Here is a 63,619-nt window from a genome sequence, read left to right on the forward strand (position 1 = left end):
TGCGATTTTTTAAAGATGAGTCATCTCTTCCATAGTTAGTTATGGGTGATTTTAATGAGAATTTAAACATGTTTGAAAAACAAGGTGGAGTTTCTAGGTCTCAAAAACAAATGGAAGAATTCCATGATGTATTAGTGGACTGTTAGTTGAGTGATATGGGTTTATTTGGGCTCTAGATATACATTGTATAATTATCATTATGGCTCTTAATTCAACAGAGAATGATTGTATCGAGTTGTAGCCAACCAATCCTAATTTTCTTAGTATTATGTGCACAAAGTTTCAGTTCTACCTGCCATCTCCTCAAATCACACTTCTTTATTATGTTTTGTCTCTCTCCAAGGCCAGGCTTTTATTAAAAAAAATCAAGGCTCTTTCATTATAAAGCTAGTTGAAATTTGGAAGAGGATTGTCAGGAAATTATTAGGGGTTTTGGTCAATGGGAGGTAGTCATGATGAACCAATGTCACATGTGTTGGAAAAGCTTGGTTGAATTAGAGATAAACTATTGGAGTGGAACAAGGTTAAGGGGAGGGGTTTGAGGGCGACCATTAAGATTAAAACTAAGGATTTGGAAAGACTACGGTGTCATATAGATGTTGATTCTCTTTATCAAGCAAAAACTCTCCAAAATGAGAATAATGCTTTGCTCGAAAAAGAGTATCTAACTTGGAAGTAGATGGCAAAACAAAATTGGCTAAAGTAAGGGGATATAAATACCCATTTTTACCAAATCTGTGTAAACTAGAGAAAAACAAAAAAATATGATAGCTAGTGTGGAATATGAAGATGGGAGACTTTTACAAGATGATAAGGTTATTGCCTGCGCTTTCACCAGTTATTTTCATAAGCTTTTTAAAACTTATGGTTCTGATGATATATAAGCTTGTCTTGAGGTGGTTGAAAGCTATGTGACTGATGCAATGAATAAAGAGCTAACACAAAAGTTTCGAGAGGATGGAGATCCAAACTACTTTATTACAAATGGTTCCATTAAATTCCCCTAGACCCAATAATTTTTTTACGAGTTTTTATCAATCCCATCGGCATGCTATTGGAGAAGATGTTACAAGAGCTTTATTGCAATATTTAAACTCGGGTATGTCTTTAAATTCAAATAATTTCACTTATAAAGCCCTTATACCTAATGTACAAAGTGCTTCTAAGTTGACAGATTTCCAACCAATTAGTTTGTATAATGTGCTTTACAAAATCATTTCTAAAGTCTTAGCCAATCACCTCAAAAAGGTGTTATCTCTGATTATTCATCTATACAAAATGCTTTTATCCCAAGTCATCTTATCACAAACATATATGGCTATGAAGTTAGATATGAGTAAGACATACGACAGTATCGAATGGGGTTTCCTTAAAGCAACAATGGTGAAGATGGGATTCAACATGCATTAGGTTAACCTCATTATGGGTTGTGTTATATCGGTTTCATACTCAATTTTTCTCAATGGTGAACCCCAATAGTATTTTCTTCCTACAGGGGGACTTAGGCAAGGAGATCATTTATCTCCTTACCTTTTCATCATTTGTACAGAAATTCAAAGTTGTTTAAGGAATGCTTGAAGAAGGTGAGCCATTACAGGAGTTCCAGTAACTGAAGGATTAATGCGAGTATTTCATCTATCTTTTACAGATGATTATCTTCTATTTTGTATAGCAAACTATTTGGAATTGAGCAATTTACAAAATATTTTGGCAGTATATGAGAAAGTTTCTAGACAATAGGTGAATTGGGATAAGACATCCTTGTTGTTCAATAGGAATATGGAAAAGGAAGTAAAAGACATTCTTTTATCTTTGATTGAGGCCAGGTCTAAAAAAAAAGAGTTTTGACTAGAATTTAGGCCTCCCTACTTTAGTTGAAAATCTAAAGTTAGAACCTTCCACAATATTATTTCTCAGATCTAGCACAAATTTAACAAAATTTCTGTCTGATCAAGTTGGCAAAGAACTTCTATTGAAAGTAGTTTTGAGTGATTCAGTCAATTCCTACATATTGCATGAGTATCTTTAGCCTACATATTAATCATCTTATGCAAGGTTTTTCTAGGGTCATAAGAAAAACACAACAAGAGTGCATTGGATCATGAGTTGGAAGCATTTGAGGCAGTCTAAATCCTTAGGAGGTTTGGGATTTCGTGATATAAAAGCTTTTAATAAAGCTCTTCTTGCTAAACAATGGTGCAGGCTTTTACAATAGCTTGATTCGATGTCATCTCTTATTCTTAAAGCCAAATATTTTTTAGATGGTAATGTTATGGACTCCAAATTATACAGTAAACCCTCTTTTGCTTGGATGAGTATATGGCATGCTAAAGTTCTCTTTAATGAAGGTCTCATATGGAGAGTATGGAATGGACATAAAATAAGGGTTTGGCAAGATATATGGATTTCTGGACCACTTTCTTTTCCTATTTCAAGTCAGCATGCAGATTTTTCAAACGACACAAATGTTGCAGTTTTGATAGATCCACTAACAAATTGGTGGCATTTTAGTTTGATTAGGGTTTTATTTTCAAAGGCAGAAGCAAATTTCTTTCTCTATAGAAAGGCAGAACTTAGAATATCCAATGGACTCAAAGGCAATAGTTTATCTTCACCACCCAATGGACTCACTTGTTTTATTAAGGAGTTGGGATTATATGATGTAGAATTTGAAGGTGATGCAAAGCAAATAGTAGATGCTCTTATGATTGTATCAGGAAGTCTAAATCACTGGGGCCAGCTTGTGGAAGACACAAGATATGTTTTGTCAACTATATTTGCTTAGATTGTGAGTTTTGTAAAGAGAGAAGGCAATCAGATTGCTCATTGTCTAGTTAAGGGAGATCTAGGTCTCAATGTTGACACTATTCTTATTGAGGAAGTCCCTGCTTTTATTCAACTACTTGTAGCTGCTGATTGTAACTCTATTTGATCAATGCAAGTATATGTTTCTATTTAAAAAAAAAAAATTTTGAGGAGAGCATAAGGGCTCTCTCTCTCTCATTCAAAAATAATTGAAAGGAATTGTGGTTGCTTCGTTAATTTAAGTGGATTATGGTCGCTTCGTTAAGTTGATTCTCACTAAGGATATCTCTAAGAAATATAAAAAGAAAAAGAAGAGGATTTAGAAAAAAGAAATAATGTTTTAGCTATAAATAGACTTCATAAAGGTAAACTCATAAATTGTCATGTCTTGATTTAGTACATCGATCAGATTGTAAATATACTTTTATCGTAAAGTAGATATAACGTATGACATAAAGTTTTGTCAATTTGTAATTTTACTTTTGTAAAACTTCTTTATGATAGTAGTATTTATAAAATCTATATTTTCTCTTATATATTTGTAATACGTCATTGTGAGCTTTTTGTTTTATGTACGTTCAAATTCATGTGGTTATGCATTACACGTACGCTCACCTTTTAAGTTCATGTTATTTGTTTAGTTTAGGTGTTTCCATAATTAATAAAGACATTAGAAATAAGTCATTTTAAGATTAATAAAGGGAGGGTTTTATTAAAATCTCAAACAACAAAGCTTCTTGGGTTTGATTCAAGGAAGAAAAGAAGTGAAGAAGTGTAAACTAGCTCAACCCCAGCCCCATGTGAGTGCTTCGAGCCCTCATCTTCTCTTGTAACCAATTAAACAATATACATCTTTAAAAATAAAAAAAAATATGGACAAAGTTAATTACTTGGGCATAATATTTAAGAAATAGCATTAAAGTTGTTTTTCATATAAATTTTGTCATTTATAATAATACTTCATGTTGATTTTAAATGATTTTATATATTTACTAATTAAATGGACAATCATTTAAAGTATGTTGCGTTAATAAATGTAATTAAAAATAATAAAATATTTATAGGTTGAAGAACAATATTTTTCATAAGGAATAACTTAATCAAATTTCTAACTACTTTAAAATGTGTTATTCTCTACTTTGACATGTATATCTGTATTCCTTTTTGTCAAACTTTTCACTATATGCGAAGCAACAAGTAATTACTTATGCTTAGAGATTTTTATTTGAGAAATACTTCAGCCACAAATAAATTATACAAAATTAAATTCATCAATTGACGTGGTTTGATATGGTATGTTAGATTGTAAAATTTTTTTTGTTGTAAAGTAGGTCTAACTAATCACATGAAATCAAATCAGTTGTTCAGTTTATTTTTGGTAATGACATGCTATGTATCAAAACCTTCCATTTAACATTATTGTCAACTGGCCTAAGCCCCTTCTTCATGCCTTCCTCACCGTCTTCCTTTATTTCTCATGGATGTACTTTTCCATATTTTCTCATTCAAGTGCTTTCCTTGTTTTCACTCCACTCACTAATGAGAATTATTTCAAATTCTCGTTTCCAATGATCAACAGGCTCTTTTATCATGACAAGGCTTGAGATATTTGGCTGGACCTTGATGCATGTTTCTCTCACAGCAATAACCCTTGTATTTTCAAACTCAAGAGGAAAATTTCCACGTTACAGCAAGAATCCATGTCTATCACCAACTACTGCTCCACAATCAAGTCCTATTGGGGTCAACTGAATGCATTGCAATCACTTCCATCATGCACCTGTGGCGCCTCATTTACTCTTCACAATGCCCACAAAATAGAATAGGTTTTCCAATTTTTGATGGGGCTTCACGATTCTTATGCCTCCATTCGCAGCTAGATTTTGGCCATGGGTCCCCTTCCTTCTATAAACAAACTTTATTCCATTATTCTCCAAGAGGAGAAACGACTTCTCCACTTACTTGCATCAGTTTCTGAAGTTGTTGCCATGTTCGCTTTTCAATCTTCATTGCAACCATGCAACACTGACTCCAAAGGCAATGGACATGGTCATCCTAAATGTGATCATTGTGGGGGCTATGGGACATTAGAAGAGCACTTGTTATAAAAATGCATGACTTTCATAGCAATTGAACTTCCCAACAGTAGCACTCTTCCTCTGCATTCGATGATAAATTGTTGCCACTGTCAATCAATAGTATTAGTAATATTTTGGGTTCTTCTTCTGAAAGTGCTATACTTGGTCTCTCTGACGAGCAATACTGACAGCTCATGGATCTCCTCTCACCTACATCATCCTCCTCGTCCAACTTTGCCAGTATCCTTCCTTCTTGTCATCTTGCCTCTTCTTCTACAAATTGTGATTGGGTCATTGACACAAGAGTACTTAACCTCCAATTATTCTGCCTTGGTTGACACTCGTTCACTTGAGAACCCATGTCCCATTCGGTTGCCTACTGGTGACACAATTCCTATCACCCACCTTGGCACAGTTCATATGTCTCCTAATTTTTCCTTACATAATGTTTAACATGTTCCCTCATTTCAATTTAATTTATTTCTATCAGTAAAATCACCACTGCTCTCAATTGTGTTGCCTTATTTTTTTCCCACCTTTTGTGTTTTCCAGGACTTGTTCATGAGGAAGCTGATTGGATTGGGTGAAGTGCGCGATGACCTCTACTACTACAAACCATTATCTTCCACGACTTAATTACACTCTCACAATCTCCCCACCTCCACTTTTTGGCACCAGTGACTTGGTCACCCATCTTCTTCTTGTATTCTCCAAACCTTATCTATTTCGCTTTTTTATTCCACATGTGGTGTTTATGTTAGAGTGAAATATACTTACCTCTCTTTTCCAATAAATCATAATAAAAGTTCATTTATTTTTTATCGTATTTATTGTGATATATGAGGTGGTTATCCTATTGCTTCCAGTTCTGGTGCTCACTATTTTTTAACCATCGTTGATGACTATTCCCGCACCACATGAGTTTATTTGATGCGTACCAAAGCTGATACGTACATCTGCTTCACTGGATTTTATGCTTAAATCAAATCTCATTTTTACCATCAAATTCTCAAAATTCATACTAACGATGACCAATAATTTTTATCCCACAAAATGAAACAATTTTTTCATGACAATGGTATTTTTCATGAGTGCACTTGTGTCAAAACACCTCAATAAGACGATGTTGTTGAATGCAACATCATCACCTTCTCAATATGGCACGATGTTTACATTTTCATGCACATATTCCTCTTTCTTTTTGGGGTGACTGCATTTTAACCACTTATATTTCATCAATCACATCCCTTTCCCCTCATCTTAACCATAAGTCGTCGTATGAGCTTCTGTTCGATAAACCTCCTTCCTATACTCATCTACGCATTTTTGGTTGTTTATCTCCTAGTGCTCATCATGACAAATTTTCTCCTCGCACTCTTCGTTGTGTCTTTCTTGGCTACCCTATTCATCACAAAGAATATAGAGTCTATGATCTAGAGAATCACCATTTTCTCATTTCTAGTTATATCACATTCGTTGAACACATTTTTCCATTTCAACATATTCCCTCTCTCCCTTCCACTCCTGTCATTTTTCTCCTACTCTTGAACCTCCTTCCTCCTCCCCCATCTAATTCCCTACCTCATCATTTGACAACCTCCACGCCCTCACCATCACAGCCTTCCCCTCTCATTTGCACTCGTCCATACTGCACTATTACTCGCCCTGCCCATCTTCAAGATTACCTTTGCCCATCTTTAACTTCATCGACTGCCATGGCTTCACCTGCTCAATGACTTTCCTCAGGTACATTTCATCCCCTATCATCTTTTCTTTCTTGCCAACATTTTTCTAACTTTCATTGTGCTTTTCTTGTACCTCTCCTTCATAGTAAAATACATATTGGTTGCAAATGGGTCTTAAAAATCAAACTTAAGGCCAATGGATCCATTAAGCATCATACAACTCGTCTTGTAACCAAGGGAGACACTCAAATTGAAGGACTCGACTACCATGACACCTTTGCCCCCATTGCCAAGTTAGTCATTGTCCGATTCATTCTTGCTATGGCTGTTGCTTGTAATTGGTCTCTCCATCAGTTGGATGTCAATAATACTTTTCTTCATGATGATTTTGATGAATATATATATATATATGACTCATCCACTAGGTCATTGTAAACAGGGGAAGACCCGTGTCTGTCATCTTCAGAAGTCACTTTATGGCCTCAAGCAAACTTCTCTCAATTGGTTTCCCAAGCTCTCATATGTTCTCACCACTGTTGGCTTTCGCCATTCACAAGCGGATCATTCTCTATTCACACTTTCCCAAGGTTCATCTTTTACTGTTATTTTAGTTTATATTGAGGACCTTCTTGTAGCAGGTAATGATCATTTTTCCATCTCCAAGATCAAATGTTTCCTCTCTCAAACATTCAAAACCAAAGATCTCGACACCTTGAAGTATTTTCTCGGTCTAGAAGTGGCCCGTTCTCCTATTTGAATTTTCCTCAATCAACACAAATATGCCTTGGACATCCCCAGTAACACTGGTCATCTCGGGGCCTGCTCTGCTCACTTTCCGATGGAACAAAACCTCAAACTCACTGACACGGATGGTACTCCTATCTCCAATCCAAGCTCCTACCACCGTCTGGTTATCCAACTTATTTATCTTACTATTACTTGGCCTGACATCATCATCCTTGTCGACATCCTAAGTCAATTCATGCATGCACCACATTAACCCCATTTTGATGCTGCATATTAGGTCTTACGCTACATCAAATCCTCTCCTAGTCAAGGCCTTTTGTTTCTTGCTGAAGATTCTCTCTAGATATCTTCTTACTTTAACTTTGATTGGGCAAGTTGTCCTCTTACCTGACGCTCTACCACTGGATTCTTCATTCAACTTTGCAGTAGTCCTATCTCCTGGCGTGCCAAGAAACAATCCGCTGTCTCTCGTTCTTCTGATGCAGCTGAGTATCATGCTCTACCACTTGTGAACTTACTTGGCTGAAGACCCTTCTTCATGATCTTATTGTCTCGAATCCCCAGTCTATGCTCCATTATTGCAACAATCAAGCTGCTCTCTACATTGTAAAAATTTTATTTTTCATGAACACACCAACACACATTGAGATACATTGCCACATTGTTCGTGAAAAATCACATGCTGACCTCATCTCCACTACTCATGTCTCGACTTCAAATCAACTTGCCGGCATCTTCACTAAAGCCTTGGGTCGTGCAACGTTTTCAGACATTATCGTGCAAGTTGGACATTACGGATCTTCATTCTCCAACTTGAGGGGGAGTATTACAGATCCTATTTTTCCTTGTATAATATGTTGTGTTTCAAAACTTTCCATTTAACATTATTGTCAACTCTAGTCACTGATTTATTGCAACATATACGGGATTTGATTTCCCCTTTATAATATAAAATACGATGTACCAAAACTCTCTCTTTCAATGGCTATTCCCTATGTTTCTTAACAAAATATGCGTTCAGGTAGGCCTAGTGTTCAAGGACAGAAGGTAAAAGAATATATAACCCTCCTGAAAGTTCATTGTTGAAAGCCTTGGGCTGTTTTTTGTTTTTTTGGTTTTTCCTTGGGTTTATTTGGGTCTCAAATGGTAAGAACAGAGATGTTTTCATCAAAAGAATCCTAGAAAATGGTCCAGCCTCATATATGGTAAGTACTCAAAAGAAATGGTCTCAAAACCTCCATTCACATCTTGTACTGGAAGGAACTGGGTCATCCCAGCTAGTGCAAATGCAGTGGAGCTCCAAAACCATGCCCTGCCTGGAAGAAAAATTCTCCTACTGTTTTTTTTTTTTTTCTTTTTCTCCTTCTTTCCTCCTATTTTGATTTTTGTGTGTGTGTGTGTGTTTTTGTGGCTGGTTGTGGTCCTCAACACGGCTCTCAAAACTTTGAGATTAAAAAATATAGTCACAGAAGAACAGTCCAAAATTGAAATGGGAGAATATAGGCGCCACATCTCTTCTCCATTCCAACCCTCCACACCTCATCTTCAACCAGCCAACACATAGTTGCCACATGGCATTTTAAATATCCAAAATGCAATTAATCACCACCAAGCTTCTCCATGCCTATTTTTATCACAAATATCATCAAGCCATCAGCAACTCCATCCTTTTTTCTTTTTCAATAAATAAACATATATATTCAGAAGAACTTTTCTTAAAGACTAAAGTGACTATTTCACCCACTTCCTATTGGGATAGGCCATCCATGTCCCCTCTCATATCACCTTAAAATCACCTCCAAATTTGTCCAAAACCAGGGGTAGTCTCATAAACAATAAGACACATCAACCTTTCATCACCAAGCCAACATTTTCCTTCACTTCCAAACTGCCTACTGCTCTCACCAACGTCTAACCTTTTATCTTGTGTTCCAAAATTTTCATATAAAAGCAGAAGGAATACAAGAAGCCTAACGCATTCCATGTCTGCACGCAAAACCAACTAAGAATTTTGCCAAAACCCAATCCAAACATCTCTTCCACTCTCAGAGATCTGTGAATTCTTGAGCAGAGAGAGCAAGAGAATGGCAATTTGTGCAGTGTACACAACCCAGTCCCTCAATCCCACATGTTCAATCTCCACACCATCAAAAACCCACCTGGGATTTCACCAAAAACAGGTGGTTTTCTACACCACAGGCAAGAAAACCAGCAGGAGAGGCAGCAGCAGCAGCCCATACGTGATAACATGCGCAACTGGTGACTCACAGACAATTGTGATTGGTCTGGCAGCAGACTCCGGGTGCGGGAAGAGCACCTTCATGAGGAGACTAACCAACGTGTTTGGAGGTGCTGCAGAGCCACCCAAGGGCGGCAACCCTGATTCCAACACTCTCATCAGTGACACCACCACTGTGATATGCTTGGATGACTATCACTCACTGGATAGGACTGGAAGGAAAGAGAAGGGAGTCACTGCGCTTGACCCGAGAGCCAACGACTTTGATCTCATGTATGAGCAGGTTAAGGCTCTCAAGGATGGGACTGCTGTTGACAAGCCTATTTACAATCATGTTACTGGTCTCTTGGACCCTCCCGAGCTCATCAAGCCTCCCAAGATCCTGGTCATTGAAGGTTTGCACCCCATGTAAGTAAACCTCAAGCATTAATCTCTCAGTCTCTCTCTCTCTCTCTCTCTCTAGCAAAATTCTTTCTATTTGTTGTATATCTCATTCGGATAAATTATTTACTGTACCATATATTAATTGTCCAGTGCATATCTAATGGTTCTCTAAAAACTAAATTATCAATATACGGCGATGGGCTCTTGACGGTACCGAGGTTAGAGATAAGAAAAAATGTCTTCTGTATTTATTGTATGGCTGTGGAGTTGTAACAATCAGCATCATCTTTTTCTTGGTGGGCCTTCACTCAATCCTCTTATCCTTAACTTTCAAACGAAATAGTCACATGCGCAAATTGTAGTATCAAACCCGGCCGGGCAACAAATATACATATACATAATACACATATATACGCATAGATGTATGCATGAAAAACATCTCTGTTCTTATTGTTTATGTCGAAGCCTAGCTTTGATGTTTTTATTCCGTTTATGTCATACATTAAAAAAAAAAAAATTAACAAATAAACAAGCAAACATACGAACGGGTAGCATTTTTCTGATGATTAATCATGTTTTTGGAACGGATCATATTGAAATGTTATCTTGTCCACTTGTAGGTACGATGCGCGAGTTAGGGACCTGTTGGACTTCAGTATCTATTTGGACATCAGCAATGAGGTCAAGTTTGCATGGAAAATTCAGGTAATTAACCACTCTCTCTCTCTCTCTCTCTCTATATATATATATATATATATATATATATATATATACGCGAAACTATGTTTCAGAGTTTCTTTCTGCATGTAGTAGTCATCTTAACTCAACTTATTATTAACTGATATTTTCGATCTGATTATGTTATGAAAATTTCAGAGGGACATGGCAGAGCGAGGACACAGTCTTGAAAGCATCAAAGCTAGTATCGAAGCCAGAAAGCCTGACTTTGATGCATATATTGGTAGTTTTTCTTAGCCATTATTAGCTTTTTTTAATGGCTTCATATGGTTTTTTTAGACTCTGTTTCGATTTGAAAAATATTTTATCTCATCTCATTATTATAATTTTTTAAAGTTTTTACACAAAATATAATAAATAATTCAATTTTTCAAATCTTAAAATAATAATAATATTAAAAAATAATATTCTAGTAATATTTTTTTCAACTTTCATCTAAAACCATCTCATCTCATTTCTAAATCCAAACCAGTCCATCTTTTTAATGCTTAAGGCTATGTTTGGGTACCAAACATTCCTCAATACTTTTCAAGTATTCTCGTACTTTTGAAAATACTTCACATGCCAAACAACTTAAAATACTCTCAATAGGACCCACAAACCCACTTCAATTTCTACTCATAATTATTCACAAACATTCTATAATACTTATCACTATTACATATAAATAAAAAATAAAATCATTATAATATATAAATAAAAAATATTTATCACTATTATATATAAATAAAAAATAAAATCGCTATAATATTTATCACTATTAAATATAAATAAAAAATAAAATCACTATAATATATAAATAAAAAATAAAATCACTATAATATTGATCACTATTAAATATAAATAAAAAATAAAATCATTATAATATATAAATAAAAAATAAAATCACTAAAATAAAATAACTATAATATATAAATAAAAAATATTTATCACTATTATATATAAATAAAAAATATTTATCACTATTATATATAAATAAAAAATAAAATCGCTATAATATATAAATAAAAAATAAAATCACTATAATATATAAATAAAAAATAAAATCACTATAATATATAATAAATAAAAAATAAAATTACTATAATATTTATCACTATTAAATATAAATAAAAAATAAAATCATTATAATATATAAATAAAAAATAAAATCACTATAATATATAAATAAAAAATAAAATTATTATAATATTTATCTCTATTATATATAAATAAAAAATAAAAACACTAAAATATATAAATAAAAATAAAATCACTATTATATATAAATAAAAAATAAAATACTATAATATTTATCACTATTATATATAAATTAAAAATAAAATCACTATAATATATAAATAAAAAATAACATTACTATAATATTTATCACTATTATATATATATAAATAAAATCATTATAATATTTATCACTATTATATATAAATTAAAAATAAAATCATTATAATATTTATCATTATTATATATAAATTAAAAATAAAATCATTATAATTTTTATCATTATTATATGTAAAAGTAAAATAAAATCACTACAATATTTATTAATATTAAAAAATCACTATAATAAAATCATTATAATATTTATTATTAAAAATTAAATCACTATAATATTTATGGGACTCACACATTTTTCAACTACCTACTCAAAAGTCAACAACTCAACATACTTCACACATCCAAACAACTTAAAATACTCTCAATGAGACCCACAAACTCACTCCAATCTCTACTCATAACTTATTCACAAATATTCTCAACACTTCTCAACATTTTTCAACACCCAAACGTACCCTAAACTGCTCCATGCCTACAATTTCTCGAAAAGGCAAACCCAAAAAAAATATTGTTTATTTTGGTGTGCTTGTTGCAGATCCACAAAAGCAATATGCAGATGCAGTGATTGAAGTGTTGCCAACCCAACTCATTCCCGACGACAACGAGGGGAAGATTCTGAGAGTGAAGTTGATAATGAAAGAAGGGGTAAAGTTTTTCAGCCCAGTTTATCTGTTTGATGAAGGCTCTACCATTTCATGGATTCCATGCGGAAGAAAGCTCACCTGCTCATACCCTGGCATCAAGTTTTCCTATGGCCCTGACTCCTATTTCGGCCACGAGGTAGCCATCTATTTATTTCTTCTAGAATGCTTCAATTCTGTCATTGTCAACACCATTATTGCCTTATCTCACTCTCAAACACTTTCTTCAAACTACTCACTTTCTTTTGTCTCATTAAAATTCACTTAAAAAAATGACATGAATTGTGTGACTGATATGACAAAATTTATGATCTCTTAAAGTCTCGTTTATTTTTACAGATGAGATGAATTGAGATTAAAGTTAAAAGTTGAATAAAATATTATTAAAATATATATATATATTTTAATATTATTTTTGTTTTGAGATTTTAAAAAATTAAATTATTTATTTTATTTTATATAAAAATTTAAAAGATTTTAATGATTAGATAAGATGAACTGACGTTGCGAAAACAAATGAGACCTGTTCCAAACTCAAAAAGCATAATAGCATATCAATCATTAGAAACTATTACAACTGGCGATGCATGCATGCCTGTTTTGCCGAGTTTTTCAGTAACCTCCTTTGTTTGTTTATCTTAGGTGTCTGTGCTGGAGATGGATGGGCAATTTGACAGATTAGATGAGCTCATTTACGTGGAAAGCCATCTAAGCAATCTCTCGACCAAGTTCTATGGAGAAGTGACCCAACAAATGTTGAAGCTTTCAGATTTCCCTGGCAGTAACAATGGAACAGGTCTTTTCCAGACTATTGTCGGGTTGAAGATCAGAGACATCTTCGAGCAGATAATCGCTAGCAAGGCCAAATCTCCGGTAGCAGCAACAAAGGCCTAAAAAAGAACCAACATAAAAAAAAATAAAAATAAAAAACAGCCTTGTTTATTGAGACAAGGCAGCACCAAAGCCCCTCTGAAATCAACTTCCACTTTCAGTTTTTCATATTTTTTCAACTTCTTCTTTAGCCATGTTTCGGTTGAGTATTTAGCCTATTATTTATGGGAGAGACAACACTCCGTACGTACTAATCATAATGCCTGTGGAGCCGTGTAATATATAGAGAAATGAAAGCAGAGATGAAATTCTGTCAAGGAAAAAAGTTCATAGAAGATTGATTCCCTTTTGGTATGATTTTTCTTTCTGAATTTCCCATACTGCTTTGCGTCATCACTATAACTTCTCACCATTTTCTAATTTCTGCTGGAATGACCTCATAAAGGTTGTCTTTATATTCTTTTTCATGCCTAAAAATCACATGAGATACCAGAGAATATTGTCAACATTAAGGGCTGGTTTAGATTCAGATATAAGATGAAATAATTTTAGATGAAAGATGAAGTTAAATAAAATATTATTTTTTAATATTATTATTATTTTAAAATTTGAAAAAATTGAATTGTTTATTATATTTTGTGTGGAAATTTAAAAAAATTATAATGATGAAATAAAATGAGATGAAATGCATTCTGAATCCAAACGGGACCTAAGTTTCTTAGACGATTTAGGAGGTTTGAAATGGCAGAAGGAAATAAGACTATGAGAAAGCTTCAGCAGAGTAGAAAACCATAAATGCCACAAAAGTCATTTATTAGTAATCATTAGTGTTCCTAAACTTCCAATTTTCACAGATTCACTTGCACGAGTTGCAGGTTGAAGGTAACTGCATATTCTTGCACAAACTAGGGAGTAGTATTAAAGGCAATACCTCTATCACATAAATTTTTTGGATTGAAATGAACATGTTGATGAAGGGCAGGGAAACCAAACAACACTCTTGCAACTTTTGGAACTCAATTTTATAGGTAAAAGCTCTATCATTACCATGCTCAAGACAGTTGTGTAACACACCTGATAGTTGGTGTTTGAATGACTAGAAAATATAAGGAAATTGGTTAGATTTGAGGTTGACCTAGCCTCCAAGAGAAAAGAGATAGAGATCAGAATTAGGAAAATATTGTATTAAGGTTCTGGATGCTTCTTCAGAGCCAAATTGCTCAGTATATATAACCCACGTATTGGGCCTGGGCTAAAAGTAACAAGAAGATAATAAGACTAAAATCTGCAACTAGTTAATGCTACGGGCCTAAGCTCACTACCTTTTACAATCCAAAGGCCCATAAAATAATGTAAAGCCAAAACACGAGTAAAAAGAAGTAGAGTAAAAGGTAAGGGTGGCCCATGGGCTTGAGTTGAGTCCAAGTTAATTAGGCTTGTTACATTGTCGTCCCCTTCAAAGAACCATGTCCTAAAGGTTGAGAGCACCTCAGCAACATTGTTTACATATCCATCCATTTCATAGCTACTAACGCCGACCTTATATGCAAAATCAGCACACGCAGCCCAGAGAGTATTGTGGATAACTACATTTAACCACATCCCTTTCTACTTCATCTCCTTATTTGTTAACCATGTTAGAAAAACTACAAGCAATGAGCACAACATCAAACCAGCAATAGACTTCTAGCAAGTCGTTGGGTCAAACTTAGAGTGAAGGGAACTAAACAATGGGGCCCCAGCTAACTCGCAGAAAATGCTAATTTGACTTAAGATAATATTAACTACAAATAGGGCAATTGGACTATTTATTCCAGCTGCCACAATGTGCATAGGAGCTGCATGCCTTACCAGTCCATCAACATCTATCATAACAGAATGAGTAACATCATCGGAGTCAAACCCAAAAGTAGGCATCCTTGGAATCGCCTTTGCTCCATTAGCCATCAATAAATTTTTTAGACCCCTCTTAATTCTCACATCAAACCCAATCTCCACTCCACACTCCAATTTCTTTTCCAACACCCGCTTCTCCACCACATCACCCAAATAATCTCTCTTGCACTACATTATTTGCCACAAAAAATTCACGGGGCTCTTCCAGTAGCCCAATAATGTCCTAGCCATTACAATTCATTCCCAAAGGATTCCGTTCTTTTCCTCTATCAAAAGGTTTGAAAACAACTTTAAGTGGGAAAACATCAAGCAGTTGTTGGGCAATTTTCATATATCCTAAAACTTGCATACCCATGAATATTTTTCCTCCACCGTTGCTTACAATACCCCTCAGCGTCAATACATCAAGCAAAAAAGAAGCTAAAAACTTCTTGCCTCTCAAATTTTCAACATTGAAGTGGACAATAGTGTTGGGGTCTTCTTCACTAATAACTTAATCTTCATTGAACTAGAATTTGTGCTCTAATGCCGAAACCCTAATGGGAAAATATGATGCTTCCTTGCAAAGTTCAAGAAGATCTGAACCTATGTAACCTTCACACAAGCTAGATAGGATGTCATAGTTGAGGTCTTCTTCAACCCTCACGTCCCTCAGAATCACTCTCAGACCTCAGTATCTCAGCCCTCTCCCTACGATTAGGGATCCCACTTTCAAATGCTTGAGGAAGACGTCGGAGTATAGCCTCATCAAGTTCAGATGGATGATTAGTAGCAGCAAGAACCATAACTCGAGCATTCTGATTCTGTGTGAATCTATCCCATAAAGCCATGAACTCAGTCTTCATGTTTGTTAATGCTTCATGATCTATATTACGATGTTGACCCAAGAAACTATCCACCTCATCTATAAATATGATAGCTGGTTGAAGTTTATGGGCCAAACTAAATACAGCAGCCACAAGTTTGTGCGCATCACCGAACCATTTGCTCATCAGAATGAATATCCTCACATTAATGAAAGCAGCTCCGGACTCTTTTGCAATAGTTTTGGCAAGCATGGTCTTCCAAGTGAGGTAGTGGAGTACAAGGATAAGGCTCTCCTCACTAATAGGGTTCATAGCAGTGGTGGTGGGGAAATGTAGATATGGAACAAAGCTACGTCGGCAAGGCGCGCTGGCCAGTTCACCCTTTCTGGCTGAGAGAATAGGGGACATGGAAGGGTCTGGGTGATCCATAGGCTCAGATCAAGAGAGGAAATATGGAAACCCTTGTGGAAGATAACCTCAGGGCCATTACTTTTTCCTTTCCCCTATCAAAGGGCCAAAAAGGTGGCACCACATCGAGCGCTTCCCCTACTGCCTTTTCTCTAAGTTGTTCTGAGAACCTCAAGGCCATTACCATCGCCTGCACCCCTCCAAACTCCTAGTTGTTATCTCCCTCTTCATTCACAAGCCAACTGAGTTCAAACTTGACCAGATCTAGCCCGTGAAGCATGTTACGAAAGTCATAAACTTTGAGGTTGGGCCTCACCGACACTCTCTACGACGAGCTCTCCCCTTCCTTAAACAATCCCGACACCATTTGTGGCCCCGGTAACTCGTGATTGTAGGTCGGCTCACTATTGTCATTACTAGCAAACGATGTCATCTCCACCATCTCAGGAGCCAACACTCCTACTTCGGACACCTTTACCATACTAATCGATTTGACCAACTTTACATTTCTGGCATTTCAACCATAGAGATTTCAACCGTAGGGATTTCAACCATAAGTGCATCTTTTTTTTTTCTTGTAATGTGCATTTTTGGTGCTCCAGATAGTTCGATTCTTCATTCAAACTGCTCCTAAATTCTCGTATTTTATACAGGATTTGATCTTGAGTTTGTAGGGATTTCTACCGTCTCTCTGATTTTAAGCAAAGATGCAATACTTTCCTTCGATGCCATGGATTGATGAAGCAACTGCCAAGGAAAGTCTGGATACCACTTGTAACACACCTGATAGTTGGTGTTTGGATGACTAAAAAATATAAGAAAAAATACAAGGAATTGATCAGATTTGAGATTGACCTAGTGTCCAAGAGAAAAGAGATAAAGATCAAAAATAGGAAAATATTGTATTAAGATTCTGGATGCTTCTTCATAGCTAAGTTGCTTAATACATATAACCCACGTATTGGACCTGGGCTAAAAGTAACAAGAAAATAATAAGACTAAAATCTACAACTAGTTAATGCTATAGACCCAAGCCCATTACTTGTTACAATTCAAAGGCCCATAAAATAATGTAAAGCCAAAACACGAGTAAAAAGAAGTAGAGTAAAAGGTAAGGGTGGCCCATGGGCTTGAGTTGAGTCTAAGTTAATTAGGCTTATTACAAGTTGACCTTGCAAGATTCTCTAAGGTCTCGTTGTTTTCATAATTACTTTCAATTCATCTCATTTAATCATTACAATTTTTTCAAATTTTCATACAAAATAAAATAAACAATTCAACTTTTTCAAATTTCAAAACAAAAATAATATTAAAAAAATATATTCGAATAATATTTTATTCAACTCATCTCATCTGCAAAAACAAACGAGACCTAAATGTCTACGTGGAGCTGTGGGAAGAAGCAGAAAACAAGTGGTTCTATGAAATGTAGAATAAACAAAGAACAAGAGTGATAAAGAACTAAAGAAGAAAGGGTTTTAACTTCTTATAGCATTTTTTTTTTTTCGTCAAAAAAACCTTGGCACCATATACTAGGAGAAAAAATGATTGCTTATTTCGAATTCTACATATCCTAGAAGGGGAGAGTGTGCTAGAGAAGAAGGAAGAGAACATCAGTCACAGAAACCTGAGCAGCATAACTAAAAAGAAAAAAAGAATAGCTTTTCATTCATGTATATCCTATGCCGATATACATGAATGAAAAGCATGAAACAATACATAAATGGTATTTAAATGCCCTCAGGGTTCATCCATATGACATTAATGCATATACTCAGAATGATATCCCCTCGGAACTCGGAAGTCTGTCACCATCTCATTACATAAACAAAAAATTGAAATTTTTGAGCTCATTGTATCTTAAGCTTATAATGATTATTAAGGTAGATACGATTTTTTTTTTTTAGAAGTAATATGATACGATATGATTAAATATAAGAAGTTAATTCAGATAAATGACTTGCCTAAATTGCTAACAAGCTGACAATGCAAGTAATCACCGAAAGTACATGTTGATTACCATATTTCCTTAATGAAATAAATTAATGTCGTGTGAAAAATAAAAACCAACGAGAAAAACCAACGAGATAAAGCAACCAAAGCCATGGCAAAGCAAGAAAGTGAAGTTATAAGAAGAATTCTCACTATTTGAAGCAGCATTTTGTTCCAAATAAGTTCTAGATTCTAGAAAACTTCAGAGAAACTAATATACAGATACTTAATTTGATTAACTATGATTCATCAATAAACTAGATCTACAAGAAAACATGGGAATAATGATAGCAACTAACAAATATTTAACTACCCTTTTCTCCACAGCTCTACTTGATTATAACAAACTTGTTGGTACCGTGTCTTGCCCAATGGTCCTTCAAGTCAACTGGATGAGTAAGATCACAACCCTCAGCTGCAAGTCTCAGTAGAAGTTTCCCATATGCTCCGTTGCTCATCTTCCTCCCAGCCACACGAGCCCCAGGTCTTGTAGAACTCATGGGCAGAGGATACTCTGATAGGTTAATGGTGCAACATGAAGATTGCCATCCACCAGCTCCCCATTTGTAGCACAATCTGGCAACACCTGTACAAGAACAGTATGGAGGAGGCACCCTGGAGAAATCAAAGTCTGCTTTCTCCATATGAATATTATTCAGAATCTTCTTTTCTCGTTTTCCTTCAGGCATACTTTTTCCCTTTGTCGTTTTAGGAGTCTTTTTGGTTTGCTTTGGTCTGAAAACCTTAGATGCAACCTGGTTAGAACCCTTCACAGAATTCTTAAGTTTTCTACCTTTGGCAGGTTTAGTTGCTGAGTCGATATCGTTCACCGGTTCAGGTGTGACAGCAATGGTTCGAATGGGGCCAACAGGAAGACTAGGTTGCGCGTTTAATTGGACTCCTTGAAAAGGATTTGAGCTGGTTTTTGATGCAGAGAGAAAACTCCCGGGATAAAACCAGGTAAAATGTGGAACAGACGCCCCTGCTGTAGCTTCAGGTATCATAGGATTTCTATTGGAGTAGGTCCCCATCTTCGCAGCTACGTGATGTCTCAGCACTGCATCTGCACCCAAAGTTTGCTCTAAGAAAATCACAGTACCCTATCTACCTTCAGCATCTACACAATTGAACAAAACAATGAACTTCCCAGCCCCAAGTAATATTTGTTGTTGAGAGAAACAGACTGAAACCACATAAAAAACAACAACCTGGGCAAATATCAAAGAGTTGGAGAAAACTTACTACTAACTATATGGGAAATCAAACATTATAAATACCCAATAATATATTTATAAAAAATTAAAAATAAAATTAAAAAGCAAAATAATTGGAAACTTGAGAAAATTCCCCAAGTTCTGCATAGTTTTATCATTAACTGCTGGAAGTAATCATAAGTTTTCAATCCCACAGTTACAAAACTATTCTTATCGGATTTGGATTTGTAAGTTACCATCTTGGAGAGTCCCTTCGTGAGTGCTTGATATGATATGATGGGCCACTCGTATTTGATGGTCGTCATGCAACAGACTGGATTAACTAAAAAGCTCAAGCCAATGAGTTTATGACCATATGATAGATCAACCGCTTTCTCTTATCACTACTACTTGACAGAGGATTTAATCACATAATCAATCAAAACCAGACCACTCACACATGAATATTAAAACAATCCTGACAAGGGTTAGGAATAAAAAATATAAAGACGTCTGAACAGTTTTGTAATTGAGTAGGCATGGAGATTCTGCTCAATAGGACACTTAGAAATCAGTATCTTACCAATCCATGCAACATTAACTTAAAGGGTTGAAAAAGAATCTAATTGACCTAAAAGTCCCAACATCTTTAACCCCTGAATAAACAATGGGAGTTAGACTACATTCAAGATTCTTTACCACGATCCACCACTAACCATATATAAAAGCAACCCAGCTCCCTATAGAAAGTAGTTTCATAAACTCCTCCGACAATAGTAAAAAGGAGGTCCGCACTAACCGACAAGTTATTGGGAGATTCTTGCCTAGCACCACCCCAATCTCCCCATCCCTTGGCAGAAAATTGCCACCTTGCCACCCCATAGTTTTCCTTGTGGCTTCATACTCATGAAATGTAATACCCTTTACTAAGTTATGAGTGTAGGTGGTGTATGGAATCCCACATTTCTTGGGAGGGGTAAGCGATTGCTCTTTAGAATGATTCTAATGGGGCTCCAATTGTACCATCGACTAGTCATTTTAGAATATGACCCATATGTGGCTTGAGCCTCCCTTGGGGCGTCACAGATGGTATCAGAGCTTATCCCAACTAGGGGTCTAAAAAAAACCGAACAAGACCGAAACCGGTTTTCATATTTTGAAAATCGGTTTGAACTGAACCGAACCGAACCGGTATATATATTTTTAATTTTTTATATTATATATAAAATATTTTTTAAATATTTTTTAAATATTTTTTATACCCAGTATTGATTAATGAGCGTAGGTAGTGTATAGGATCTCACATTGCTTGAGAGGGAGGGAGAAGCTATTTGTTTTTATAATGATTCCAATGAGGCTCCAATTGTACCATTGACTAGTTTTTTTGGAGAATGGCTCAGATGTGGCTTGGTTCTCCCTTGGGGCGTCACAAATTTCCTATCTATACTCTCTTGCTTGCACATCATAATGTTAACCATGGTATATGTACCCTTTGCCTCTTGCAAACTATAGCCCACTTTGGGTATGTAGTCGACCGAGAGAGAGAATGAATTCGTATTTTCATTTACATTCAACATCCTATACATACTACATACAAATGACCATTGTATACTCATGAACTATACTAATTACAACCATGTCCTCTAACACTCCCCCTCAAGCTGGGGCATATATATCATATAAACCTAGCTTGGAACAAATAAACTTTAACCGACTACAACACAATGGTTTGGTAAACATATCTGCAAGTTGATCAGCAGACTTCACAAAGGGTGTAGAAATGTCACCACTTAGTATCTTATTCCGAATGAAGTGACAATCAATCTCAATGTGTTTAGTCCTCTCATGGAATACAGGATTAGATGCAATATGCACTGCAGCTTGGTTATCACAAAATAACTGAAGAGGGACAGGAGCTGGAAACCCAATCTCTTGAAGAAAGTGTTGCAACCATGTTAGCTCACTAGTAGTGTGAGCCATTGCTCTGTATTCGGCTTCTGCACTAGACCGAGCTACTACTGTTTGCTTCTTACTCTTCCATGTAACCAAGTTACCTCCTACAAAGGTACAATATCCAGTAGTCGATCTTCTATCTGAAGGAGATCCAGCCCAATCAGCATCTGAAAAAGCTTCAATTCTAAGATGTCCATTTGGTCTATACAATAGTCCAAGGCCAGGAGCTCGCTTAAGATAACGAAGAATATGGATTACAGCATCCCAATGTGAGACTCTGGGCGCTTGTAGAAATTGACTCACTACACTCACTGCATAAGAGATATCAGGTCTAGTGATAGTAAGATAATTCAATTTTCCAACAAGTCTTTGATACCGACCCAGATCTCCAAACAACTCACCTTCATCTTTCAAGAGTTTACAATTTAGGTCCATAGGAGTGTCAATAGGTCGTGCACTTAACATGTCAGTTTCTTCCAGAAGATCAAGTACATATTTTCTTTGAGATAGGTTAATACCTTTTTTAGATCTACCGACTTCAATTCCAAGAAAGTACCTAAGTTTGCCCAAGTCTTTTGTCTGAAACTGATCATGTAAAAATTGTTTCAGCCTAGCAATTCCAGCTGAGTCACTCCCAGTAATTACAATGTCATCAACATATACAACCAACAAAATATGACCTGCATCACTGTGTAGGTGAAAGACCGAGTGGTCTGTTTGGCATCTATGAAGACCAAATGCTAATACAGCATCAGAGAACCTCCCAAACCATGCTCGAGGAGATTGTTTCAAACCATATAATGCCTTTTTTAATTTGCACACAGTACCTCGATCCTCCCCCTGAGCAACAAACCCAGGTGGTTGCTCCATATACACTTCCTCATTTAAGTCGCCATGGAGGAATGCATTTTTAACATCCAACTGAAATAAGGGCCAATCCAAATTAGCAGCAAGAGAGATCAATACCCGAATAGAAGAAATTTTGGCAACTGGGGAAAAAGTCTCATCATAATCAATGCCATAAGTTTGAGTGTAACCCTTAGCAACCAAGCGGGCTTTCAGACGTTCAACAGACCCATCAGAATGAAATTTGATTGTATATACCCATCTACAACCAACAAGGTGTTTACCAGGTGGTAGAGGAACAAGATGGAGAATGGGGAGGAACCATCGAGGACTGACGAAGGCATACGGTTAATAAGGTGACACGCAGTAAGAACACCATCACTCCAAAAACGTTTAGGAACATGCATGTGCAATAAAAGTGCTCTGATTACATCTAACAAATGCCGATTTTTGAGTTCAGCCACCACATTCTGTTGGGGTGTATAAGCGCATGAAGTTTGATGAACAATTCCTTTATTACTTAAGTAAGTATCAAAGGCACTAGATTTGTATTCTTTAGCATTGTCAGAACGCAAAACTTGAACTTTTTGTCTAAATTGAGTTTTAATTTCTTTCCGAAAGACTTTGAATATGGAAAGAAGTTCAGATCGTGCCTTCATTAGAAACAACCATGTCATACGAGACTAGTCATCAACAAATGTAACAAAATACTGAAACTTGTTTGATACAATGTTGATTGGTCCCCATATATCAGAGTGAACCAATTCAAAAGAACTAGATGCTCGATTATCAACTCGAGGTACAAAAGACACACGATGGTGTTTGCTAAGCTGACATGCTTCACAAGGAAAGGAAGATGCATTTTCAAGATTCCTAACTTGACGTTTCAAAAGAGTAAGAGATGGGTGTCCAAGGCGACAATGCCATTCAAAAGCAGATGATGAGGATGTGAGGGCTCGAGTGGGTGACTGTTTGACATCAAGGTAATACAGACCACCAGCTTCATGCCCCGTACCAATCTTCTTCCCCGTCTTGAGATCCTGAAAGATACATACAGAGGGATAAAATGTCACAGAACATTGAAGAGTTTGAGTAATTTGACTAATGGACAACAAACTAAAGGGAAAACTAGGAGCATATAGAACAGATGACAAGGATATAGAATCGGTGAGCTTAGTGGATCCAATGCCTGTAACTTTAGCAAGAGAACCATTAGCAAGAGTAACACTCTTTGGAGATGTCAAAGTATCTAACTTAGATAAGGAATAAGACAAACCGGTCAAATGTTCATTAGCTCCTGAATCGATGATCCATGGATCTTGAGTAGATGAGACAAGAGAGGAAGTCGCTCGTGTGCGAGCCAAAAACTGATCATACTCATCCTTCGATATGCTAATCATCTCTGGAGTCGGGTCGGAACTCGTTGACGGTGATGTAGCATTTTGGCAAATAGCTTGATTAACGGATCCAGATAGTCTACCATGGAGATCCCAACAATAGTCCACCGAGTGGTTAGTGCGACCACAATGAGTGCACTTACGAGATTCACGACCTCGAGTGCGATTACCTCTGGTATCACGCCCCCCACGTGCACCTCTACCACTTCGGCCTCCACGCCCACCGGGAGCAACATAGGAGGCAGCTAAAGCGTATCTCTCATTACTCTGATCTGAAGAAAACTGAGATCCTTGTCCAGATAATGTGGCTCGTTGAAGTCGGGAGAACACATCAGGAAATGGAGGAAGTTGTGGACTTGCCAGAATTTGAGAACGCACTGACTCATACTCAGGTTTTAATCCAACAAGGAACCGAACAACATTAAAATCTTCCCGTTGTTTTAGCATACTTGAAACATCAGAAGTGATAGGTTGATACATTCTGAGTTCTTCACATATGCTTATCACTTGAGAATAATATTCTTCTAGGCTCAAAGCACCCTGTTCCAACCCAAAGAATTGCTGACACAACTCATAAATACGGGTTATGTTCCCAGCACCCGAATACATCTGTTTGAGATGCTTCCACACCTCTTGAGCAGTGTCAAAATGTATTAAGCTGGTGCAAATATTAGGCTCAATATTGGTCAACATTAGGGATAGTATTTGAGCATCTTCTTGCTCCCATTGAGCAAATGTAGAACTAGCTGAGTTAGGCATTGGATCAATCAAGTGAGTACGACAAAGACCCTTGCCTTTCAAAAACACTTCAACAGATTTTGACCACAACATATAGTTTTTTCCATTTAACTTCACTGAAGTCATAGGCATACTAATGTTTGGTGCAAGAGACATTGACTCAAATTTAGTTGTCATGGAGAAAAGTATCACAACAATTCAACTTGGAGTCAAGAATACACACAACATATGAAATATGGATGAAAAATTGGGATTAAAAACCCAAATTTCAGATCTGTATTGGTCAAAACAAGCCTGTACCGGCTGAAACAAGCAAGTATCGGTTCAAAATCGGCCTGTTTCGGGTCTGAACCGGCCTGTATCGGGTCTGAACCGCTCTGTTTCGGGTATATACCGGGTTGTTTCGGCCTGTATCGGGTGCGTTTCGGGTATCTCCGGAACCGGCTTCAAAAACTAACCCTAAACTGGAATAGCTTATCCCGAATGAGGATAACTTATCCTAAACAGGAATAAGTTTACCGTATACATGTTACCAAACATACGTTATACTGGATAGAAATAAGACCTTACTCCGGATTAGGGGCAAACGTAGTCGAGGACAGGATAGTAGAGACCTGCCACCAACCACTCGGAGACGTCGACGTCGCCGGCGATAAACAGGGATTCCGGCAGCCAATGACGACGGGAGACACACCGGTGTGCACAGAAAACGCCGGCGATCTTGATTCTGGTGTCCAGTACCGGAGACGGCACCTGAGGTCACCGGAAAAACTTGAAACAGATACCAGCCACCAACGACAACGACGTCGCCGGCGATAACCACCACAGACAACGACGGTGATACCACTGCGCCGTCGCACAACCACCACTAACTCCGTCGCACAACCACAAGCACCACTAGCTCCGTCGCACAACCACCACTAACTGACTACACTTTGCTCTGATACCATGTAGTCGACCGAGAGAGAGAATGAATTCGTATTTTCATTTACATTCAACATCCTATACATACTACATACAAATGACCATTGTATACTCATGAACTATACTAATTACAACCATGTCCTCTAACAGGGTACAACACCCCACTCCACTTGTCCATCCATTCTCTCTGTCCTTGTTCCCACTACCAAACTCGAATGGAGAAACTGCATCCTTTCCTTCTCCTTTTTAAAAGACACTTCTATCTTCATCAAGCACTTGAGTGCACAAAGGTGAAGCAACTGGGTAAAAGCAGGAGTCTCTTAGATTCGTGTATATTAAAAACACTAAAAACATTATCCACATTCAACATACCCTCCAAGAATCGTGCTACAAGCCCTAGCTATCTCTCTGAAGTTATGCTCTTTTTGCTGAATTTAGCTCCACATATAAGTTGCCTCAATAGTTAATATAGAGACTAATTTTTTTTTTTATAAGTAATAAGTTATTTCATTAATAAAAGTAGGTATAGCCCAGGTACACTAGAAGTATACATGTGATTATACCTATTTAAGCAATAGGAATAGTTACAAGGAAATCATGGAAGCTGCGACCATTTCAATCAAGAGCAATGGCCCACAAAAACAAAGTCTTCCAGAAAAAACTCTTAAACTCTTCCAAGGAACGTTTATGGTCCTCAAAGAGTCTCTCGTTTCTTTCATTCCAAATACACCAGAAAATACATATGGGAACCATCTTCCACACGGCTGCAATCTGTAGTGTCCCTGTGATCCTTCTCCAGCTTGCTAACAAATCAACCACCCTACCCGGCATCACCCATGCTATACCCATTCTACTAAGAAAATAAGTCAAAATATCTTGGGCAAACTCACAGTGTAGTAGTAAATGGTCCACCGATTCACCACTATTTCTGCACAAACAGCACCAGTCCGTAATAATAAGGCCACGTCTTCTAAGGTTCTCAATGGTCATGATCTTCCCTAGAGCTGCCGTCCAGACAAAAAATGCAGCCTTTGTAGGTGCTTTAATAAAAGTTCAAGAGATGCTTGGTTGTGATATAAACCACTTCAAATAATTCTTCATATAATAATAAAAACTGAACATAGAGGTATGCGTATCTCAAATAATTCAACTATTTCAATCTTGACTAGGTTTGATATAAAATACCGAAAAGAGCAATTTTAACACACCACGTGCTCACAAATACACGCATATACATATGGACACAATCACACTTGGCGTGCATGCACGGCACAAATAAAACATAAATAGGACAAAATTGAAACAACTAACTTATGCATTGTATCAAATATCCGGCCCTCAAGAAAGAAAAAAAGAACAGAAGAAAAAACAATGCTAGCAAGTTACTCACTTAAAATTCGATGGGGAATTCATGCAGAAGCAGTAGATTGAAAGCTCTACTGGTATAGTAGCAAGAGACATACACTTTTTAAGGAAAACCAAGCCCAAAGGGGCCAAACACCACATCTAAATTTTACAAAGAAAAGCACGGGTATTTCAGAACAAAAAGGTGCTCCTCGTCAAATTCTAAAGAATACATTCACAAAGAGAAACAGATGCCAAAATGCAACAGATCGCAAGCTCTAACTAACAGAAAGGAACCCAAAAATACATCAAAATCACACTACGAAAAGCAAAGAACTTTAGAGCAAGAAAGGAAGGGGAAAAACGCCCATGTCAGAAACCCACTCTAAAACTGAAAAACTAATGGCAAAATATCAAAGTAAAATATCACCTCGCACATGCACCACCCAAGCTTATCTTTAAAGAAAGCCGGACTGAGAAAAGGAAACCCATCAAGACTAAACATCAATGCAAGCTTCAAACAGTAGAGATTAAACATTATACGCCTTTTTTTTCAAAAAAAAAAAAAAATGAAGACCAAGAAGATCTACCAGAGCTGAGGTATTTTCTCTCCTTTTGTCGTCTTGTTTTTTGACAGATTTTCATTGCCGTTTGTTAAGTGGAAAAAAAGAATTATTTTACCTGGGAAAGCAGTTTCCAGTGCTTTGCTTCACTGCCAGCTCCTAAACAAAATGAAATGAAATGCTGGCCAACTCTCTCTGTAAATGAAATGCATATTGGTTTCAGCACAGGTTGCTCATATCTCGCGCGGTGGAGTTTGTTATCCCACGCCCTCTATAGGTACGTGTAGAACACGTTCCAACGGCATAAGATCTTGTTCTAAAGCTAACATTATTAACATTTCGAGATATAAATCTGTTTGTAAAAACCTACTTTGCCACACTAAGTATACCGTTATATATGACCGCTCAGTGAAAAAATAAAATTTTTATTTAATAATTAAAAAAATGATTTTTAATGTATTAATGTATTTTTAAAAAATATTTAAAAATGATAAAAAAATACGAATAAAAAAATTAGATAAAAAAAATACTAACTTTACATTAGCGGTCACTTGCAGCGGTAAGCTGCAAGAGGCACACTAGCTTTACTCAATCTGTTTATAGAATAAAGGGAGATGAGAATTTTATAAATAGTAGAAAGATAGATCGTAAATAGTAATGAAATAGTTTGAATTAAGTATTTTTTAGATTTTGAAAGATGAGATAAAAAAATTTGAATAAAAAATATTATAAAATTAAAATATTATTATAATATAGTTTTATAATATTATTTTTATTTAGATATTTGAAAAAATTGAGTTATTTTTTATTTTTTTGTTTGAAAGTTTAGAAAAATATTAATGATTAATTTAAAAATATTTATATATAAATTATATTTTAAAAAAATAAGATGAGATGATACGATAATTTTATAATATCATATATTTCCAAACAAATCCTTCAAGCCTAACAATCATCTCATAACATATTGATCACAATGTTAAACAAAAACAAAAACACCTTTTTAAAGTTGGTTGGAACTGAGAATTGTTGAGGACCTTTTCAACAACTACCATGACAAAAGTGAACTATAGAGGTCAAAGGAGATCTTTATTTCCACACACCCCTCAAAAAGGAACATGCAATCTTGGTGTAAGAAAGGCAACTCATGGACAAAGTAATTTTTGCCCATTCATTTTTTAGGTTGTGTTTGATTATTTAATTAAATTTAACTCGTATTAATTAATTTTAAATTAATATTAATAAAATTTACTTTTTTTTTAATTTTTTATCAAAAAATTAAATTTATCTTAATATATTTCATATATTTTAATTTAAAAAGTTAAACTCATCTTAATTTAAAAAAATTAAACTCATATCAATTTTAAAAAGTTAAACTCATTTCAATGAAAATTAAAAAATATTATTATTCACAATTCAAGTAAACTCATTTCGAACGTAATTGACATAATATTTTCATCATCTCGTAATATGTTACGTAATTAAAATTGTTTATACAAATATTAATTTTAATTAATACGAGACAAGAATATTATGTATCTGTATTTTGATAGTAATTAATAATTGAGTAATGTTAAATACAGTTATGAATTGTAAAAATACCGTACACTCATTTAAAAATAAAATTGAATTTTTTATTAAAAAAATTTAATTTTTTTATATGAATTCTATCTTTATTCACTTTTTTTAAAAGAGTATACAGCACATACACATTTTATAATTGTAAATATCAATTATTTTAATGAATAATCGACTTCACGAGCACACCAAGAAGAAAGAGACTACATTTGGTGGGAATGTCGTAGAGGCTTTAGGGTGGTCGTACGTGGTGGCTGTATGTCGATGGGCAACAACCAATGTTTTGAATACCGTACCGGACTCTGTACCGGTCAAGGCACTGGAACGAAATATTTCGGTACCGGTACCCGTTTCGGGATAACATTTCGGAATGGTCGATATATAAATAAATTATATTTCAAAATTATATTTCAAAATAATAGTCTATATATAAATAAATTATATATAAATACATATATATAAATTATAAATAGTCTAATCTGAATTGAGGGTTAAAAAATAAACTTATAGTTTGAAAAAATGAAAAAAAAAAAACACTGGCCAAAATATCGGCCGGTACCGGTCGAAATTGAGGCTGGTACAAGCCAAAATTTAGGCCGGTACGTCTAGTATTTTGGCCGGTACGAAATGTATATAGTCCCTGTACCGGCCGAACGGCCGATACGAAAAATTTCAACCGTACCAACCGATACGAAACGAAATTCAAAACCTTGGCAACAACAACTCCGAACTTCAAGTTCTGTCACCAAAATACTTCCCATTAGTAATAATTAATAATTATTATTACTTTTACTTTTTATTACCATTTCATTACCCACTTTCCATTAGTTACTGCTTTCTTCATTATCATTACCAATTTGGCTTCTCTTGTCTATGACATTTTGTTTTCTTTCATTTATGTATACTTTATTAAAATTAACAATAGAAGAAAACCATATTTAAACAACTTCACATAATCAAATTATAAACAAAACTAAAAATAGAATAGAAATAAAAAGAAAATTAATACAAATGTCTGCGTGGATGAGCGACTAATGTGTAATTAATATACACAATAACTGAAAATGTAAATTTTAAGAGTTTGACTAGCATTAAGTGACTAAGATGATAGACATCATCTCGAGTTTAAATATTGTGAGTTGTTGAATGTAAAATATTTTGAGTTTGTTTGGAATTTGTAATTAAGTGTTTTAAATAAGTCAAAAGATGTAATTCCGAGTATTGAGGTTCTTATATTATCCGTTGAAGAGTTTGAATTTGAAATGGCCACAAGTATGTGGAGATAGTTTCTTGCGGTTAGCAAACTATTAGCAAAACTATCGCAATAGATTCAGTCCGTCAGCAAAATTTTATTGGGAGTTGGAAACTACTTCCAGAAATATATTTAAACTATCCTACTAATTAGGAGCTGTAGAAATTCAATTCTGAAGATTTTTAGAGCACTTTATGTGCTTATTTTGATGAGAAAATTTCTTTGAGAATTTATCGTATTATTTCTCTCAAAGAGTGTGATCGTGATCCGAGGTTCAAATAGTGTGATAGTTTCATCCATTGGAGTTCTAGTAAAGAAGTCAATATTTGAATATCGTCAGAGGTTCTGGCTGCTACTGTAGTATAGACAAATGGATCGTTTGTCTAGTTAAGTAAAAGTATCAATTGACAAATATTTTATAATTAAAATTTGCTTGCAAAAGATTTTCAAATAGTGGATTAACGTTTCTATTCATGCTGCCTCGTAAGGTTTTATCTTTAGGTGCGGTTTGGATAATGAAATGAGATGAAATAATTTTAGATGAAAGTTGAAAATTGAATAAATATTGTTAAAATATTATTTTTAAATATTATTATTATTTTGAGATTTGTAAAAATTGAATTATTTATTATATTTTGTGTGAAAATTTAAAAAAATTGTAATGATGAGATGAGATGGAACGCTTTCACTATCCAAACGAGCCCAAAAAATTATTTAAAGGATTTTCATTCGTTACCAATTTTTGTGTTATGCAATTAATTTATTTTATGTTTATGCTGATCTTATTAAATAATTGCATGAATATTGATTAACAAATTGATTGATAGAATTGATAGACCTTCATAAGTTTTACTGTACATGAGTATTTGGGAAATTTTAATAGCAATTGTTACTGTGACAAATATAACTAACTAATTTAAAATTATTTGTAATATAATTAATAATATTCATTATCAAGATGAGGTCATAATTTAATTTTTATAATTTATACACGCAAAATTTGTCATGAAAATTCCAATTATTGTTGTGAGATTTACCAATTGCATTTATAAATAAAAAGGAAAAACAAATATGCTCCATCCATTTTCAATTAGGTTATAAAATCCACACACCATGCGAGTTCTTGAACTTGATCCAAGTTTGTTCTGATAAAAACCTATATGTCTAATTTGTTCTTTAAAAATGTAAGCTAAAAAAGGCAAAATAAAAAAAGGTGGGGGAAAGCAACAGCCAATTTTTCCCCAGAAAAATAGGTGTATACACTAAACATCTAAATATGATAATATCAATTGCAACAATATGGTAGTCTTATTGCATTTTTCTTATGAAAAATTCTAGATAAAAGCCCCACACTCATGTACATCACTTGAAAATATGTAATTTTATTATTTTACGTAAAATATGAAATATGAGGATAAAAAAGTAAAATCACATGTTTTTAAATGGTGTGCAGGAATGTGAAGTTTTTGTGTAGCACGACTCTTTGCCTAGGCTTCTCAACGAATCAAATAGTATCATGGGACAAAAAAGAACCAAAAATCTTGGCTGCCAACAAGCTTTCATAGTCATCAACCAGTGAAGAAGAGAACTAAAGAAAGCCCAATAACTCAAAACAGCTGGGTTAGTCACAAATGAGTATCTTAGCACTAATTCAACTCAAGTTAAACTTACAAAGAAAAAAAAAATAAAGTTAAACAAGCTCACAAAGGAAAAAAAAAACCAACTGAATTTAAACGAATGATCTTTTTGGTTAAGTTTCTTCAAGTGAAAATTACAAAAAAAATCCCAAAAAACCATTGAGGTTTAGATTTCTCTTTGCCAAATCAAATTTAATGGTTTTTGGGCATTGCAAGTAAAAAATAATAATAATGAAAACAAAAGGAGCAAGAATTATTTTTAACATAAATGTGTTCACAATTACGGTGAGGAATGATCATTTTATTTGAAAGTGAATATATTTTTTATACGATTATATTTAATTTGTTTTTTATAAATCAAATATTGTCATAATAATAATTAATTTGTAAATATTATTTTTCTTTTCAGCCATCATGTTACATCTCAATTTAGGTCTCGTTTGGATTCAAAAAATGTTCCATCTCATCATTACAATTTTTTAAATTTTCACACAAAATATAATAAGCAATTCAACTATTTTAAATCCTAATTCAATTTTTTCAAATCCCAAAACAATAATAATATTAAAAAATAATATTCTATTAATATTTTTTTAAACTTTCATCTTTCATCTAAAATCATATCATCTCAACTTTGAATCCAAACCGACCCTTAGCCTTTAATCCTCACGAGGGTCAACTTCGTGTATACTTATCCAACAACTATGGATCTTCCACCGCACTATCTTTAGAATTAGAACCAAGAGCACATATAATAAGAGCATGCATCATTCCTTTCTAGAAAATATGTCACTATCTTTACCATTAATATTTCCAAATAAATATCTTATTTATTATGGCAGATGTGAAAAAAACCAATGTTATTTTTATTATGGAAGCAAAGAGTGGAAGGGATAGTTTTGGAAGATTGAAAAGAAGACTTAAGTATGCTATTTTACAGTGAATTTGGTATGAAAATGGGGAGGTTTGATGCTACTTTGGAATGATTGGGTCAATGTGAAAATAAAGAATTACTCACAAAGGCACATAAATGCTTGGGTTTGGGATGATGAAACAAAAGTCAAGTGGTTATTCACTGGCTTTTATGGGCAGCCTAAGGTGGGGAAAAGGAAGGAAGCTTGATAATTGTTAGCTTCTCAAAAACCAAAAGGGTCGATGGGGTGGTGCATAACTAGTGATTTTAATGAAATAATTTTTAATGATGAAAAAGACGAAGGGAGACCAAGAGCAGAAAAACTGATGGAGGGTTTTAGGGAAGTTTTAGTTAAAAGAAACATGCATGACCTAGGGTGGAAAGGTGAGAAGTTCACATGGAGCAATAGGCATGGGGATGAGTCTTTCACTAAGGAAATGCTAGATAGGGCAGTGACAAATTCAACTTGGATTGAAGTTTTTAATGAAGTATGGGTGGAAATACTTGCTGCAAGAACTTCAGATCACAAACCTATCTTGATTCATGTGCTTAAAGGAAGGAAAATGAATTGGATTAAAAATCAAGGCTTTAAATATAAGCAAATTGGGCTTTAGAGGAGGATTGTGAAGAGGTGATGAGACATGTGTGGAACAAGGAAGGGGACTGTGTGGTTCCTCTAGAAAAAGTGTTAACTTCTTTAAATAGAAGTAAGAAGGCTTTACTAATGTGGAGCAGACAAAGGAGAAGAGGGGGAGAAAGAGAGATTGAGGAAAAAACAGTGGCTCTCCAACAGCTTCAGGCAGTTGAATGCAAAGATAATATTAATGAGATAAAGAAAGTGTCAGAGGATCTCAATATTTTACTGGAGAATGAAGATATAAGGTGGAGACAGAGAGCTAAGGCTAATTGATACAAGCTTGGAGATAAAAACACAAAATATTTTCATGCTTGTGTCAATCAAAGAAGGAAGAGAAACACAATAAGAGAGGTTATTAATGAGCAGAATAGAAAGGTCAGTGGAAATTTGGAGATTGAAAGAACTTTCAGTCATTACTTCAAGAATTTGTTTAGTATTACTGACCCATCCAGTGAAGATTTAGAAGAATGCTTGAGGTGCATAGAGCCAAGAGTGACAAGGGAAATGAATGATACATTATCTAAGAGTTTCACTAGAACTGAAGTTGAGGAGGCAGTGAAACAAATGTCTCATTTGAAGTCACCTGGACTAAATGGTTTTAGTGTTTTTTTTTACCAAAGTCACTAAAATTTGATTGTTGAGGAGGTTTGTGAGGCTGTTTTGTCTGCTCTTAATGGTAACTCTGGGGTCTCTTCTCTGAACTACACTTTTTTAGCATTGATATCCAAGATAAAAGAGCCTGGGAAGGTGAGTGATTACAGGCCAATTAATTTGTGCAATGTCTTGTACAAAATAAGTACAAAAACCATTACCAACAGATTCAAGAATGTTTTATCTGTGATCATAGCTCCTACACAGAGTGCATTCTTACTTGGTAGATTGATTTCAGATAACATCATGGTAGCCTATGAATCGATACATTCGATGAAGACCAGGAAAAAAAAAAGGGAAATTGGGGAGCATGGCAGTTAAATTAGACATGTCAAAGGCATATGATCGAATAGAATGAGTTTATTTGGAGGCAGTGATGATAAAATTAGGTTTCTGTGATAGGTGGGTTACTCTCATAATGAAGTGTGTATCTACTGTGACCTACTCAGTACTGGTTAATGGGAAGCCAGATGAAAAAATCTGTCCAACAAGGGGCCTTAGACACGGAGACCCTTTGTCTCCCCTACCTCTTTATTTTGTGTGCTGAGGGGCTGAGCTGCTTGCTTAATCAGTCTGAAAGAATGGGAAGCACAAGAGGTTTTCAAGTGGCAAGAGGTGGAATTTCCATAAACCACCTTATATTCGCAGATGACTGTATATTGTTTGGGAGAGCAACACTTGAGGAGTGGAACAAGATGCAAATGATTTTAAAGAAGTATGAGAAGACATCTGGACAGTTCCTCAATAAGGACAAAACTTCGATTTTCTTCAATAGTAACACTTTGATGGAGGTTAAAAAAATTATTTTGGAAGCTGGTAATTCAGTAGCATGTGGTAGTTATGAGAAGTATTTAGGTCTACCTACCTTTGTAGGGAGGTCTAAATATAACACTTTCAGGTTTCTAAAAGAAAAAATATGGAAGAAGATGATTAGCTGGAAGAATAATTTCTTATCACAGGCTGAAAAAGAAGTGTTGATAAAAGTTGTATTGCAGGCCATACCCACTTACACCATGAGTGTGTTTAAGTTCCCTATGAAGTTATGTTGTGATATTAATACCATGTTCTCTAAATTTTGGTGGGGAAACATCAAAAGAATGGGGGATTCAATGAAGGAAGTGGGATAAAATGGCTGGGCAGAAAGTGAAGGGTGGGATGGGATTCAAGGATATGGGTTGTTTTAACTTAGCTCTCCTAGGCAAATAGGGATGGAGACTCTTACAATTCCCTAGCTCTTTAGTTGCAATAGTCTTTAGAGAGAAGTATTTTAAAAATGCTAGTTATATGGATGTGAAGTTGGGGTCCAAACCTTCTCTGATATGGAGAAATTTATGGAGTGCAAGAGAACTAATCAAGGAAGGTGGAGGGTTGGTGATGGAAAAAAGATCCAGATATAGGGCCATAAGTGGTTGAACAGGCCATCCTCTTTCTCAGTGCAGTCTCCAATATCAGTACTTAGAGCAGACTCAAAGTTAGCAAATTTGATAGTAGAAAATAAAAAAGAATGGAATGAGGTATTGATTAATGCCATTTTTGAGAAAGAATATGCAAGCCAAATTCTGAGCATACCACTCAGTAGAGGATGAAATGAAGACAAAGCAATATGGGGGCCTACAAAGAAAGGAAATTTCTCTGTAAGCAGTACTTACTATCTACAGCTCGATATGAAAATGAGGTGCAAGGGAGAAACATCACTAGACCAACAGATTGACAACAGATGGAAGAGCATTTGGGGTTTAGAAGTGCCTAATACGGCAAAGTTGTTTCTTTGGAAGGCAGCAAATGAACTTTTACCTACAAAGAAAAATCTTTTTCAGAAAAAGGCTGATACCAATTTGCATTGAGGAGGAAGAGTCTGTTTTACATGTGCTGTGGGAGTGTCCAGCAGCAAATGATGTATGGGTAGATGACTTGAGTGGTGTTTCGAAATGGAAAAAGAAAGGTGGGGATTTTCTGGAGTTGTGGGATAAACTAATAGGAGGTATGGAGAAGATCAAACTTGAGGAGATAGTTGTCTAGCTCAGGAAGGTATGGTTGACAAGAAACACTTTTGTCTTTGATAAAAGACTCATTTGCCCAAGAATGTTGTTATTAACAGCAAATGAGACACTAGAGGCTTTTAAACAAGCAAACAAAGGAATAATCAATGAAGCACAACAGGTTGCAGTCCCTTTGAACAAGAACAGATGGGCTAGACCTGCAACAGGTTTTGTTAAGATGAATTGTGATGCATCTTTGGATATAAAGGAGAGGAGAATGGGGATGAGAATGAGAATGATTATTAGAGATGAAAAGGGTGAGACCTTGCTTGTAGCGTGTGATAGCAGGATGAATGTTGTGTTACTTGAAGTTGCAGAATGTCAAGCTTTGTGGAAGGCTCTACAGGTGTGTAATGATCTCAACATACAAAATGCTATATTTGAGGGAGATGCTAAGGTTGTCATAAAGGCAGTAAAAGGGGATGAAGAAAACTTTTCTTACTTTGGTTCTTTAATTGATGACATTAGGAATGTTTTATTTCATAGGAAGAATTGGTTTTTACAATTCGATTATAGAGAAAAGAATAGTGTTGCACACAATTTGGCAAAGGCTGCCTTACACTTAGTTAAGGAAAAAGTTTGGATAGAAACAATTCTAGAGTTTATTGTAAATAGTCTGGAATTTTATAGAAGATGTATGCAAGAAATTCATATATAAAATACTGAGGTTTATTAAAAAAATATATATATTTCCAAATAAAAAGTGTCTAGGACGAGGGTCTACACCATCCAGACTCTGAAAGTGGGAGACTCTTCTCCAATGATAAGCCATCATTTCACATCAAGTTAAAATTTCAACTGCAAACTTCCCTTTGAATTTAATATCATGTACTGAGCTTCCTAACAGTATGATCATTAGTGTAACTTTTACTAGTAGGATATGTACCAATATATATATATATATATGATTAAAAAATAAGACCTTTCAACTTCTCAATAATGGAAGGAGGTAGAAAATTCATGTTATGAGGGAAAAAATTCTTTTTGGGGATTATTCTCTTCACGTGAACACATATAAAAATGAAGTTCATACAGATAACTTATTGTCAATGTGATGCCTTGATCTCTAGAACGATACATTCCTGGACTATATGGTGCCTTGATTGGTAAGGCTCTTATAATCAACTTCTATACACTACACAACCATCCAGATGTCAATATGATGGGCTGATTCTTCTCTTTACAGTTGAAAAGAACATCTCATGGAAAGAATAGGAATTGCAATCAAAGGGATGTATATTCCAACCCTGATTCTTTAGCCAACTACTGCAATCAAACTTTCCCTGACAGCTGGAACTGAGCAAAGAAGAGATCCGAATATACCATTCAGAGCATAAGCAATGGCACAAAAAGGGAGAGCCTCAGGTTCCTTGGCTGATAATGCTGCTGTTCCCAATCCATGAGCACTAGAAGAACCAAGAAAAAGCAGACAAACATGTGTGGATGAATACAGACAAATAGTGTTTAGTTGTCCAAAGGATGATCATATAATATTACTGTGATAAATGGAATGCTTTCAACCTTGCTCACGGCAGTGAAACATGTCATATTCTAATATCATTTTTCTTAGAGTCCTCAACATTTAGAATTTTTCGCACAGAATTAACTTACCGGTTGCCGCATCAGCTATATAATAAGTCCACTGATGGCATAATTGATTGATTGTACTCTTACCACCTAAACGGTAAGCGCTAGATGCTTTATCAACTACAGAAGCACATACCTCGATGCAGTTGCTATCCCTCGAGCAATAGGATCACGAAATCGTAGTTTATCAAGCATTGCTTGCACAAAATTTGCTCCAACCAAACCAGTCACTACAACTACGGCAGCTGTGAGAGATGCATTGGTTCCTATAACAGAAATGGAAATCATTATTTTCCATGAGAATTAAGCTCAGGCAAGTTTATATGCACTAACATGTCTAAACATTTTATATTGAGTGGTTCTTTAAGGAGAAAAAGGTGTCATAAAAAAAGTAGAAACTGAATTCATCTCTATTTATATATATTTTGGATTTATCTTTAACTATTCTGTTCAATATTTTCTCAGTCGAAGTCTAACCATAGCAGAAAGTTATAAGGGTAGATTTGCCTGCTGACATATGCCTTAATTTATAAAAACTTTACCTTCAAACAAAGACACGATGCTGAGGGCTAATGCCACAGTTATACATCTGGGTAAAATTGATATGGTCAAAGATGGTTCTAACCCAACAAGGCGTCCAACGAGAGCAGTTGAATACAGTGAGAATATAGTTGAGACCATAACAGACGTGAAAATCTCAGCTGCATGCCTCTTAACGAGCTGAAAATGCACAGAGCAACATCATAACTTCAAAACTAATGATTTATTAGTCTATCATCTCTGATCATATGTAGGATTTTTACAACATATTGTGACTGATGAGGGAAAAAAAAGTATGACATGCTGGCAAATCAAGGTATTCATTTGGGTAAACTTGATATCAATTTAATGTCGAAGAATATGGTGTACATATAAAAGATATAAGATCAACTATATGGTCTAAATATCCATATCCTGCCACCAAAATCAACTTTTCCATCCTTCCACCATCTGTTACTGACTTTCATACACTTAATGGATTAGCAAGTCAAACAAAGAGAGCGATAAAAATAGTTTACATGGAAAAATTGTTATAGTAATAAACTATATATCAGAGTTAGCAATGATATATATAAAAAAGGATCGTCCTCTCCCTGGTATTTATGCAGTTGCATGCTTTGTTATGTAACCATTTGTAATAACCACTGGTTGTCCATTAATAATCCGAAGAACATCTTGGTACTCAGGTGCACTAAACCTAGCCTTAAACTTGCAAGGATCAAACTAATTAAGAATAAATGTAAAATACCGGGAAACCTCAAACTCAATATATGTGAAGAATAAATAGTTACCTTCCTCTGTTTGAACATAGAGAAGGCAAAAGAGAGTATAACAGAACCCAAAAATCCCATTAAAACATCGCCAGCTCCAGGATTAGAAGCCACTTTTGTAAGATAATATCCTGTTTGTATTAAAAAAAGGACAAACAAAAGTTACAGATATAGGAAATAAAGAGAGAACTGGTAAATTTTGCAAAAGATCAGTGCATTAAAGAGAGGGACAATGTGAGGTCAGCCTATATCTTCACACATACACACACAAGCACAGAGTTGTAGGCATATGTTTTTGCCATACATTTGAGCCATACATTTGAACCACTACTTGTATGCGGCACTCCCAAACCAGTTTATGAAAAAAGTACTTTCTCACTTGGAAGTAGGAACATTCTACAAGATATATTCCGTGACAAAACAAAAGTTTATTTCAATTTCTTCTGTTCTGGTAAATCTATCCTAATTTTTCTTCGGCTCTATCTAAATTCGGCCCTTTTTGAACATAAACCATTCCCCTTCTACAAATTCAGCCACTGTTCTTTTTGCCCTCTAGTCGCCTTTAGGGAGACCAAGCCTATAAATAAGGCTCTCTGTGGTAGATACGATTTTTCCCCAAGCTATGAAAAGCAATTGATAAAGAAGAGCTGTTCTTTTTGTCCTTTACTAGTCTTTAGGGAGGCCAAACCTATAAATAAGGTTCTCTGTGAGAAATACGATTGTTCCCAAGTTATGAAGAGCAATTAATAGAGAAGATAATGATTACTCAACAAGTAGAAACATTTGAAAAGCTTTGCCATGCTCTCTTGCCTCTATGTTTTCTCTTTCCCATCATACAATCAATTGTCCCTATTCAAACTATCTTATTAAGGAACATTTTTATTGACCGTACATCAGGAGTTTTAGAGTATGGCTCTCCTGAATTTTGTTTTGAAACTCCCTGTTTAGTTTATTATTTTCCCTGATCACGTTACACTCAAGAAAAGTTCATCCACTTATCCTTCTACATGGAAACCATTTGCAATGTCCCTATAATTACATTTCGTCAATTATGGACATCCTGGCATCTATTTTAAATTTTAGTTTGCAGATCACACGACGCTCTGAGAAAGAAAAATATATCGCGTGATCCATCCTGCATAAGAGCAATAGGCAATCAACCTCATTTTCACAACCTTCACTGATCATGCAACAGTCCAAGAAACAACTTATCACGAAGTCCTGCATAGAATCTATAGACAGAAAATATCGTTCCCCTCTATCAAGTGTCCAATATTTACCAAAATAAATCTCTTTTGGTGTACATATTATTTCTACAGAGAACATTCCTTTTTCCCAAAAAAGAATGAATATTATCTAAATAATAACCTGATGTGAAGTGACTCCCCATCACAAGAGCCCCCCCCCCCCCCCCCAAAAAAAAAAAAAGAAGAAGAAGAAGAAGACTCAAGAAAATTCAGGAGCAGATATAACTTGAGACTAATGAGAAATGACATCAGAAATCACTATTCACAATTGTCATTGCACTCGCTAGGCACGTGGGGAAGAAAAAGAAATATGCTGAAGATAATGCAATTGAATGAAGGGTTGTTTCTCCCCAACTGACATGCTTTTCAGTTGTCAAACCAAAAATATATATATATATGTAAGAATATTGACTTCAATATCATTTGGTTGAGCTCTTAGATTTATTAACTTCACATTAAACAATGATAAGATGACCAAAATCTCCATCTTTCCAACACTTTATTCTCCTAAGTTCATAGAATCTTGCCTCCATTATTTAGATATGATTCACAACAAAGATTAATACAATCTGTATCTTTGTTGAAACACTACTTGTGTAGATGATACAATGATTAAATTATCAGATCATATAATAATTTTCTCCAAACTCATTGTGATAAAATTCTCAAACATTATCCAGAAGGGAACTACCGCAGCCTTGTAGCTGTCGGATTACTTTTTGCAATTTGTGGTATTCCGATTATAACAAGCGTTCATCTTATTGCTCATTAAAAAAAAAAAAAAAACACAAGTTTGGAGGTCAGAAACTTAAGCTTGTTAGTATACCTAGAACAGGATCAAGCCCTGACCGGGAAAGGTATCCAAAAGCCAATGCAGCCAGATCTGCAGATACTGCACAGCAAATAATTGGATGAAAAACTTTCTTCACTCCTGATGGCAATCTGAAACCAGATCCAGAGAAAAGGTGAGACTTTTACACAAGAAACATAATTTTTAAAATTATGATAACATGATGATTAATTACCATTGATCTTATTATTAAGATTTTCTCAGTAAGAACATTTCTTCCATCATTTATATGCTAAAGTGATGAGAATGAAACTTTACCCAGAACCAACCATGTAGCCTAACACTGTTGATGCAAGTAGGAAAGGAAGGCATGTTCGAGCACTTGTCCCAAGCATTGTTGGATAAAACAATGAAGAAACAAATGATACAAGGAAAATCCCAGTCCAAGTCCACACTTCAATGGGAGCAAAAGGCGACGGTTTTCCCATAGGCTCTGCATCTGTCATTTCTGTCTTCACAATTTTTCTGACAGTTATTGCTGTATAGCCCGCAACAGAAAGTGTGGCCAACCAGCCTCCAACTAAAAAAGAAGAAGACAAATCAATAACCACGGACACCTATTACATTTGAAAGAACATTCAGCACATGAAACAATCTTGTGCAGAAACAAACATAGCAAGATAGTGAAGAATGAATGATAGCTAGTTGAATGAAATAACCTTCTAGCAGTTTGAAACTAGAACTCATAAATTATAATAGGAGCAAGGGGCAGAAAACAACAAAATACTAAGTATGTGATTTTCCACATAGCTTAAAAACTGCAGAAATGATATGGACACATGAACAGTAGGTTTGCTGCTCATGAGAACAGTAATTCCACTGCTTTAATGAACATTAAAATTACTGTTGGTAATAGCGTCCCCTATTATTGTTCTAAAGACTGTAGGGAAGAGAGGTTGACACAGGATGCATTACCAATGAAAATCTGTGCACTGAAATCTATGAACGACATTAAGCAGAAGTTTAGATCGAGCCTTCGAGCTTATGTCAAGCTTCAAAATAGTAAAATACTGGCCATCATCTGAATGACATGTCAAGGTCACTCGATCAGACCATTCTGAAGTAGCAAGCCCTAGAAGGCTAGAATCAAATACTTCATAGTCTTAGAAACTAACTTGTTACGTTTACAGAAAGAAACTTCTCACGGTACAAAATGAGAAGAGAATGAGGTGGTAGGGAGCATTTAAACACGCTTGAGCCATGAGTAATGGCATGGGTATAATATTAAAGATATAAGTAGAAATGGGATGAGCTGATCCCTTGGCTTTATTTCATACTTCCTACCAAATTTACAGAAAAATAAATGATACAATACGAATTGGTCACTGAGTCACCTGAAATTATAAATAAAAAAGATCAATCACCACTCATAGTTTCATAATTTGTCCAAAAGAAGATTGAAATTCATTTACCTATAATGAAACAGATCTTGATACCGGAAGCAGCTGGAATATCTTTAACAGAAAGCGGCAAAACAACCAAAGACGGAACATAGAACAATGGTAACCATCTCTGAATGAACAGGAGAGCAGGCTCAAAGAAATTCATCAAACCAGTCGCCGCAGCTGGCACAGTGGAATCGAGAATAACGAGAACGGAAAATATACAGAACATCCCGAATAGCGCACTCGGGAACTTAATAGCAGCAGCCACAAACGCCTTTTTCAAAATTTTATCTGTAGCCAGTATAATTCCGAGCGAGACTATCAAATGCACAATGCCAGACACCTAACATACATTAAATACGAAAACCCATTTATATTTTTCATTCAAACAAGGCCTAAATATATCTATTTGAACAATCAAAAGCGTCTTAGCCTCCTTGTTGTAAGTAATTACCATCATTATCGTAATGAAGCCATGGCTCAATCCAATGTCTTAGATGACAAGCTAAATTAAAAGATTATAAAGATTTGGTTACGTACGGTTTGAGAGACCGTGGAAGTGCTACCACTTTCTGCGCTAGCGGATTTCACTGAAATGTCCCCACTGGAGCAAGTTTCCATAGAATCCATTTGCAAGAACCTGGAGCTGGGTCCAAAAAGTCGAAAAGGTATGACTGATTTCTGAGAATCAGTCAGCTTATAAAAGGCTTGGCCACCATTTAAAGCAACGGCCGATGATTTTGCAGATATTTTGTGGGTGTACGAAAACGAAGCGTGACAAGTTGAGAAAGAGTGTCTTGGACCCTTGCGAGAGGGAAAATAGAAAAGGTTATGGAGTATGGTCGAGGGGATGGTCGCCATGGAAAGCAAACTGTAGAAGAGGGTGAAACTTCGGGGAGAGAGACAGAGAGAGCAATGCCAATTATCGGTGGGGTCTTCTGAGAGAGTTTTGTATGGACGTAAAATAAGATGGAGAGCAAAAGGGGATGAGATTTTCCTCCTCTATTCTCTCTTCCATTCGCAACGAACAGTACGGGATTTTCAAATTTTACAGTTATTCTTTCGCTTCCATTGTTTAAGGCTGTGTTTGGGTGATCAAGTATTCTCAACACTTTTCAAGTATTCTCGTACTTTTGAAAATACTTCACATACCAAATAACTTAAAATACTCCCAATGGGACCCACAAACTAACTTCAATCTCTACTCATAACTATTCACAAACATTCTATAATACTTATCACTATTATATATAAATAAAAAATAAAATCACTATAATATTTATCACTATTAAATATAAAAAAAAATTGTTATAATATATAAATAAAAAAAATCACTATAATATATAAATAAAAAATAAAATCACTATAATATATAAATAAAAAATATTTATTAGTATTATATATAAATAAAAAATAAAATCACTATAATATATAAATAAAAAATAAAATCACTATAATATTTATCACTATTAAATATAAATAATAAAATCATTATAATATATAAATAATAAAAAATCACTATAATATATAAATAAAAAATAAAATCACTATAATATATAAATAAAAAATAAAATCACTATAATATATAAATAATAAAAAATCACTATAATATATAAATAAAAAATAAAATCACTATAATATATAAATAAAAAATAAAATCACTATAATATATAAATAAAAATATTTATCACTATTATATATAAACAAAAAATAAAATCACTATAATATTTATCACTATTAAATATAAATAATAAAATCATTATAATATATAAATAATAAAAAATCACTATAATATATAAATAAAAAATATTTATCACTATTATATATAAATAAAAAATAAAATCACTATATATAAATAAAAAATAAAATCACTATTATATATAAATAAAATAAACTACTATATAATATATAAATAAAAAATAAAATCACTATAATATATAAATAAAAAATAACATTACTATAATATTTATAACTATTATATATATATAAATAATATCATTATAATATTTATCACAATTATATATAAATTAAAAATAAAATCGTTATTATATATAAAAGTAAAATAAAATCACTACAATATTTATTAATATTAAAAAATCACTATAATAAAATCATTATAATATTTATTACTAAAAATAAAATCACTATAATATTTATGGGACCCACACATTTTTCAACTACCTACTCAAAAGTCAACAACTCAACATACTTCACACATCCAAACAACTCAAAATACTTTCAATGGGACCCACAAACTCACTCCAATCTCTACTCATAACTATTCACAAACATTCTCAATACTTCTCAACATTTTTCAACACCCAAACATACCCTAAAGCATTCGCATCTTATTTCCAAATTTCTTGTAATTTAGTTTTAAATTACATTCCATCTTTCAAAAATTTCCTGTACATTCTCTATCCTTTATCTATTTTATTAAAATAATATTTTTTTATTATTTTTTTATCCCATTTCTATTTATAAACTTAACTACTCAATTTTTATTTATTTATTTATTTATATTTTAAACTATTACTCTAGTAAATATTGTAAAAAAAAATTTAAATTATTTTTTTGTGGATATGATAATATTTTTAAAATTCATTTTTGTTTTATATTTTCGTAATTAATTAAATTATTTTTAAAATTATTATTTAAAACTATAACAAATATGAATATGAGAGAAAATGTAGATGATTAAAAGAAAAATTTATTTTATGTATTAGAATAAAATATGATAAAAAATAGTTTAAGAGATGAATAGTGATTTCCTATATTTGAGAAATAACTGTTCATCTCCTAAACCTTTTTCCTAAAATAGAGATTGAGATGTAATGAATATTTTGATCAAAATCCTAAAATAAACTTCAAATTATAGGAAAAGTGGTACTTTGGGCATGAGATGTAGATGTTCTTAGACTTTAGATCTTAGAATACAAAATAGAAACAAAAGGAAGCATCTATTTCTAAATATTTTCCAATTTTTCCCTCCAAAAATATATATATTTCTAAATATTTATTAAAACATAATTACTAAATAATTTAAAAATAAAAAAATAATATTTATAATTTTAGGACGTTCAAGTCTTGCACACTCCCTTTAAAAAAATAGATAAATCTAAAATATATATAAAAAAATCAATTTTTTTAACAATAGTCTTCACTTTTTTAAAAAAAAATATGCCGGACTGGTACAACTAAACTATATATATCATTATTCATAAAAATAATATATATTAAATTTTATGATAATTTATATTTCGATGATTTACATTAAAAAAAACCAATATATTAAATTAAATTTAGGCTTTACCATAAATCAATAATCATGACTTTAAGAAGTTTTTTCAAACAAAATAAAACGGAAACAAGAAAAAAGATAATAATAAAAAAATCATTATTCCATTACATTCAATTAAGAAAAAATATATATATATATATATTTATTACACACAAAATATTAATTAAAGAAAAGAAGTATCAATCAAGGGGTTTTTAGTACCTTTGACCATGTCAATTTGCATCAAGATTTCCTTTTATTTATCATTCATTCTGTCTCATTGAACCCCGAATATTTATTTTTTGTTTTATATATATAAATATAAATATATATAAATATGGTGGGTATATTTATATTTATTTTAAAATTTGGAAGTAACCTGAATGGAAGAAGCAGGAAATTGCTAGGTATTTTCTTTTCGTCTTATTTGGTTTCCCTTTTCCGGTGGTGATACGACAGATCCTCCTCCCTTGGAAGTAACTCTTTTTCAGCTTAGCCAACACTTTCTTCTTTGTTCACAGTACTCAACAGCTCTAATAAGCTTCACTTTTATTTTATTTTATTTTTTTGCCTCAATTGCTATTGAGTTAGAGGATCCTCTCATCTCTCGTATAGATTCTTTATAGTGTGTTTGAATTGTTTATCCATGATTTGTTTAATAATAAATTATTGAAAAATAAATAAATATTTATAGTAAATTTCGGGAGAAAAATCTAAAAATAAAAGAATCGTTAAAACGCTTACCTCTAGCCATCATTGATCAAGTATTCATAAGAATCGATTGTTTCTTGATTGTGCACCCTTATAGATTTCTATATAGAGAGTGTTGGATAGAGGCCTTCAGCCTATTTGTTCATTTACATTAATGTTGTCAGTGATGAAGAATCACGTACTTTTATATAATAGGTCATGACCCTTGTTCATAATTTTTTAAGCGTTGTTTCCTTCCATCAATGGATACAACCGTTCGTTTTTTAATAACAGCATTTATATTGGTCTATGCATATACATATACAAAGTTATATTTGTATAATATGAGCCTAAATTCATCTATGTTAACTTATGCATATCCATATATTTAGTTAGCTATGAACAATACTTATCTAAATTTGAAAAGTTACTATTCACTCCACAAAATATATTTTAATCATTATTTCTCTCTCTTTTACAATCATTTCATATTCTCCCTATTTCAACAACACAACAAATCTTCACCTGCATATTTATTTTATTATTATAATATATTATATTCTTTTTTCATTTTATTATATTTTTAATATAATATATAAAAAAATTATATTTTTTATTATTGCATTTGTATTATTAATGTCAGATATATGTAATGGATGCTAATTGCAAGATATATATATATAAAATTGATTTTAGAAAAAAATTAATAATATTAATAAAATAATATTTTATTATTATTTTATCTCAAATATGCCTAAACCAATGTGAAAGTTTTGTTTAAATAGCAAAACAGACATACAAAAGAAGTAATTTTACATATGCATATGCATATATCAATGCTAATGCTCTAAGCAGTTATTTTTATTTTAATTAGCCAAAATTTAATTCTAATAAAAACTCTTTTAAAATAATATAATATATTTATAAAAGTGTGACACGTAAGCCATTTAAGTCTCTTATAAATCTTGGGTATAAAATCTACTATAAATAGACTTAAATACAAGCTCTCCATTTCCATAAAACTCTTCATAATCACTCTCATAGAGTTTTAAAAAATGGCCTAGAAGCCATTTGGTTATTCTCCTCAAGAATGTGATTTCAAACCCAAAGGAAATAAATTCCCTCTCTCTATTGCTTTTCCCTCCATTTTAATCAATTACCTTGCTTTATATCACATCCTCTCAATTTTATTTTCACTCTTAACTTTACTTTGTGTATAATCAATTCAGATTTTATTTTCACTCTTAACTTTATGTATAATCAATTCATTATTACTATTACATTCTCACTTTCTCCCTTCACTATCGACAGAGTGAGCTCTAATCTAATATTCTAATAACCTTAAAGAAAAAATTTATTTATCATCTCTTTTTTTTATCTTCTTCTCATCATTTTATGATATGGTATTAGATAATAGATTTACAAGTAAAATATAATAAATAGTATCCAATCATCTAATATTACATAAGATGCTGAGAAGATGATGAGTAGCATTACTCGACCTTCAATGGACTTAATACTTGCACTAATTTTATCTCCCGAATACCGTCCTTCGCTATTGTTATTTTTTAATTGTTGATAAAAAAAAATGTCTAAAACTACACCTTAAAATCCACCTATGGCCACTCTTTGGTGTGCCACAAATTATTTGATTTTGCCCAATTTCCAAGACACCTTAAAAAAGAATGCGCAACACGGATTTATTAGAAAAATAATATTAAGTACAAATTCTAAATATATAAGTCTTACATAAGTATTTTATAAAAATGTAGATCTTATAAAAAAAAATTAAACTTTTTACATTTTTTTATGGTGCGATTTACTTTTTTCATAACAGACTTATGAAATTTGGTACATTTAGAGCTTGTATATATATTTTTCATTTTAGGTATTACATGAACACATTAAACATGTGATTGATTCATCAAAACATTGCTTGTAATTATCCTCGGAGAAAAGCAAGGTACATGCTAAACAAAAGCAGCTGTCAGTTTCAGAGTAGTTGAAGAACTGCTTAATTCCCAACAGAATAGACAATCGAGCTGATGTGTATACGCAAAAAAAAGTGTAAGCTAGGTCATCCTTTGCGTGTGCGTCCACGACAAGTCAACAGCCCGGACGTTGCTGCTCATTTCATGTCTGTGCAACATTATTAATTGAAACGTGTTATATAACTTATATTTAATTTAATTACTCATTTTTATTTAAAATTAATATTTCTTTTTGTTTTCCTTACACGTGTATTTTTGGTTTTCTTAACTTATGATTTTTTTAGTTTTGTAACTAATGAATACATAAATGATTCTTGATGACACTGATTATTTTGGCATATAATATATATAAATGACTGCTCGTTTGAATAGTGAGATGAGATGAGATGGTTTTAGATGAGTTGAATAAAATATTATTTTTTAATATTATTATTATTCTGATATTTAAAAAAGTTAAATTATTCATTATATTTTATGTGTGAGTTTAGAAAAATTGTAATGAAGAGATGAGATAAAATGAAGTGAAATGATTTCTGTATCCAAACAAGCCCTTAGTTTCTCTTTTCACTCAACCAAAGTTTTTGAAGTGTTTCAAACTGTTTTAAATTGTTCAACCAAACTTATCACCATAGAGTACTCTTTGTATAATAAATTTCACTATTCTCAATTTAAAACAGTGTTAGATCGAAAGGCATCAACAAGCTCAATGTATCATATATATATATATATATATATATATATATATATATATAGTATTTAAAAAGGTACACTTATAACTTCATTACTAGGTCAGATCAACAAAGATGACTCAACTCTACCTCCAAATTGAATTGAATCGGTGTGAGATACTGGTTGGTGGAATCATATGCTGGTAGGCAGTATTGAGATCAATGTTTTGAATACCGTACCGGACATCGTACTGGTCAAGGCACTGGAACGAAATATTTCGGTATCGGTACCGTTTCGAGATAGCGTTTCGGGATAATATTTCGGAATAATTGATATATAAATAAATTATATATATATAAATATATATAAAAATTATATTCCAAAATAATAGTCTATATATAAATAAATTATATATAAATACATATATATATAAATTATAAATAGTCTAGTCTGAATTAGGGGTTAAAAAATAAGTTTGTAGTTTGAAAAAATGAAAAAAAAAACCACAGGCCGAAATATCGGCCGGTACCGGCCGAAATAGAGGCTGGTACAGGCCAAAATTTAATCCGGTACCGGCCGGTATTTTAGCCGGTATGGAACAAATATAGTACCTGTACCGGCCGGACGGCCGAAACGAAAAATTTCGGCCGTACCGGCCAATACGGTACGAAATTTAAAACACTGATTGAGATTGAACAGAAATCACCTCAACCAAATTTTTTTTTTGATAATCGAGGGTGTTCGGACCAACTTGCGCGCACCTAGACTAATTTCATAGGAACATGAAGTTAATGACCAAGTAAACTTCCAGTGGCCCTAAGGGGACTCAAATTGGTGACCATGGGGAGCAAACCCAAGGCCGGACCAGCTGAGCTACTACCCCTCAGGATTACCTCAACCAAAATTGTACTTGGCAAGCAATCTTATTAAAAAGAAAAGTTAGACTCATACTCATGGCGTGTTTTGATTAGACATGGATTTCTTCCAACAATTATACTTGGCAAAAATGAAGATTTAAAGTAAAGCTCTCTGTTCATTTCTCAAGGCTCTATCTTGAAAAAAATCAGTGCTACTTACGAATGAGGCATGCATAAGAAAAGGCTTCAGAGTTTAGAAGTCAAGAGGATCCTGAGTTCCCTCCGAAGGATCTTTCCTGCTGCAGACTTCGGTATGGAGTTCGTAAAGACCACCTTTCTGACTTTCTTGTACGGTGCAACCTGCCGAAAGGAGACAAGTTCAGAAGCTGGCGGTCAGCTCGATCAGGTCATGGCGAATAAAATAGTCTTAAATATATGCATATGAGTTACTGAGTTCAAAATGAAATACCTGTTCAGAGACATAATCCATGACACCTGCTGAGGAAAGCCTACTTCCATGCTTCCTCACCACAAATGCCACTGGTATCTCTCCATATTCTTCATCCACGGTACTGGTGAAAAAAATGGAATGTTTCATAAGGTCCTATCAATTTACTGGCAACTTTTCAAGCAACAAGAGTGCCTCTGAGTATCATAAATTGAAATTATTCATGGTTGATACCAGCCTTTTTAATGATACATTACAGGTTTAATCTTCAGATAATAAGAAATAGACACTTTACAATGTACTCGAATAAAACTCATTTTCCAAGACAGTGCATATTTGCTTTAAAGTTGTATACTTGTATGCTTGACTGTGATCGAATCCCTTTTATGCGGGGCACTTTTTAAAGTCATTACTCATCATGATCCATCTGGGCCAATTGCTCTATTAAATCATTGGCAAATGCCTCTCATTTGGATTTAACTGTGTATTTTATTATTGAACAAATAGGATCCTTTTCATCTCTAGACCATGTTCGAATGCCTTGTACTATGCATTAAAGTGCCTCAAGTCCTCACACTTACCCCGTTACTGCAACATCAAGTATCTCAGGATGGGAGATCAACACAGCTTCTAAATCAGCAGGAGCAATCTGCAGAGAGGACATGTTATATAAGTGATACATTTATTTACAATAAATTCTCATGGATAAACTTTTCAAAAAGATTTGAGCCCACAGCCAGTTTGCAAGAACTCTATACTTCCCCACTGAAATTGAACTGTGCAAAAACGATGAACATTGAAGTAACAAAGAATTCATTTTGTAATTTAAAATCATGGGAAACAAAGAAGATGTTCCTAAAGCCCCTCATATAATGAAGAGCAATAGGTGGTGCAAGTTAGATGGCTTCAAATCTAAACATCATACCTTTTTTTATAAGTAATCTATACATCATACCTGAAAGCCCTTGTATTTGATGATCTCTTTCAAGCGATCGAATATATGTATGTATCCCTCTTGATCAAAACATACGATGTCTCCAGTATGTAGCCAACCATCTGTGTCAACTGTTGACATAGTAGCTTCTGCATTATTCAAATATCCTGCAACTATGAGGGCAACAATTGATATCTTGTAGACCTGTGGGATTACAAAAAGGATGGCAAAGGAAATTCATTTACACTCATGCTCTGGTTCCATCAGCTTCTCAATAAATTTTACAGAGATTTTGTATTTAACTTTCTTGACATGATGGCAACAGGCTGCAATATATTCTTGAGCCATAAGAGTGTAAAATTTTTAGGCTGCAAATTACTTTCATGGCAATAGGTAGAATTTTGGGGATGAATAGAATTTAACTGGATGGTGAAGCTTATATAAAAAATATAAGAAGGCGTGAGAACGGTTTTAACAGTTGTATCTTATAATTCAAATAAAACAAGTAGAGCTTGAAGGATATCAATAGATAGAACTATTATGATTAGCAAAAAAGAAAGGAGCAATCATGTACCAGCCTACTTATATATAGGGACATCGTTATTGGATCCAATATGGTTTTGAGCAATCTAAAACAAATTAAACATAACAAACTGAAATATAGCAATTGTTGTCCCATACGATGTCCGACATGACGAAAACTGTAAAATGAGAGAGTAACATAGATTTTGAAATTATAAAATTGACTTATTAGCATTACCAAGATGGTATATAATTTTAGGGGCAAATGAACCAGTAAACTGACAAAACTTATTACCTTTCATGATTGCTGGTCCTCGTAGCCAAAGCTCACCACCACTGCCAGGAGGCAAAAAGGATCCAGTACTCCAATCTACCACTTTAGCTTGCATATTTGGAGCCAATAGTCCTACTGAAGAATAATTTTGAATATTTTCAGTATTGAAGCCACGAGTTCCTACTGCAGTTGACTCAGTCATGCCATAACCCTAACAAAAATTGAAAAAAGTTACAGCTGGACATTTCCAAAAATGAAAGTGACCAGCACAACTACCAAACGACACAATACCAGCATGATAGGCCATCTTGATACTGATGTTTGTAACGTAATTACCAAAGAATTCAGCTGATGATAGATAAACTTATTACTTGCTATAAACCATATTCTATTCTGTTGCCAAAGAAGCAGAGGAAAAAGTAACTTGAAAATTTCAATATCTTCCACTCTTTGGATTAAACATTTGTGTATAAAAAAATCTGCCATTTTATACATTATTTGAGTTCTTCAATATGTTCCTGTTAACGATCTAAGATCCCAAATTTCTTCTTTGTTTCCTCCACAACCAAACCAAACCAAACCAAACAAATGATTCGGCTCTCAACCGATAAAAGATAATATAGAGAAGCAAATCTTGTAATAGAAATTATTAGGATAATTATGCTGTGAAGAGTCATTTCCAGACTCAGGTCTCTGTACCTGAATGAGATCAACATCAGGCAGTGTCTGAATAAAGTCCTCTATGACTTTACTGGTCAAAGGAGCTGCTCCACAGGAAACCTGCTTCAAACTCTTACAACTACTTCTAACAGCATCCTTGGCTTTCCTTGTCAATGCTGACAACATCGGCGGAACAACTGGAAAGTGTGTAACGCTATATCTATCAATGACATTCATCACCTCATTCATATCAAATTTCCTCATCACGACAATGCTAGAACCCAAAGCCAGCAATCCTAAAACGAATAGAGACAGTCCATATATATGAAACATGGGTAGAACAGCTAGAAAAACATTATCCACACTTGAATATTCGTACTGCGAAGCCTCAAACCTCACGAAAAGCTCAAGCATAGCTATAAAATTCCCATGTGTTAGCACAACACCTTTGCTCATGCCGGTAGTCCCAGATGAATACATTATGGCAGCGGTGTCTTGCTGCTTAATCACTGGCCTAGGAGCCAAACCAAAACTACCGGAAATAAGTTTAAAGAAAGCTGAAAAAGCAGTTTGCTTGGAATCCAAATTCACGTCTTCTGGAACAGCAATAGCCGGAATACCCAATGCTTGCAATTTTTTAACCTTTTCATGTGAAGTGAAAGCCAAGCACACATTACAATCGTCAATCTGCTTCTTGATTTCGAGCACTTTACTAAGAGGATTCATGGTTGTAACAATTGCACCCAAATACAGAACACCCAGAAAAAGAATGGGATAGTAAATGGAGTTTGGCAACAAGATTAAAACCACATCACCTGGTGAGACACCCATAATGTGGAGTCCAGAGGCCATAGATTCCACCAAGGGATATAGTTCTGGGTAGGAGACTGAAGACCCAGATGAGGGATCAATGAGAGCTGAGACCCCATGGTGCTTGTGGGAGAAGAGGAATGAAACAACGTCAAGAAATGGGTCTGAGGGAAGCTCTACGGGTGTGTGTTTGCTGTGGTAGATTCCTGTCTCTGGTGAATACCAGTCTGGGTGGGGCTTTGGGTTTTGAGTAGTCGAGGTATTCTGAATCTGGGTGGTATTGTTTTCCTTGATATGGCAATTGAAAAGGTTAGTTGAGGTGCTTGCCATTGATTTAGAGAGAGAGAGAGAGAGAGGGAGAGGTCAGAGAGGGCGATAAACCGACGATGCAGACAAGTGTGAACCAGGAAAAGGTTCTTGGCTCTTCGTAGTTTTCTGTTCTATTCTGTTCTGTTCCTTCGCTACTCTTAAGTCAGAGTGTCGATGTTTTAGAAAGGAAGAAGCCCTTGTGCTTGTCTAAAGGACGCCGCCATCTCCCTTGCCGTACACTCTTCCATTCTGTCAAACAGCAAATTCGAGGTTGGGTATGGCTGCAACCTGCGACCACGTCCCCAAGCGTCGGGTTGTATGACTATGACCCCCGACACGCAAAATTTTATAAAATAAGTCTATAACATGACAGTTAAATTATAAAATTTATTTTTATAATGAAATAAATAAGAAAATTCTATTCACTATATTAACATCTCACTTTCATTCTACTAAATATAATATGGCGTATTTATCATCATGAAATTATCATTTATTACATATTTTTTTATTATTTAATGGTAATAAATATACTATATACTACTGTATTGTATATTATTTGATATGATTAAAATAATTTATAATATCGTTAAATAAGATAGATTTGGTTTAGACAAAGTTTTTTTTATTATTTTCTAAACTATCTTATAAAATCACATTAAATTACTTTAATTAAACATGCGAGAGATGTCTGGAGGAAGTCTTTGTTAGGGGTATGTTGTTGGCAGTATGAAACCAAGGTGAGAAGAGTTGATATGAAGGTGAGGATTGGTCAAAACTTTGCTCATATTCTCTAAAGCTCATATTCTCTAAAGCTCTTATCTCAAATTATTTCATTATTATTCATAAATATTTTGAAATATTCTTAATATATAAAAAAGTTCTGAAAGCAATTATAATCATTATTATCAGTAAAGTTCTATAAATAACTTACACATTTGAAAAAAAGTAAGCCCTTGCCTTTTTAAAGGATCATACAAAAAAAATTTATGAACACTCGAAAATTAGATTTTGATATTTATAATTTTTACATTATATATTAAATTAATAATAACGAAAGAGAAGTGTATTCTTTTTTTTTTTTTTTATTAGAGAGAAATGTATTCTTAAAAGGAGAGTACTTGAAATAATTATTATGTGGAATATTTTTAAAACTAATAATAACATAATATCTATTTAATACTTTTGAGGTTTTTTTATTGAGTTAATTAATTTTTTTAACTAGATATATATATATATATATATATATATATTTTAAAATTATACTTTTAGACTTTTTTTATTTTGAGAGCCTTCTTCCCGTAGAGGCCTTAGGCAATTGCCTAATTCATCTAATGAAAGAGTCGGCCCTAATGGTTACTGCAGCTGATTGAAGATAAGATGTCATTTCAATTAAAATTAGTGAGTGGACAATCTTGTATTTCGATCCCGCTCTTTTGTGTTTGTTTGATAGGAAAAATGGGAAGATAACCAGTTATGATAGAGGTTATAGCACCATTTAGAGATTGAGAAAAGATATTTACAATCGTGAATTGTGCAACCGTTGTGTAATCATTTTGAAAAAAATGAATAAAACATGAGACCGATATTAAAAAAAATTAAACACCACCTCTTTGGATCACGATCACATTCACACAATCAAATCAGGAGAAATAACACCGAAGGAGTTTCATTGTTTTCCTCAATTGCCAACCATAACAAGAATATTTCCTAGTAGGAGGGTCGCCCAATAAACTAAGGACAGAAAGTTCTGTAACACAAATCAATTCGATTCCTAGGAAAAGACAGGAAAAAGAAACCTTTGAAACATAAAAAGAGGTTGGAGTCGAAGGGCTATTCTAAGATATAACCTTTCAGTTACAGCTTCTCTACAATCAAACATAAGTTGGACATCAACTATAGTTGAAGAAAATGTCATAACCCAACCACAATTACATTGATGAAACCATAATTACAGGAGACTAGACAACCTAAATGGACGGTGGTAAGATGTCGAATATCTAAAAGAATTGGTTAGGTTTCTTGTAAGCAGACAAGTATCTATCAGTTCAAGGCTCAACTTCATAATGATAGGCATAGTGAGGAGGGGAGGACGGATGATAAATATATTGGGGCGGGGAAGAGGGCTGATAAACATATTGGGGTGGGGAGGATGGATGTGCAACATAATGAGGTGGAGAGGGGGGATGATAGACATAACGGGGTGGTGATGGGGAGCTGGGTTCGCTTACTGGGGGGCTGACTCTGCGGGTTTGATGTTTGTCTACTCTGACCTCGACTAACTCCTCTTCTTCCTCAAATGACCGGAAAATCGGGTGCAAATAAGCATCAGCTAAGTAAGCTTTTATGTTTAGGTCAGGTTCTGTAGTCCGCTCCAATAAATCCTTTGCCATGGCTTCCTGAAGAATGAACAAAGGCAGAATAGTTTTATCAGCAGTCAAACAAAACTTGTCAATCTCTTTTGAAGTCGGAAAAAACAAAAATTAAAAGTCATCACATAAAAAAAATATCATGAAGCACAAAGCTTCTCCATCCAAAACGGAGAAAGGATTTGTACTTGGATCTTACTTACCGCCACTACCACCAAATAGAGATAAATCCCCTTCGAACTCTCATAAAATGGACTTATATGATTGTGGTAGACGTCTGATATCTATTTTTAGCTAAACATTAAATGCCAGCAGGTCTTCCTCTCCTTTCCAATAAAATGGATATTCAGAAAAGTGCTTCTTCCAAGCATGATTCAAAGTGTCATGAACCGCCCATTGCTATTTACAAGCCAGTGTGTCAAACACCACTTGTTGTGGGACCAATTAAAGCTATAAAACAATCAAAACCCTATTTATTAGTTGCTGTGGCAGGCATCCACATTTTCCACATCTCTAGTGTATCTTGGTGTGTCAAAATATGGGCTTGCAAATAGTTTTTCTGTTTTCTTAATTAACTTTCTAGATTTTGATACATTAAGAAAGCTGTAGCGAAACAATTTAATTGTTTGCATGCAACAGAAACTTCCACAAACTGCTGAGAGGTAAAGAGTTACAGTTTGGTCTTTATATAAAAGAGCAACACCTATGCATGATCTCTAGTGATAAATGCCAAAGCGAAGTTAACTTACATTTTCTTATATATAGCAATGAATTTCCTCTCTACAAGGTTTTCGTTTGAATAGATTGGATATGTTAGTAAAATACGTAGCAAATGAAAAAAGAAAAAACACCTTTTGTCAATTAATTGTTGGGCATGGTTTGGGGATTACCTCAAGTGGGTATTTCCTAAATGCAGGCTCAAAGCGTCTCTTGCAGTATTTGTGGAATGACAATGTCAATATGGGCAAAACAACAAGCAAAGGAGTGGAATTTGCAGCTTTTTTTGTGCTAAGCAGTCCCATCAGAAGAAGTTGGGATATCAACAAGCTTGCTATTATGCGACTGTGGACATGTGGCCAGAATGCGGCAACGCTCTCATACTGTTGGTTGTAGACATTGATTATCTGTACAATCAAAGAGGATCTAGAATTAAAAGTATAATTATTGCAATAATAATAAATCTAAAAAGAAAAAAGAAACAAATCCTAAAAATATACTCTTTTTTATATTGTCACTAAATTCTCTGTAATCTGTTAACTATACAAACTTTGATGAGCAGAAGCTGATCTTCAGGTAAAACCAATAATTTATTTACTTTTATTACTGTAATGTTGTCATTCTAATAAATATTTTAATTATCAGATAATTTTCCTTGCAGATACTTTTTTTGACTAAAGGAAAATGATCAACTTACAACTCTTTTATAACTACTTAACAATTCTATATTAATTGAAGGGTAGTTTTGTAAAATTGGAATTAATCTTTAATGAAGTAGCATGCTTGCATTGATTGATTGTAAAATAAGTTGTAAAATAGTTGTAGGGTAATTCTCTTGTAGACACATTCAACATAAAATATTTTAATCATTCCCAATAGCTAGGTCATTTCTAATTGCTAATCCTTCCAAGGTTATAAAAAACGTAGAGAATATTTGAGAATTATTATTATTTTATTTAATATTGTTTGGGAAAGGGGAGAGAGAATTTTCAATAAAATATTTTTTGAAAATAGATGTTGTACTGGAATTTGTGAAAGATGGAGGTAGAGTTGAAAAGTTATTTGAATATAATTTTTTAAGAGTATTTTTGTCCTGAAGTTTGTAAAAGTTATATTGATTTTTGTGTTTGGATACTGATTAGATGAAAAGTTGAAAGATTGAAATAGAACATTTTTTTAGCTTCGAAAAAAAAATATGAGCACAAATTATAGTTTTAGCTATTGGTATACATAGTTATTATAATTTTATTCTGTTCTTCCTAGGCTATTATAATTCTGTTCAAAGTAAGACTATAGAAATAATCAAACATTGTGAATAAACTGACCTGATGGCGGTAAACTAAGTATGCAAAGGCGAAGAAGACTAGTATGAAAGGAAGAAGTATTGGGGTAACCACAGCATACACAAGGCCCAAGAGGAAATACAGCTGGAGACTTGGGAGAGTCTCTGGGAAATCAACACTACCAGGGTTCATTGCCTTTTCTCTGTCTCTTTCAGTTTTCACCAAAAACATGTTCTTTAGATGAAATATTACCAATGGCTTCAACCGAAGAATCTCGCTAGCAATGCCTGCCCACCCATCAACCATTATATATGTGATAAAGAAAGTAGCTTTCATTGGTATGGAGACCCCGATGGTTCTAGGAATCCTGTAACAAAAAGTGAGGTTTCACAAGAATTGATCATATTGGATGCAATAGTTACATGACAAATATAATAAAAATCATTCTGCTTAAACATAAGACAAAATTCTGCAGAGTAATTGGGTGATAGATATCAAATGATGTGTCGTAAAAGTGAAATGGCATAAGAAATTAAATGTGGATATGCATCAATAACATTTTAAATCACAAAGTTGTGGTTAGATACTTCTTAGAATGTGATGAAAGTGAAGTGTTGCAAAATGGTAGCCATTGCCCCTTGTCAAAAATGAATTATCACATTAAAACCGTCATCATAGTTTCTTCACCTTTCTAGTTTAAAAATAGAAGGCTAAATTGATTGTAATGAATCATTACTACTGTCTTTGTTTTACATCACACTTTGAAGAATATGTGTTTAAAATATCTAAGATATTTCCATAAGGTCTTTCTTTTTCTAAACAAAAGTAAAAAACTTTTAATTTCTTTTTTTTTTCACACCCCTTTTGTTTCTTCACTTCTTTCCAATGACAAATATCTCTTTAATATCAAAATGGTTTTATTCCTTACAGGAATGCATAAATAAATAAGAAAAAACTGAAAGGAGGAAAAAATCTCTGGTAAGTGAAACCTATATGATATTCACAGGCCATAACATGCTATCTTACAAAGAAAAACAGAAAATTTGGACACGTCAATTATAATCTATATTGCACAAAAAGTAACAACAGATTCCCAATTAGCCTTGGGACATAATCCCATTCCTTAAACTAGGTGGTATCATTTGAACACGATACCTCGTCTTAAGGGGAACTGAAGTGTAGAACAACGACTGACCATTGATATTATATAATTTGACCATGCATCTCAAGATAAATACAAAAAATTCTTCGCTGCAATGTATGTCATACTGCACACTGATATCTATTTCTTTCTTTTGAACCTATGTAGATTATTGTGTCATCTTGTTACACCAATTAGAATTGTGACTTCTTGAAGCAAAATTGTGTCATGCCTAAATAAGCTTATAGTTCTTAATAAGAACAGTCATTTTAATGTATTTTTATTGAGGAAATCACAATTCATGACAGCCATATATTTATTAGAAAATGCTCGAACATGGAAATGATAAAAGCTTGAGTAATTAGAAATTGAAAATTACTGGGTGGGCGACTGGTGAAGGAAAGAATGCAGTTGCTCGAACGCTGTTCCAGTCACAATGCTTCCCAAGAATACATTCACTAACATAAAATAATAGTATTTTGCTGCTGCTCTTCGTTCCAGTGTTGAGAATGCTATATGTCCTTCAATTTTTGACATGATCATCAAAACTGTTGGGAGAATATATAGAAAGATTTTAAGGGCTAGACCTGGGAGGAAGCCCTGTAGGAATGACTTGATGAATTTCCTGTATAAAGTTGACAAGATTTTAGATAAGAGTTCCAAAGAAAAAGGAAAACATAAAAGGAAAAGCTATTGGATTTGAGCTGTATTGGTAACCATGAATTAAGAAAACGACCATCTTGCATGAAATGGTGAGAAAGCACAAACAGATCAATCAGTCAATTCCGAATATGAGTATTTCCTTTGAAGGTTTATAATTGGATGCACTCCCACATTGGCAGCAATGTGAAAATTCATATTAGTGACTAAAAGGGTAGTATCTTTAGTTTGAAAGGCAGCATAATGAGATTAACATAAGAAACATACTTCATAGATTCAATAGCATACATGAATATATTATCATTTCACATTGATAAAAGCGAGCCCTATTGGTGATAAGATAAAGCCACACGGAAATTAAACAGAAAAGAAAAGATTTTCACAAACAATTTATATTCAAGGAAATGTCCAATCATGCACACCAATACTTTTTTGCCTTCACAAGGCTTCTACAATGTACTAATATTGTTGGAATCAGGATGAAGGTATCCTGCTGTCATTCTAATGCACAAATAGTCCACTCCACTTCTTTTTCCCCGCCCCCTGGCCCGGGGTGCGGGGCTCAAGGGGTGGGGGGGATGGAGGGGCAAGTAATTACCATTATTTATGTAAATAATGGTAATCTAAATTGAAAATTCAATATACTACAAAGCTAGCAAAGAATATGGAATTATTGAGAAGAAGAGATCGCAACAATGATGTGAAATTCTACCTAATCATACAATTCACAAACTATAAATCCAATTAAGTTTACTTACAGCTCAATCACAGTCCTGAGGAAAGGAGCAACCCTTTCAAGACCTTCCAAATTTGCGAGGGATTGCACAAATGCAATCGGTATCATATAGAAGAAAACTAAAGCAAACACTGACAATGATATTATAAGTTTTCTGATGCTCAAAGAAAAGAATGGTATGGCCAGGTTCCGCCAATAGACATCACGAGGTTCAGGGGCCCAATTTGTCAACCAAAGTGTTGGATTTTTGCTTTGCTGTGTCTGTGCACAAACAGCGGCTCCCCAACGCGAATTAAATGAAACAAAAGCAACTGGCAGAATAGACTTTGGGTCTTTGATAATTTTCTGGCGCTCCAATGTCAACTAGCAGAAGGATGCAGCTATTAGATTGAAGAAATCTAACAATTAATAGATAAATTAAGAAGGCTATAAGTTATTCTAGTAAAACGATACACATACTAATGAAGATTTGGGAGCAGTTGAAGAATGAAATACCAAAGAAGTTGAATAGATTGAAAATGAGGTAGAGATCGTAACTTACTATCTTTTCAATCTGCTTAATCTGCTGTTTGTAGTACTCAATAGAATCAATACTTTCACCCCAAAGCCCCAAAAATCCCATCTGAAAAGGAAAATATATCAAACCATCAAATCCAAAACCCCAATTATCAATTGATGAATTCAGAATCTGCATAGATATGCATATCCATTCAACAGACGGCATGTCTGAAATTTCAGTTCATGAGAACAAACTACTTTTCCAGTTGGCCTCTTTTCTGGATGCCTTTCAAACTTAAGCTGGTAGTAGTCCAGCCAATTCTGGAGCCGCTCCCTTCTTCTCACGAGTTTAGCATATTTGTTTGCATTGTATAATGCCTGAATAGATATAAAAGTAAATACAGAAACATCATCAGTGTATAGCTTGCCCATTACATTATCTAGGTTGGATCAATATATATACATACATATATATATATGGAAATGGGAGTTCACCTAGCAAATAGTTTAAAAAAAATATTTATTACCTGGTGAAAGAGATAATGATTTGGGTGATTAGTTTGAAAGAAGTGGTCCACAGTATCTGATAAGGAGTGTCCAGGAACATGCGGCACATTCCTCACCACTACCTGCAAAAAAGAAAAATAATCCAGGTTCAAATAGTACTTAAACTTGATTAAACTCATTGATGAAATGCATTTATAATTAGAACTTGAATAATAATTGCCTAAAAAATATAGAGAAACAGATACAGACCATATGGTTTTTATTTGACTGAAAAAAATTATATGATTTTGCACATAAGAATTCCTCTTAAGTAGATTGATGTTGTTATGAATAAGTATGATTAAGCAGTTACTAGTTGAGGTTAATAGAGGAATCACAATCAGAAAAGGCTAACAGGAAGCGTCAGCATAGGGTCCTTGTCTTTTGCCTTGGTGTTTGAAGAACTTACTGCTGCCAAGGATGAGATCCCATGGTGCATTGTATCACTTTTTTTTTTAAATGTTTTTTTGACAACAGGGAATGAGGCTTACTCCAAACTGGAATTAGTCAAGAAACTTTAGAATGTAAGCATAGACCAAGTAGGACTAAAACCGAGTACAAAGACGCAAATTTTAGTATGCTTAGATATATAGTTTGGGAACTGTGACAAATGATGGTCAAGAAACACCACACTAATTATTTTTGAAATCTTGTGTTCTTACTAATGAGGTGATTATCAAATAAGACCAGACTAATTGAGCAGGTAGTGTGGAGGCCAAAGCTTGATGGGCTAGTTTTTTAGACCATTGAGCATCAGAGCGCTTCCTGGCTAGAGAGGCCCTTTGATGAGAAAAAAGTCCATGAAGTGGTGAGGAGGATGGCCAAAGATAAAGCACCTAGTCCAAACGGTTTTTCTATGGGTTTCTTACAATCCTATTGGGAAGTGGTGAAGGATGATTTGATGAAGGTCTTCATCAATGTTTCTCGTTTGGGAAGTTTGAGAAAAGCCCCAATGCCACTTTTAACGCGCTTATTCCTAAGAAGGTTGGGGCCTTGAATATCAAGGATTTTCGTCTTATTAATCTTGTGAATAGGGTGTATAAGATTATCTCCAAGGTTCTAGCAAACCGCCTGGGGTAGGTCGTGGGGAGGATTATATCGAGATCCCAAAACGCATTTGTAAGGGGAAGACAAATATTGGATCCAATACTAATAGCCAACGGATGTTTAGATAGTAGATTAAAATCTGGTGATCCTGGAATTTTATGCAAGCTGGACATGGAGAAGGCTTATAATCATGTTAATTGGGACTTCCTACTATACTTGTTTGGGTGGTGTGGAATTGGGGAGCGATGGTGCTCATGGATTAGGAATTGCAACTCCACAGTGAGGTTCTCAATTTTGGTTAATGGCAGTCCAATTGGTTTCTTTACCAGTTCTCGTGGGCTAAGGCAGGGGGAGATCCTATCCCTATTTCTTTTTGTCATTGTTATGGCGACGCAACGCTTAGTAGAATGATGTCCACCATGGTTGGAAGTGGCTTTATGGCTGGGTTTTTGGTTGGTGACACCAATTGGGGTACTCTTAACATTTTTCATTTGTTGTTTGCAAATGATACTTTGATTTTTTGTGAGGCGGGGCAAAATCATATTTGTT

General features: G+C 34.2%; 5 protein-coding genes and 1 pseudogene across 16 annotated transcripts in view; 1 reads left to right on the forward strand and 5 right to left on the reverse strand.

The window, feature by feature from the left end:
• Window positions 1–9,069: 9,069 nt before the first annotated feature.
• LOC109008315 (phosphoribulokinase, chloroplastic) lies at window positions 9,070–13,820 on the forward strand. The gene is made up of 5 exons (XM_018988357.2): window positions 9,070–9,962; window positions 10,559–10,643; window positions 10,815–10,899; window positions 12,547–12,791; window positions 13,295–13,820. Exons 1-5 carry the CDS (start codon window positions 9,400–9,402, stop codon window positions 13,544–13,546), a joined length of 1,230 nt encoding a protein of 409 aa, XP_018843902.1. The 5' UTR covers window positions 9,070–9,399; the 3' UTR covers window positions 13,547–13,820.
• A 2,067-nt stretch (window positions 13,821–15,887) lies between these two features.
• Window positions 15,888–16,614, reverse strand: LOC109008310 (annotated as a pseudogene).
• A 2,090-nt stretch (window positions 16,615–18,704) lies between these two features.
• On the reverse strand, window positions 18,705–27,755 carry LOC109008316 (protein BASIC PENTACYSTEINE7-like). 8 transcript variants are annotated; one of them, XM_018988362.2, is made up of 3 exons: window positions 27,662–27,744; window positions 20,036–20,121; window positions 18,705–19,648 (listed from the first exon to the last, which is right to left on the reverse strand). In XM_018988362.2, the coding sequence occupies exon 3, from the start codon at window positions 19,614–19,616 to the stop codon at window positions 18,915–18,917; it is 702 nt and encodes a 233-aa protein (XP_018843907.1). In that variant the 5' UTR covers window positions 19,617–19,648; window positions 20,036–20,121; window positions 27,662–27,744; the 3' UTR covers window positions 18,705–18,914. The 8 variants fall into 8 exon arrangements, with proteins under 8 accessions (XP_018843907.1, XP_035542139.1, XP_035542153.1 ...); XM_035686246.1 differs by having other exon boundaries at window positions 18,705–19,702; XM_035686260.1 differs by having other exon boundaries at window positions 20,036–20,112; window positions 27,662–27,740.
• Window positions 27,756–37,213: 9,458 nt separating this feature from the next.
• LOC109008314 (plastidal glycolate/glycerate translocator 1, chloroplastic) lies at window positions 37,214–43,695 on the reverse strand. Its single transcript, XM_018988356.2, has 8 exons — window positions 43,170–43,695; window positions 42,657–42,972; window positions 41,503–41,764; window positions 41,221–41,336; window positions 39,169–39,278; window positions 38,380–38,557; window positions 37,974–38,103; window positions 37,214–37,656 (listed from the first exon to the last, which is right to left on the reverse strand). Exons 1-8 carry the CDS (start codon window positions 43,488–43,490, stop codon window positions 37,506–37,508), a joined length of 1,584 nt encoding a protein of 527 aa, XP_018843901.2. The 5' UTR covers window positions 43,491–43,695; the 3' UTR covers window positions 37,214–37,505.
• A 4,880-nt stretch (window positions 43,696–48,575) lies between these two features.
• Window positions 48,576–54,388, reverse strand: LOC109008312 (4-coumarate--CoA ligase-like 6). Of its 5 annotated transcripts, none has more exons than XM_035686275.1 (7): window positions 52,994–54,388; window positions 52,316–52,505; window positions 51,520–51,671; window positions 51,146–51,213; window positions 50,586–50,688; window positions 50,337–50,476; window positions 48,576–48,738 (listed from the first exon to the last, which is right to left on the reverse strand). In XM_035686275.1, the coding sequence occupies exons 1-6, from the start codon at window positions 54,092–54,094 to the stop codon at window positions 50,363–50,365; spliced, it is 1,728 nt and encodes a 575-aa protein (XP_035542168.1). In that variant the 5' UTR covers window positions 54,095–54,388; the 3' UTR covers window positions 48,576–48,738; window positions 50,337–50,362. The 5 variants fall into 5 exon arrangements, with proteins under 5 accessions (XP_035542168.1, XP_035542165.1, XP_018843899.1 ...); XM_035686272.1 differs by lacking the exon at window positions 48,576–48,738 and adding an exon at window positions 49,980–50,026; XM_018988354.2 differs by lacking the exon at window positions 48,576–48,738 and having other exon boundaries at window positions 50,164–50,476; window positions 51,520–51,665.
• A 1,332-nt stretch (window positions 54,389–55,720) lies between these two features.
• Window positions 55,721–63,619, reverse strand: part of LOC109008311 (CSC1-like protein At1g32090) — a 13,958-nt gene continuing 6,059 nt past the window's right edge. The window contains exons 4-11 of the mRNA XM_018988353.2: window positions 62,005–62,106; window positions 61,736–61,855; window positions 61,521–61,601; window positions 61,002–61,342; window positions 59,963–60,208; window positions 58,485–58,809; window positions 57,333–57,566; window positions 55,721–56,472 (exon numbers count right to left, since the gene is read on the reverse strand). Coding sequence (XP_018843898.2) covers window positions 56,122–56,472; window positions 57,333–57,566; window positions 58,485–58,809; window positions 59,963–60,208; window positions 61,002–61,342; window positions 61,521–61,601; window positions 61,736–61,855; window positions 62,005–62,106 — 1,800 coding nt within the window. The 3' untranslated portion in view covers window positions 55,721–56,121. The remainder of the gene's footprint in view (window positions 56,473–57,332; window positions 57,567–58,484; window positions 58,810–59,962; window positions 60,209–61,001; window positions 61,343–61,520; window positions 61,602–61,735; window positions 61,856–62,004; window positions 62,107–63,619) is intronic.

Source organism: Juglans regia, chromosome 2 (genome assembly GCF_001411555.2).
Source record: "Juglans regia cultivar Chandler chromosome 2, Walnut 2.0, whole genome shotgun sequence".
NCBI classification, from domain to species: Eukaryota; Viridiplantae; Streptophyta; class Magnoliopsida; order Fagales; family Juglandaceae; genus Juglans; species Juglans regia.

Excerpts from the sequence above, each read along its gene's own strand:
- LOC109008316 (XM_018988359.2), bottom strand. The coding sequence starts at position 19,616 with ATGGGGACCTACTCCAATAGAAATCCTATGATACCTGAAGCTACAGCA.
- LOC109008314 (XM_018988356.2), bottom strand. The coding sequence starts at position 43,490 with ATGGCGACCATCCCCTCGACCATACTCCATAACCTTTTCTATTTTCCC. Across the intron at positions 42,973-43,169 it reads CTTCCACGGTCTCTCAAACC|GTGTCTGGCATTGTGCATTT; the intron begins GTACGTAACCAA and ends AATGTATGTTAG. Across the intron at positions 41,337-41,502 it reads GGCTACATGGTTGGTTCTGG|ATTGCCATCAGGAGTGAAGA; the intron begins GTAAAGTTTCAT and ends ATCTGGTTTCAG.
- LOC109008312 (XM_035686275.1), bottom strand. The coding sequence starts at position 54,094 with ATGGCAAGCACCTCAACTAACCTTTTCAATTGCCATATCAAGGAAAAC. Across the intron at positions 52,506-52,993 it reads CTGATGTTGATCTCATTCAG|GGTTATGGCATGACTGAGTC; the intron begins GTACAGAGACCT and ends AATTTTTGTTAG. Across the intron at positions 51,214-51,519 it reads TCAAATACAAGGGCTTTCAG|ATTGCTCCTGCTGATTTAGA; the intron begins GTATGATGTATA and ends TCCTCTCTGCAG.
- LOC109008315 (XM_018988357.2), top strand. The coding sequence starts at position 9,400 with ATGGCAATTTGTGCAGTGTACACAACCCAGTCCCTCAATCCCACATGT. Across the intron at positions 9,963-10,558 it reads ATTGAAGGTTTGCACCCCAT|GTACGATGCGCGAGTTAGGG; the intron begins GTAAGTAAACCT and ends GTCCACTTGTAG. Across the intron at positions 12,792-13,294 it reads ACTCCTATTTCGGCCACGAG|GTGTCTGTGCTGGAGATGGA; the intron begins GTAGCCATCTAT and ends TGTTTATCTTAG.